This window comes from Ziziphus jujuba, chromosome 11 (genome assembly GCF_031755915.1).
Source record: "Ziziphus jujuba cultivar Dongzao chromosome 11, ASM3175591v1".
In the NCBI taxonomy this organism is placed as follows: domain Eukaryota; kingdom Viridiplantae; phylum Streptophyta; class Magnoliopsida; order Rosales; family Rhamnaceae; genus Ziziphus; species Ziziphus jujuba.
In genome coordinates this window covers 9,217,525-9,287,941 of record NC_083389.1, presented here as the reverse complement: position 1 = coordinate 9,287,941, position 70,417 = coordinate 9,217,525, and the positions used below count along the sequence as shown (strand labels likewise).

General features: G+C 33.2%; 8 protein-coding genes across 11 annotated transcripts; 4 read left to right on the top strand and 4 right to left on the bottom strand.

The window, feature by feature from the left end:
• Positions 1-6,592: 6,592 nt before the first annotated feature.
• Positions 6,593-7,854, top strand: LOC107432260 (NDR1/HIN1-like protein 1). Its single transcript, XM_016043362.4, has one exon. It carries the CDS (start codon positions 6,834-6,836, stop codon positions 7,479-7,481), a length of 648 nt encoding a protein of 215 aa, XP_015898848.1. The 5' UTR covers positions 6,593-6,833; the 3' UTR covers positions 7,482-7,854.
• Positions 7,855-10,903: 3,049 nt separating this feature from the next.
• Positions 10,904-11,917, top strand: LOC107432259 (NDR1/HIN1-like protein 10). The gene has a single exon (XM_016043361.4). The coding sequence runs from the start codon at positions 11,040-11,042 to the stop codon at positions 11,718-11,720; it is 681 nt and encodes a 226-aa protein (XP_015898847.1). The 5' UTR covers positions 10,904-11,039; the 3' UTR covers positions 11,721-11,917.
• A 7,060-nt stretch (positions 11,918-18,977) lies between these two features.
• On the top strand, positions 18,978-19,946 carry LOC107432258 (NDR1/HIN1-like protein 3). Its single transcript, XM_016043360.4, has one exon. The coding sequence runs from the start codon at positions 19,104-19,106 to the stop codon at positions 19,791-19,793; it is 690 nt and encodes a 229-aa protein (XP_015898846.1). The 5' UTR covers positions 18,978-19,103; the 3' UTR covers positions 19,794-19,946.
• Positions 19,947-22,267: 2,321 nt separating this feature from the next.
• Positions 22,268-23,372, top strand: LOC107432262 (NDR1/HIN1-like protein 10). Its single transcript, XM_016043365.4, has one exon. It carries the CDS (start codon positions 22,451-22,453, stop codon positions 23,135-23,137), a length of 687 nt encoding a protein of 228 aa, XP_015898851.1. The 5' UTR covers positions 22,268-22,450; the 3' UTR covers positions 23,138-23,372.
• A 3,708-nt stretch (positions 23,373-27,080) lies between these two features.
• On the bottom strand, positions 27,081-28,564 carry LOC107432241 (uncharacterized). The gene has a single exon (XM_016043342.4). It carries the CDS (start codon positions 28,107-28,109, stop codon positions 27,471-27,473), a length of 639 nt encoding a protein of 212 aa, XP_015898828.1. The 5' UTR covers positions 28,110-28,564; the 3' UTR covers positions 27,081-27,470.
• Positions 28,565-37,604: 9,040 nt separating this feature from the next.
• Positions 37,605-41,657, bottom strand: LOC107432274 (protein SMAX1-LIKE 3). Its single transcript, XM_016043378.4, has 3 exons — positions 39,818-41,657; positions 39,275-39,509; positions 37,605-39,129 (listed from the first exon to the last, which is right to left on the bottom strand). Exons 1-3 carry the CDS (start codon positions 41,032-41,034, stop codon positions 37,996-37,998), a joined length of 2,586 nt encoding a protein of 861 aa, XP_015898864.1. The 5' UTR covers positions 41,035-41,657; the 3' UTR covers positions 37,605-37,995.
• Positions 41,658-46,499: 4,842 nt separating this feature from the next.
• On the bottom strand, positions 46,500-55,263 carry LOC107432267 (protein TRANSPARENT TESTA 9). Of its 4 annotated transcripts, none has more exons than XM_016043370.4 (20): positions 54,841-55,259; positions 54,563-54,614; positions 54,357-54,433; positions 54,135-54,268; positions 53,840-53,936; positions 53,636-53,693; positions 52,941-53,049; positions 52,696-52,816; positions 52,410-52,587; positions 51,609-51,889; positions 51,230-51,318; positions 51,076-51,131; positions 50,748-50,786; positions 50,414-50,554; positions 48,847-48,952; positions 48,529-48,603; positions 48,355-48,404; positions 47,732-47,888; positions 47,480-47,646; positions 46,500-47,094 (listed from the first exon to the last, which is right to left on the bottom strand). In XM_016043370.4, exons 1-20 carry the CDS (start codon positions 54,891-54,893, stop codon positions 46,789-46,791), a joined length of 2,346 nt encoding a protein of 781 aa, XP_015898856.3. In that variant the 5' UTR covers positions 54,894-55,259; the 3' UTR covers positions 46,500-46,788. The 4 variants fall into 4 exon arrangements, with proteins under 4 accessions (XP_015898856.3, XP_024922415.3, XP_015898857.3 ...); XM_025066647.3 differs by having other exon boundaries at positions 54,357-54,426; XM_025066648.3 differs by having other exon boundaries at positions 46,955-47,094; positions 47,464-47,646; positions 54,841-55,263.
• A 6,082-nt stretch (positions 55,264-61,345) lies between these two features.
• On the bottom strand, positions 61,346-63,180 carry LOC107432236 (probable aspartyl protease At4g16563). Its single transcript, XM_016043334.4, has one exon. It carries the CDS (start codon positions 63,054-63,056, stop codon positions 61,656-61,658), a length of 1,401 nt encoding a protein of 466 aa, XP_015898820.1. The 5' UTR covers positions 63,057-63,180; the 3' UTR covers positions 61,346-61,655.
• Between the last annotated feature and the right edge of the window lie 7,237 nt (positions 63,181-70,417).

Genomic DNA, 70,417 nt, shown 5'->3' with positions numbered 1-70,417 from the left:
ATTCCTAGATCCCATGTTTTGGGGCCAAAACTATGCTAATGTAAACTCAGTTGCATATTATGGATCACTGGTTTATATGAAATGAGCAAATGTGTTTGAAAGTCCAATTAGGCTTCCATTTCAATTATTGGCAACAAAATACCTTCTCCTTTTTTATTTTTTTTTAAACACTATTGCATTGACAAAGAAGCAAGTGAAGTGAACGTTAAACCATTAAGCCGACAAACGAGGTTGGAGTGGCCTTATTAAGGTATAAAAAATCACTTGGACAGTCTTTTTTTATTTTGTATTATAATAGTTGATAAGCATCATAAGATTCCCAGACACTAGCGGAGGGACCATTTAGTATTTGCATTAACCAGTTTGGCATGATTAAGACCCTGGTGGACGTTGTGTGTCATACAGATAAACATCCATATCTCTTTTCAAATCATTTTTGGAAAATAATGGCTTGAGATTTGATTAAGGGACAGAATTTTGACGAGTCTCAAGAGCTCAAGTACCAAAATCTCATCTTAGACAAAAAAATCTAAGATAAACCAATGTATAACAATTACACATCATCAATAATTACATGTAACATAAACCAATCCGTTGCATTCAAATTTTTTTCTCATCATGTTGAAATCCATTCTCTGTGTCATGATTTTTGGACTAAATTCTAATGACACGTTCTTTGTTCATTAATTTGTCATTTTAATTCTGAATTTGTTAATTTTTCCCAGAAGGTGTTGTTATTTTCCCGGAACAAGAAGCTATAATTTCTTGGGGGACGACCATGTGTAGTGAAAGAAGAGATAGGAAGCTTCTTGTGGTAAAGCAGTGGGCATGTGAATAATAATATGTCTAATCCAAGGCTTGACTTGGTGACATCTGCACCGACTACCATGTTTATTAGTCAAATATATGTAGCTAAAATATGAGCACTCATGTCCCACGCCAAACTTGACGTGTATGGGAATCAAGGGCTAGAGATTATTATTGTTTCTACCAAATTCTTAATTAAAGTTTATCGGAAGTTTGAGAATTATGCTTATTTGTGAATCGAATTTCACCTCAATATGTAATACGAAATCAGGAAAAGTTGTAAATTGGTTATTTATTGATTGATTTAAATATCAATTTTAATCCTGTCTTAACCTTGTTATGATTGTGGATGTTCTTGTCATGACGTTTTATTAATCTCTCCCACAGTAACCAAATCAATTAATTAATAGGGGGAAAAAACAAAGAAGAAGGAAGGGGGGTGTGTGGTGGTTTGGTTGGTTTAATATATGCCTTGGGCCTTTAACTTCAGCTCCACTTTAGTGTAGTAATTAAATAGAAGAAAAATCATACTTTATCGATTATCATAGTTGAAAATTTCATACATTGTAGATGAGATGTCTTTATCCTTCCGCTGGCTTCAAGCGTCAGCAAAAGTATTATATCATGCCAACGAATGACATTTCTTCCAACACATTGTCCCTTTTCCCTTTATTTTATACTCAGTTTCTGGTTGAAATTTATTTTCCATAATTTTCCTTACATTTGTTTAATCCTAATCTTACCATCATAATCGTAATGTAGTACATCTAAATAATTCTATAACTAATTGCACCAAAATTTGTTACTCACTTTTTATAACACTGTCAAAATGCTCTCAATACTATTTTAGAATTCCTTTTTTTTTTTTTTTTTAATCACAATCAAATTTTGGATAAAACCAAATTGAATTTTGATTCCATGCTTGTCCCTTTCTTTTAATTTCCATGACTTTCTTTTTCTCACTTTTTTAGGTTTGGCATTTTCTGCTCCCCACCAAACAAGGCTCACTACCCCCCATGGTTTTGATTCTTCCAAACTTTATATTATTTTGTCCCTTCCATTAACCCATTGGTTTTGTGAATGAGAATTGAATAGGGCCAACAAAAAACAACCAAAGGTGCACCAGCAAAGCGCATCTAATGCACACTCAAAGTCTATTGGCTGCAAGTTGCCATGGAAATGAAACATTTCCTTTTGCAACTCGAGTGTTATCCACGCGCTCAAACTCCGCACTCGCTTTGATCATTCATATTTAACCAGAATTTTAGTTTAAAAGTAACTAAGTTTAAAATTAGGAATTTTGCAGGTTCGAAGAAGATCTTGTAGGGACTTTGGCTGTGCAAATTCAGGGATTAGAATCAGCATAAGTGTCATTGCAAGTGCATTGAAAAATCAACCCTCCTAGGATCTATCCAGTCATCTCATAGACCACCATAACAGAATGTTTAGGATATGCTTGGCTTCCTATACCCTCTAGGGGCTGTTTCACTGCTTTTTTGTTTTTCTTTTTGGTTTTATAAGAATTACCAAAGAAATGCTTGTTTTGAAGAGCACCCTACAATGTACTTGACCAAAAACAGTGTTCGAGTTTATAGGTTTTCACTGCCATATGGGTTTTTATATTTTCCTTGTCTTTTTCTTTTTTTCTTTTTTTAATGTTTTAATTATTTTTTTTTATGGGATTGACAAATTAATTTAGTTTAGTAGAGAGTAAAAACATTTCAAGGTGGATCTTAAAGATCCAACTATGTTTTAAAACCATATAACCAATTGTATTAATAAATATTATTATGAAATGGAAGGCTGTCTTAATCAACGTTTCCTGTTTAAATCATATCTACGATGATTAATTAAAACTAGCTTCAACGTAAGTCAAATCTGATTTTCATATACGCCACCGATTGGTTTTTCCCTTTCTTAGTCCAATTTCATCTGCATGTCCATATGTATTTCTTTAATTTCTTATTATTGATTATTGAAACATTTATAATGCAAAAATAAAAAGAAAAAATAATGAAATATATGGTTTAACATCAGACATAATATATTTTTGTCAAAAAAAAAAAATCATAAATTGCACCTTTTCTTTGTTGGATTGAAATGATTCTAAGAACAATACCCACAGGTAAAAACTAAGGCATTAATTTGAAATAGAAAACAGAGCATTTTTTTTTTATTATTTTTTTTTTCTGTTGATCATAACGGAGCATCAATTCACTGCTACATATTTCACAAAGAAAAAATTTACTATTATATGAGTTTGATTTTGTTAAAATATACATTAATTATTAGTCAATTGTTGCGCATTATTTTGCACTTGTACACGTTAATATGCTTACGTTTACTATATAATTTGTTAGCTACCAATTAATTAATTACTAGAATCTCAAATCTTTCATCTAACACCATTAGCTAATTAACCTCTAACTACTGCAGCCAATTCCCAAATAATAATGATAATAATAAACTACTGCCCAATCCCGAATGATCTTTGTGGCTTTTGGCTAGCCAACTAAATAAATACGCGAATAATAAAAAAATGTACAAACTAAATATAAAAAGAATCTACAGGTTCAGATAAAGACAAGCAATATTTGTTTCTTTAGTTTGGAAAGGATTGGCATAATATTTCAATTGTACTAAAGATAACCATGATGGGAGAGAAAAAAATTTGAATTCAATCAACGATTGTTACTTAAGTTTTCATATTCAAGATTCTTAAGCTATGATAAGAAATTAAATCATTTCTAATTTGTCTAATGGACCCCACCCATACCTTAATTATAATTCGTAGGCCTTCAAATTGAACCAAAGCCACATATCCACTTATTTGGTCATGTGTTACATCCGATGATGAGATTAGCCTATATATAGCTTACATATAAAAAAACCACCACAAATGGCTAACAGCAAAACTAATTACATCTATTTCCATTTTCAAGAATTGGACTGCGATTGCGATTTGTGAAGTAGACAATCGAATAGCTTCATTTATATATCATGAGGTTCTAAGAAGTTACGAATTTTAGGCGAAATTAGCTTGGTTATTGAATTTTGGGTGGAAGTGTTTTTTATTATTATTATTATTATTATTATTCTTTTGATATGATTGTGATAAAGTTAAATATATTATAGTGTTACGTATTTTGATCTCACTTCAAATTGGCTATTGATAATAATTGGGATACCATATAATTGAGAATCATGTTACGTGGAGTTTGGCCCTCGTAAGTGTTCCAAGGAAACCGAAAGACAAAAAAGAAAAAGAAAAAAGAAAAGGCATGAGCTGCTAAAACGTCATCCAATCAAGTAATAATAGAGAGTGGAAAAGTAAAAGCCATTAGCCATTTGCTTGTATTATAAGATGATGATGAAACACATTGTTGACTCACCCCCTCGTCGTACTTCAGCATTATTTGTTTATTGATGCCAATCGGGCATCATACCCAATTTTGAGCTCAAACCAAACTCTCTCCTATCATCATCAATAATATTAATTACCAAACTATATTATAATACATAGTAATACATGGGGGATTAAGTTCTATACAATATTTTTAAATATGAGTTTGATTGTTTTATCATAGGAAAATATTTAAAAAATTAGAAAAGGGGAGAAGACAAAGTATAGCACAGCTAGGAAGGAGGGAAGGTTGTTGGAATAAAGTTGGGACTTAAAAATGTGGATGGCAACGTAGGCATGTGGTGCGTACCATGCCCATGGTTCACACTTGCCTATATTTCCACAATATGGGTCAATAATTTCTTCGCCGACTCATCAAAATAAAATAAAAACATATAAAAAGTCCTCCCACTTTGACCAAATTTATATTACATATATATTGAAATAATCGTTTGGATATGGTTTCTCTAACGCTTTTTAATTTTAATTTTTCAGAGTGAAGGCTAGATTCTTCATCAATCTTATTTTTCTTGCGATACGAATTATAAATTAGTTATGAACCATTTTCTTAAAAGTTTATTGCCTTTTTATGCCTAGTCTGGAATAAAAAGTTGAAGAAAACTTCAAGAAAAAGAAAAATAATAATAAAGTTTTTATACAATTGTTTATAATTAATTATTATAATTCTGTTTGTGCATCTTTGTCTTTCTTTTTCTTCATCTTTTTCGTTTTTCTTTTATGGTTGTGTTTTCATCTGTGTCCTTGTCCCAATTGATTCATACATCAAGAAAATATGTATTGATTCTTTTTCTTCATGCATCATGTTAGCCTTCATGAGCTGGTTTTCAAGTATATTCTCCAGCCCAAGTTTCTCTGTCATGATAGTGGGGTCCATGCACCTGAGCTTAGACGTGTCAAGCTAGGAATTACTATATCCAAACGCAATCGGACGGTGATGAAGCTACCTATACTTTTATCTTTTTCCTTTGAAAAAGCAAAAAAAAAAAAAAAAAAGGAAGAGAATTTCAACTTCCATTATTGAATATATATATATATATATATATTGGATTAGGCATTCATTAAAAAATTACATTACATTTGTAGAATATGGCATAAAGTGAATTTGTTTTTTTTTTTTCACAAATTAAAAAACTCTCATCCCATCTCATTTATTTGTGTATTGATTTCTTTGTCCTTTTGTCTTTGTAAGTTAGATTTAACAAAAAGAAAAGTCTTCCCTTTTTTTTTTTTTTGGGTGCTTGAAGAAAAGTCTTCTCTTTTTGAAAGGGCGAGTACAATCTCTTTTTCTTTTTTTCTTTTTTTTGGCTACGAAAAGGGCGAGTACAATCTGAGCATTCTAATGGGGAAACTTTTTTATATTTTCTGATCTTGGAGCATTAAAATCGAAATTGGTTTCAATAGTAATTAACAAAATTAAGGCTCTCATTAGTAATATCTCGACAGCCTAAAACACCAGGTGGCATAATATCATTTGCGTGTAGTAGTTTGTGACAAAAATGAGCAGCACCGTATTACTCGGATCGGGTCCAAAATTGTCATGGATTCGAGGTGGTAATTTAAAAAAAATAAAAAAATTTAGTCAACTAATTGGTGACTCGTATCTCGATATGTGCGGAGGTGAAAGATATTGGAACTTTCAAATACAAACACATAAATACTTGGTGTTTATTTAAAAATAAACCCAAAATAAGAATACGAAGTTATACCACCTTTGTGGGGAGGCATAGAAAATCATGCAAAGCCGAAGAAGGAAAATGAATGGTTCAAATATAATGCACCGTAAGTTAATACATTTTAGTCTCTTAATACGTTGTCAAAGAAACACTGAATTTTAAGGTTTACTCTAAAAAGGACCAACTACTTATAAAATATTCTTAGTATATTTATTATTATTATTATTATTTTATGTAGAGTTTGGTGGTTATTAGGTAAAAAAAGAATAACCAAATTAAACCAAATAGCTATAGATTATCATAAATCTGAATATATCTAATGTTTTGGCTTCATCAAAATGCTTGTGCCCAGTCTTACCTTCTTAATGGATGGACCACAATTGTCCACCACTAGCTATTACCAAACAATTTAATAGAAGAAACCCTTAGCCTATAACAAGTAGACCCCCCCTATTTTTTTCTTAATTAAAGCACACAAAGTGGACATTAACACATGCTTCTCATTCTTTAATTCAGAGCTTTTTCCACCAACTATTTGATAAAAATTCTACATTTTTTTACACTTCCAAGTTAAATAAACAATAACAATTGTAATTTTGCACTTACTTAATATATAATTTTCATCAGTCAGTGATTTTTGTACAAACAGTTCTATATGTGACTATACATACACACTCCTTTTCCACCATTCACATTTCTATCATTTTATCATCTTTTCCCCAAAACTACTTCCACTATGATGCATATATAAATAAACGCACACAGAGCTTCACACAAAGCTTTCGTTCCACGCTCTCTGGTCAAGCTCCCAAAAGCAGAGTCGTTTTACCATATAGAAATTGCATCCACCGATCCTCACAAAATCTTTCACTAATAAGCTAGAGAGCTCTTTCTTTTTCTTCATTCACTAGCGCAAAAAATCAAACACCATGTCTTCAAAGGACTGCGGCCACCACCACGGAAAGAAGTGGCGAAAGATTTGGAAGCGAATCTTCGCCGGATTGCTGATCTTCTTTCTCATCGTTCTGGTAACGGTTCTCATCATCTGGGCCATTCTGCAACCATCCAAGCCCCGTTTCATCCTCCAAGACGTTACCGTTTACACCTTCAACGCCTCCATTCCCAACCTCCTGACCTCCAATTTCCAAGTCACCATATCTTCCCGGAACCCGAACGACAAGATCGGCGTCTACTACGACAGGCTCGACGTCTACACCACCTACCGGAACCAGCAGATCACGTACCGTACAGCCATACCGCCGACATACCAGGGCCACAAGGAGGTCAACGTCTGGTCGCCTTTCGTCTACGGAACCAACGTCCCTGTCGCTCCCTACAACTCCCAGGCACTGCAACAGGACAAGTCCACCGGTACGGTCTTTATCAATATCAAGATCGATGGTCGGGTTCGTTGGAAAGTCGGTACCTTCATCTCCGGTCGTTACCATTTCTACGTGAGGTGTCCTGCTTATATTAATTTGGGGCCCACCGGCCCCGCTCCTTTGAACAATGGAATCGTCGTCGGCGCAAACGCCGTCAAGTACCAGCTGGTGCAGAGATGCAGTGTCAGCGTATAAATTCAATCCTGGTGATGATGATTATAACCTTGATTAAGATTATCAACTATAGATGCCTTCTTCGTATTGTCCTACTTAAATGCGTTTTAGTTTTCTTAATATTATCTTCTTCTTCTTCTTCTTCTTCTTCTTCTTCTTCTTCTTCTTTTTAATTCGGGACCTCAGTTTGTGCTCAGATCGAGTCCATATGCTGTATTGGGTATATACGTATGGGTCTTTGAATTGTACATTTTGCTATACAATAAATTTGAGAAAAATGAAAGATACACAGAGGCATAGCAAAATTACAATCCGTGAAATTTAAAGTTGTGGAATAATTCATAAATTGTGAAATAATCATAATATCATTATCGATAAGCAAAAGTTGGGTTTCTGGTGGAGGTTGTGATGTCGTTTTCTATCATTTTTTTAGATTACGCATTCACTCGTTGCTCTTCTTGTTCACTGTTTTTTTTTTTTTTTTTTTTTTTTTTTTTTTTTTTTCTTGTATATATGTATATTTATATACATTTTTTTAGAAGAAATATGGTTTATAAATGAGAAATATAATATAGAGGTTAGATGAGGAGTGGGGCATTATCATTTTCTCCATTCAACAATTTGTAGGTACATAGTAAAGGCTTTTGGTGACAAAAGTGAACTTGGTCATATACGTTGAATCATCCTGGCAAAAGACAGAATTAAATTCAACTTCATGTACATAAACAAGTTCAAAAAAAATAAAATAATAATAATAATAATAAAACAAGACCCAAACAATACAGTGCTACAGTTATTAAAAAGGACAAATATTCATCTATGGTAGACCCATTTGGGAACGTTGTGGAGAACTTGTGGTGCCATTTTTTGGCCATTTAAAATGATAAAAAAAAATAAATAAATAAGGGAGCAAAAAGAAAAAAGAAAATTGAAAAGGAAAGTTTTAATCTTTCTACCAAAATTTACTTTTTAAAACGCGTCAACATTCTAGTAGAGAGAAGATGCAAAGAAAGTCGAGGGATGGGATGGGGAATAATATTAGGAGGTCCCATGTGGAAGAAGGTGAGTGGTGGTCCTTTTCACACTCCTCCATTGCAGCCTCACCTGCTCCGTACCTACTAATAATAGCGTGATATAGAAACGGACTTCCATTGTGCTTACACTCGAAGGAGTCGTAATCTTCTTTTTTAACCTAATTGGACATTTTAGCCCACCACCCGTCACATGCTTACTTGAAGACACGTAATGTGATGTGATTGAGCAATAATCCAGTGTGCTAAGACGTAGAGTTCTTTGTTCGATAAAGCATCACATGCATGCCTTGTGTTTTAGAGTCTTGATTCCCTCCATAAGATTGGACCGACACTTTTGGTATTTGTATATTAATTTGTAGCCGTTCCTTCTATTTATTCCCTTCTTTATCCAAGAAAACAATTTATTTATTTATTTATATTTTTTAATCACCAGACAAATGATTAAGGGTAATTTACCAAAAAAATAAATAAATAAAAAGAAAATAAGACGAACCTGATTATTGGGCTCGTAAGTAAGTAGTTCCAATTGGGCCATTTGGGTTTTGATTTCAGCAAAGAAAAGAAAATTGACCTGCTTGGTTGCATTTTGTTAGCATTGTGTTTATATATATATATATATATAAAAGAAATAAAAAGTTCTTATTTGTAACATTAGTGATAACAATAAATAATTCGTGGTAACAGAGAAGAATCTTGAAAAGAAAATTAAAAATTCACTGCCAGAAAAAAACAAAAAAGGAGTTTATGTAATTGTAAAGGAATGGTTAAGATAAAATGCTGTAGCTAAACCGCCAAACTAAGAAGAGGATCCTAAAGAAATTTCAGAAGTACACAATATTCTAAACAATACCAGTAGCATTTTTTATGTCAGAACTCCTAAGCTATGGATTTAATGAGGAACAAACTTGTTTCAAAGAGCACCAAACAGAGAAATTGAAATTATGATACTCTCCAACGCCTCTGAAATGTTTGTTTATTCACCAATGGAGACTATTTCTTACATTTATGTGACTGCTCGCTCAGCCACAGGCCACAGAAGCCAAGCCAATCATTGCTGGAAAATGGGGATGGAAATTGTTCACAACTTCAAGACACTCCGAAGTTGTTGGTTGTTTGGTGTTACATAGGGAAATGTTCAGCCCAAAGTCAGAAAGTCCATTTCGATCAAGCAAAGTAAGGAAGGGCCAGGCCCAATTTCCTCTACCACATCATGGCCCACTGTATCGTACTATGTGTAATTATTATTATAATTATTATTATTATTATAAATATTACATAGTTGTATCAAGGAGAAAGCTTCAGTGCTTACTTAATAATGTATGGTAGAAAAACTTAAAATATTGTCCCAAAAAAAAATATTAATGGGGAGAATATTTACGTTTTGGGAGCATTATTGTGTTGACCTTGACTTTTACATTTTCTTTTACTTACATATTTTTATATGACGCGTTTTTCACTCATATTTCCACCATATGAATACGAAAGATGGGAGTGAATTAATTGTCAAGTCCTTCGGTGTCAGCATATATATTTTCTTCCCAAAAAAAAAATAAAAATAAAGAAGAACTCATTAAATTTTGGCTAATATATAGAATATCAACTCAGACGTGTACCGAGTTACCTACTGTGAGAACGCGAAAGAAACATATGCGACAAAAGATTACGACTCGTTCAAGATATAGAGTATAGTATTCAATTATATATTTATCTCGGCCCAAAAAAAAAAAAAAAAAAAAAAAGAGTAATCAACAGTAAAAATAATGTATTTAATTTTCTTAAAACCTTTAATATTGTTTGAAGATCATACTGAGAAAATTTTTTTCCCCTCTTATTTTTAAGTTTAATGCTACAAATTTATGAATAACACTTAAAACCACGTAATTACATAGTTTAAAACATTTCAAAACAGAATTCCACTTTTGAAATAATATCTGTAAAGTGAATGGGTGCATATCCTATATACGAAATATAATAGAGAATTGAATTAGTCAGCAACAAAACGTATAAAACACATTAACGTAACGTATAACACACTAAAGCGGATTAAAAGGTACGTGTCGGGAAAATAACAAGTTTATGATGGTGATGAAGAGCGTGGTGTGTTTTTAGAGATAACGATCCCAATTTGAAGAAATGGGAAAGTGAATGAAAGCTCAAGTCCAAGAATAAGGCTATGCCAAGTATAAAAATCGGACAACGCCGCAAATGGCACAACATATAAGAACATGACAAGAAACTATCAAAAAGAGTCCACAACCACGCGCTGGACAGGTGTACTCTTAGAATTCAAAATTTCCAATAACGACCGCGTTGGATTGAATTGACAGTTCCATTTGGGAAACCGTGTTATTCTTTTCCCGCGTTAATTACCAAAACCTATTCCTATATATAGTATATACCACTCGTCTCCATTCTCATCCTTCCAATCCATCCAACTGTATTACGCAATTTCCTAGCTTTACATTTAGCTCACAACAACATACTTGGTGCTCTTTGGGAATTTTTTTTTTTTTTTTTTCAATCAATTAATTGGTTTTAATAGCCAATGGCAGACAAACAAGGCAATTTGAACGGGGCCTTCTACGGCCCATCAATCCCACCACCTCAGCAATCCAAGCCCAACTACCGCCATAGTCGAAGCAGAAGTTGCGGCTGCTGTCTCTTCAGCGTGCTCTGGAAGATCTTGCTCGTCCTCATTGTTCTCTTAGTCATCGCTGGCTTCATCTTCTGGCTGGTAGTCCGACCAACAAAGATTAAGCTTCATGTCACCGAGGCCTCGCTGACTCAGTTCAACTTAACTTCTAACACCCTTCATTACAACCTTGCTCTCAATGCTACCATGCGCAATCCCAACAGGAAGCTCGGCGTCTACAACGACCGAATCGAAGCCAAGGCTTTCTTCGAGGGTGCTAGGTTTGATTCGAAGGTTTTTACAGACTTGGGCCTTCTGAAGAAAAAGAGCAGCAAGGATCTTAGCGTTGCATTTGAAGGGCAGCGTTTGCTGGCTCTCGATGCCGATGAGATTAACGACTTTAACGAGCAGAAGACCGCTGGAGTTTTCGATATCGATGTGAAATTTTACCTTCGGAATAGGTTGAGACTTGGTGATTTCATCGGTGGAAAATTCAAGCCCAAGATTAAATGTGACCTCAAGGTTCCCCTTATCACCAATGGAGTGTCTTCCGGGACCTTCCAGAAGACTAAGTGTGATGTTGATTTCTTTTAGATCATTGATGGCGCGAGCTACCTCCTTCCTATTTGACTGAGTCTTCCATGTATTTTTATTTTATTTATGATTTTTGATATTGTTATTCTTTTTTGTAAACATTTATTTATTTGTTTTTTGACGTATAGCTAGCCTTTTGATATCATTCTTCTATATATATATAAATAATACCATTGTGTTTTTTTAGTGAAAAATAATACCATTATGAGGAATACATACATGTCTCTCCTATAATAATTAATGTAAATGGATAGCGGTCATGACTATAGGAATTTGCAATTTGTGAATCATTAAGCCATTTATTGCAACTTGTTAATTAATAAGACAAATGATGTGCGACGGTGTAAAGTTGTACTTAATGGCGGGTACTATCAATTCTTATCGACCAAGTAGGATCAAGCACATGATAAAAAAATAAATAAATAAATAAATAGAATAAGTCTAAAAAATACGGTAATCTTCAGATTTTATTTATTAGTCAGATCCATGTTTCAAGTTAAATTTCATTATATAATAGACAGATGTTATGAATTTCAACATTCTCCGTAGATTAACCATGCATCTAATAATATAATTTTAGTATTTTACTATGAGAATGGGAGAGGCAATCTAATTTTTGATGGGGTCACTATAGGTTCCGTGATATTTGTCCTGTTGTTTATTTGGGCATTTGACCTTCACTATTCCCCCAAAAAGTTAATAAAAAGTTTTTTAGAGAACGGAAGCAATTGATGTATAAAATAATTAATATATAAAATTTTATGTACCGCAATCGTAGCGAATATATGTTAGCACTCTCTACTTACATAATCTTCTTTAATAAAAATAAAAATAAAAATAAAAACTAACGTATTCTTATAAAAGTTTACTAGTTGAGTATTTATCAATATTATACCTTTAATTACATATTTGGGAATAATGCGTCGAAGATTTAAAAAAAAATTGCGATTTATTACCAGCGAGAGAATTGTTAGTTGGTAATATTTAATTATATATTAATTTTTTATTTTAAATTTTAATTTATAAAGGTAATTTTTGAAATAACTATTTAAATTGCTAAATGTCATTAGAATGTCATTGCTGATTTTTTTTAGAGAAGAAAGTTTAATATTTTTAAGGCAAATATAATTTTGGATTTTTTTAAAAAATAACCATAGTATAAATGTAAACTTGAAAAATAGCAAAAAAAAATTTTGTTTTAAAAGCTAACCCACTTTTAACCAATTTAGACAAGAATACTCTTCATAAATTTTTTTTTTTCTTTTCTTCTTTTCTCTATCAAAATGCATGTGTTTTTTTTTTTTAATTATTATTATTATTATTATTTTGTTGTTTTTGGTTTTCTTTTACTTTCTCTTTCGACAGCTAGGGATTCTTTCTACTTTCCCTTTTAAACACCTTTGTGCTCTCAACACTACTGATATCGCCTTCTCTATTTCCACAGACTTCCTCCATTTTCAAACACCGCATCTGCAAAAGAGACTATAAAAGAAGCAGCGAAATACGAGATCATGAAACCATCTGTTTTCACCGTCACGTCCATTTCAAGTCTCGAATCGCATTTTTTCGACAGATCTCGACTCTTGGAGTCAAGTTTCCTTCTCTTCTCTTACTCCTCTTCTCTCCATTTACACCCCTGCTCTCTCTCTCTCTCTCTCTCTCTCTCTCTCTCTCTCTCTCTCTCTCTCTCTCTCTCTCTCTCTCTCTCTCTCTCTCTCTCTCTCTCTCTCTCTCTCTCTCTCTCTCTCTCTTATCTTTTTCAACCTCTGGAAATCCTAGCTTACAGTTTCTTCTCAAATAGCAAGGGGTTTGAATTATCTACATGAGAATTATAAACTAAAGATGGCACATAGGGGTATTAAAACTGCTAATATCCTTGTTGATGATGCTCTAAACGCTAAGATATCAGACTTTGGGAATCCTATCCTTTATGCAGAGGATGGACAGGACAATGAATTTAAGGTCATCAAAGTAGAAGCAACACGGTGAGTAAACAAAGAACCAGTACCCCCTTTGAACTTAATTTGTACTAATTTGTAAATGAAATGGCTATTTAATTTTATACATATAATCAAATTATAAGGGAAAGAACAAGTACTATAATGACCAGTATTTCTGGATCGATACAGTGGATACATCATAAATGGCTCTCGACTACCCAATGTACGGAAAGATATCGCAAACATACTATGTCTATGGTTATGGGGTTGTTGTACTTGAAATTGTTAGTGCGAAGAAAAATGCAAAAAATAAATTCAACCAGAAGCAGCGTAGTTTCTAGTAGAGGAGGTAAGCAAGCAGAGAAGCATGGCTGCAAACTTATTAAACTTCAATATTATGTGTTAATTAACTTAATTTGTTTAAATATATATTACAGGTTTGTCTTGCAAAATCAAAACACAAGCTGCTGGACTTAGTGGATAATTGACCATCTTAACGTTAACAGTGAAGTACACCAATATATCCACCACTGTTAGACCCACAACGTCTGATGTTGTAAGTTCTCTCACTGGTATGAAAACCATTAACGAAATCTCTATGCTTTCCTCCATGGATAAGACCTCCCAGAATCTTTGTAAAAACTGTTTCAAATCTCTTCTTCATGACGATGAACAACCATCACCTTTGCTTCTCTGATGATCTCTATATGCTAGCTCTTTTCTCAAATTAAGAAATTGTTTTTGAGTTAAATTTTTTGTGAAGAATTAAGAGAGACCAGATCATAAGTTATTAGAGAGAGCACTTTTCTTGCATAAATTCTTTTCTTTTAAGGCACATGGTGTATTTTTATGTTTTTGACACAACTTAATCTCTATCTATTCTTTCACTTTTTTTTAATTTTTTTAATTTTTTTTATTCCTCTATCTGTACGCAAATTAAATCAATACCACCTTATTACTATTTCTATTCAATGTATGTTGTTTAATTTATAAACCTGAAAGAAACTCTTATAAGAGAAAACAAATCCTATCTTTTTTTTGGAAAGAAAAAAAAAAATCTATTTTTATGGTTAAAATCTATGCTTACATCGCATGGTTATTTTATAACTTATTTTTATTTGATAATTTACAATAAAATATCTTATACAAATTGTCTAACTTGCAATCAAATATATATATATATATATATATATATTTTAATTTTGTAATAAGCCATAATAATCATGACAAAAAAAAAAAAAGACCAAAAAGAAATTTCTCTGAGCCTCTACATTGGAAAAGCAAAGATCCAAATTCTAATGGCTTCACGTGGACTTGAACAATGGACCTTACCTACATAGCCCACTCCTAAGCTTAAACACTCCCTAGATCCCAATCATTGCCTTCCCTTCTAAAATATCAATAGAATCTTTTTCGCTACAAATTTACTTATTTGTATTTAAAATTTTTAAAGTGGATAAAGAAATATCTTATTGTGCGATAAGAAGGATTTAACAAATATGAGAGGAAACTGGGTATGATCTCACTATTATCTGTGCTACAAATTAAAATTTGACTGTTTAATATGCTTTTAATTTTTTTCTTTCTTTTTTTCTTGAAAAATTCCAAAAGAGGTTTTTCATGGTATTTTTTTTTTTCTTTGGTGATGTCTTTAAGAATTTGAGGACTTGCATATGGCATTAAACAATATGATCTATATATAATTAAACAATATGATCAATATATAAATAATTAAGTTTTGTTACTAATATTGATTTTCTATTTCTTTCAACATTGGAGGAGAAAGTGATGGACTGAATAGAAGATTGAAACACAAAATGTGCAATCGTAGAGTTACAAGTATATGTTGAGAAAATTATACACACATTCACAGAGATAGAGAAAGAGAGAGTGAGAGAGAGAGAGATAAATAGAGTTCTTCAGGAGGAAGTATGCTCATGAGGCTTACAACAAAAAACTAAGTATATGAGCTAAGTGGTGATGCATTTTTCTTTACTTTTATCATGTTTATAGATGCATCTTTTTTATTATATTAGCATTTTAATTGTAAAGATAATGGTGGCTTATAATGTTCATTTAACGAAAATAACGATGTGTTATTGATGTAAGGATAACTAATTGACCTTATAGAAAATGTGTCATGTTTATTTATTAGAATCCCATTATGCACAAATATCTTACATCTAGCTCAATTGCAGCTTTTGTAAATTTTTTCCTTTGTCGGAACATTTTTTCTGCAAGCGAAATTTCTTTTCTCCTGTCGGAAACATTTTCCTCTTGTCGGAAATCCTTTATATGGAGGTCAATTAAAGCTTTTGGATAATTTTTTGCCTGTCGGAAAATTTTTTCTCCAAGCGGAAATCGTTTTCCTCCTGTTGAAAAAAATTTCCTCCAAGTGGAAATTGTCAAAAAACATTTACTTCTATCGGAAACTAATTTCCTCAACTTGGAAAATCAATTTCTAATAGATTGTTTTTTAAATTAATAATAATCTAATAGATTATTTAAATCAATTCCAGAAAGCCTTTTTCATTTGGGATTAAACTTTTTTTAAAAAATTGCTAATAAATCATTACCGTCAAGTAGAAAATATAATATCCAAGATATGAAATAATTATTAAAAAATATTAATTATAACACTAAATCAAAACTTGCTAATTCGCAGCATAAGACAATGGATTCGTACATCTCTGCCTATGATGTCCAACACCACTGCATCGGCTACATCTACGTCCAAGAACATCTTCACCTTGGGATGATATGCATTGCATCCTTGGCCTATCGGCTTGCCTATGATTACATCTCGATGGAAGAACAATACAACTTGACACGTCATCAGGAGCACGCCACTGTTTTTCATCTAACACAGGATAAATAGACTTAGCATAAGCTACACAATATGCATCCGCCGGTGTAGTATTGAGAACACATGCCATAAGGAGCAATTTTGCGTTCTCTGCAAGCGGCAATACAATGATCACAAGGATATTGATCAAGATCGAAGACTTTGTATGAGCATATTTTTTATTGGAGGTTAACTGTACCCCTCAAACTCCCACCTTCCACAAGAAATTCGTGCATATTAACGACCTTCACACGTAGTACGATAAACTCCAAATTTCGGAGTTTGAGTTGCTCTTCCATATAGTCAGTCACAGGCTTCGTCAATTTTGCACCTGCAATACGTTGCTCATAAAACCACCTTTACAATAAATCCCGTATATGCTCAATTTATGCTACTATTGGCATCTCTCTGACATCTAGCAAAATACCATTCAAGCTTTCTGCAATATTGGTGATCATGATAGTGTACCTTCTACATGAAAAAAGAGAATGTGCCCACTTTGTAGGGTCACATGATCGAATGTATTAGGCAGTCCTACTATTTTTTGCCTCAATTTGCCCCATATAAAACTCAAAATCTTCAACCAAATATGCACTAGCTGCGAACATGAAACATTGTATTATTGTTTCATCTTTCGCATGTCCATTTGCTTTAATATTTCTGCTTATGTGGTACGTGCACAGCACATGGTATGCATTGGGAAAACCTTTGCATAATGCCTTTTCAATAGCGGGATGTCTATCACTCACAAACACCAAATCTGGGAAATCTCCAATGGCATCTTTGAGGTTTTGGAAAAACCAAATATATGCTTACTCGTTCTCTCCATCTCCAATGCCGAAAGCCAAAGGATATAGTTGCTTATTGCCATCCATACTCGATGCAATATACATGTACCATTTGTATTTCCCTTTCAATGTAATCGCATCAACAGCCAACACGGATCTTATGTGGATATAAATCCCCTAATGCATGCTCCAATTCGCCATAAAGAAATATATAAAATTATTATTATCATTTGTTTTGATACATATAAGAGTCTCAGGGTTCTTCAACACTAACTCATAATAATAGGCAGGCAACTTAGCAAAATTCTCCTTTGGAGATCCCCTAACACTGTTAAATGTATGCTCTTTACCTCTCCATGCTTTGTTGTAGCTTCTATTCACTCCATATTTCTGTAAAAAAATCATGTTAAATTTCCTTGGGTTTGTAAACACATGCAATCCCTTCATATTTAGATTTGTTATATTGCCCGATAACCCGGCTACTGGCCTGCTTATGTTCTCGATGCACGATATCTAACGAGCAACTATATACATTATCAAAAATTCTCACAACAAATATTTCTCCATTTTTAAATGTGGTTGCACGTAGTTGCCATTTACAAGTATTTTCCAAGCATACAATCTCATACCGTTGTGTAGTTGACCATGTTACTTTGAACTCTTTATTTTCACGCATGCAATAGATACTCAGTTTATTCAAATCATATGTCACCTAAGTATCTATAAACTCACATATAACAGCTCATAAACTAATTTCTTATATACCCATATTAAATAAAAATCTTAAAAAATACAAAACTAACAAAAAAATACAAGAAAAAAGAGAAAAAGAAGAAAAAAAAAATACATACTCATATTTCCTCAGTTTCATCTAATAAGAAAAAAGAGAAAAATTTTATTTGAGTTTAGTTTCAGAAATGAAAAAATACAAAAAAAAGAGAGTGAAAGCAGATGAGATGGAAGGAGTGTTTGCGTGCTGTTAGAGAATGTCTTGCACAAAACATGAACGGGTGTTTAAAGAAAGAAGGAAAAAGTAAAAAAAAAATATATTGCGTAATTTGTAATTTGGTCAAGGATATTTTTATCCCAAAATAGCTAGTTTTAAAAAAAAAAAAAAATTTGCTATTGTTCAGAAAACCATTTACCGGATGGTTATTTTTCGAAAAAACCCTATAAATTTTCTTTATCATCAACGTCAATGATATTAATTTGCAGGATTTAAAAGGGTAGGCGGAAGTCATAAATTAAGGAGGTGCTCTTTATGGAAGGTTTCTACAAGTTCTTTAAGCCGTCATAAGCCGTCATATGTACGTGTTTCTAACAATCTAGTTCATGAATTAACCAAATCTGTATTAATTTTTCAACAACAATTGACAAATTCCAATAGCCCATAATGATCTTTTTCGATTTTATACTCTTAAATCTTCATAATTAAAGGTGCATAAGATCGATTATATAAAATGATTCGCATGTAGTTTCGTTTCTGAAATTACTAGGAAAGTACCTCAGTTCACGAACACGCGTAAATGTAGCAGGACATGCACGTATATACCTCGTAAAATTCAAAGCTTCAAAAAAGCGCGTCCGCGTTGGATTGAATTGACACATCCATGCCGTGTTCTTCCAATTATTACTTAGCAAACAGATTGCTACAAAATCTATAAATGTACCACTCTACAAATTCTCCATCTTCATTCTATTGCATAACTTTTATATCTAGTTGTCCACTAATTCTCTTCCACTTCACAAAACTTCACTAATTCATTTTAAGTCTTGTTTAAGCTCCAATTTGGCTTAATTTGACAGCCATATGGCAGACAAAGGAGCCCATTTGAATGGAGCCTACTACGGCCCATCAATCCCACCACCAGTCCAATCCAGCCACCGCCACGGCCGAGGCCGAGGCAGAGGTTGCGGCTGCGGCTGCTGCCTCTTCCGCCTGCTTTGTAAGATCTTGATCGCCATTGTGGTCCTCCTGGCCCTCGCATTCTTCATCTTCTGGCTCGTCGTCCGCCCTCAAAAGATGAAGCTTCATGTCACCGAGGCTTCGCTGACCAATTTCAACTTAACCGCCGATAACACCCTCCATTACGACCTTGCTCTAAACGTCTCCATTCGCAACCCCAACAAGAAGCTCGGCATTTACAACGATAACATCGAGGCCAGGGCTATTTACGAAGGTGCCAGGTTCGATACCGAGGTTTTCAGGAATCTTGGCCTTCAGAAGAAGAAGACGACCAAGGATTTGAGCGTGGTGTTTCGAGGGCAGCAATTGGTGAATCTTAATTCGAAGAAGATTGCCAAGTTTAACGAGCAGAAAGCTACTGGGGTTTTCGATATTGATGTGAAGTCGTACCTCCGAATCAGGTTGAGACTCGGTGATTTTATTACTGGTGATTTTAAGCCCAAGATTAAGTGTGATTTGAAGGTTCCTCTAACTACTAATGGAGTATCTGCCGGTACTTTCAAGAAGACCAAATGCGACGTTGATTTTTTCTGATCATCTGTACAGCCAAGCCATGCCAACCACCCCTTTCCAATTTGACTGAGTCTTTCATTTATCATTCTTGATATTATTCATTCTTTTGTGTATTTATTTTTCCTTTTTTATTATTATTATATATTAACAGTGTCTAATACATTTATACTTTCATTTCATAATGACTGGGCACTAGTACCCATTTCATGACTCTTTCAGTACACTAAAACAGGTTATTAGTATTTATCAATCTAAATTTAAAATGAATTTCAATCAAATATTTTTTAATCTTTTTTTATATTAAAAATCAGAATGGAAAAGAAAAAATAATAGAGTGGATACCAAAATTATGTGGTGCCATCTTATTAGGTCTATTTTTATTGATTTCAAATTTTTAATTTGTTATTCAATAACATCTGCATTATTATGATATCCTTTAAACCTTATTTAGCATAATTTTTTTTTTCTATTTTTTCAAAATTTACTTCCTGAGAAGCAACTTTTTCAGCTTTAATTGGAAGAGCTCTATTAAAGGTTTAAAGCATTTTCAAAAAATTGTCTAAGCATGTATTGAATTAAAAAGAATTGAAACAACTTTTTAGAAAACTATGCTAAATAAAACTTTAGTATTCAAATTTTGATGAAGAAATTCGTCGTCCTTAGCATGACTCAAAAGCTCTGCCTTGAAAATTCTCAAATTTTCTTGAATTATCTCCCTGTTAATGGCAACCTATAAAGGACATTACAATAATATGCCAGAGCATTACCGCAAATATGATGCCACGAGCGGCATTATTCCTCGTCACGGCAGACCTTGAGGTCGTAATGTGGGCGTGCATAAAAAAATAAAAGAAAATAAAAGAAAAAAGAAAAAGAAAAAGGTAGATGTTAATTTGTCTTGGACTAAATTGTCCTCTTTCAAATGGGAGAAGAGATGCAATAACCGAATCAGACCAACACAATCCTTTTCTCTTGTTAACTTTTTTTTTTTTTTTCCCCAACTATATTGTCTTTGAATGAAAACTTGTCAACCTGAATACGTGTGGATGCAGTGAAATTATGTCTTCGAAGAGCCTAATTTTGGAGTTACTCCTAAATGGAATCCCCACCCATTAGTCTTGGCTTTGGATTTGGCATATCACATATATTCTTTGTGGCGTCTTGCTTTCTTAGTTAGGCCCTTTGCCCTCCACTATTCCCCAAAAACTGAATCGAAACACGTCAGAGAATGGGAACAAGAGATAAGGTCAAAATATAAAAAGGAATATTTTTTCTTTCTATACTATCAATGTCAATTATCAATGTGTTTGTTTGATATGTTTGATAGGATGCAAAAGGCTAGTGGGCGGCGGAAAACATAAATTTAGTTGATCTACATAGAAGGTTCCATAAGATGTCTTTTGATCCTCGTAACCGTAATAAAGTGATTTATTTCAAAAAAAAAAAAAAAAACTGTAATAAAATGATTAATTAGTTTAGCTGAATTTTGCATTTCTGAATTTGTAATGGACAGAAGGGTATGTCAATTGATATGTATCACATGTGGAGTACTATTTTACTCGTTTTGGTTTTCCTTTTTGGAAAGAGACTTTACTAGATATATACAATTGGTTAAAATTTTACTAATAAAATATGACTCAAGTCCCGATGAAACAATAATGTATTTTTTTTTTTTTTTAATGTTTGGTTTTTTTTTTTTTTTTCCCCTAAAAAATTGCAAGGCTTTACCAAATGGCCACTAATGGGGGCCATACGGTCCAGTCCAAAACGGAATTTGATATTTTGAGCAAACCGGGTAGGAAAAGTGAAATCTTATTGGCTAGGTCCAGCCTTATAGAAATAATCATCTTATTGGCTTGGTCCAGCCTTATGGAAATACTTTTTTTTGTATTTTTTTATTTTTATTTTTATTTTTTTTTTGAATGAGAAAAGCATAAAAAAGTTAAAAAGATATGAAGTTATAAACAATTATTGCGCCCTTTTGAGGACATCCAATTACAATTAACAATTTACTTTACAACATTATTTCAAATACATTAAAAAAAGATCGAATTAAATTTTTTATTTGAAATTACGTAAGAAAGAAGGGAATGCTTGCATAACTTATAAAAAGTGAAGTTTAATTTTTTTTTTTTTTCAAAAAAAGTTGAATTGAATTAGTCCATCACAAATTGTAATAGATATTATAAATATATATTTAAAAAAACTTTGTTTTTGTCTGAGGGAGGTTGTGGGGATTGTTTGGGTGGATTGGGGGCTGGTGAATTCAATAAAAAATCGATGTAATTTTTTTAAAGAAAGCACATCATGGTCTAATTGGAGTAGGAAACTGCACAAAAAGTCAAGCCAATAATACAAAAGTCCAATTGAATAAGGAAGATACCAGGAAACTATGTCAGTTCACAAAGGTTTTCCATACATATAACTCAACCTTCTCCTTCTAAAGCAACCGCGTTGATACCAAAAAATAACGCGGCCTTTTGCCGTATACTCACCAATATAATACCAAACAAAAATTGCTGCCTCCTTTTCACATCTTATATATATATATATATATATATATAAATACCACTCTACTTATATGTTATTCCACACCTCCATCCTCTATTATTATCTTAATTCCTAATTTTTCAAAAAAGACTTTCGATTTTGCTTTCGCTCTCTTAAAGTCAAGCGCCATGGCTGACAAGCAAGCTCTGAACGGTGCCTATTACGGACCGGCAATTCCACCACCACAACCTAAGCAGCGGTCCTACCATCGCCCTGGCCGCGGCAGCGATTTCTGCTGCTGCGGCTGCCTCTTCAGCCTGATATGCAAGCTCATCTTCACAGCCGTCTTCATCATAGCCCTCGCGGCTTTCATCTTCTGGCTCATCGTCCGTCCCAACAAGGTGAAGTTCCACGTCACCGATGCCTCGCTGACGCAGTTCAACTTCACCGGAAACAACACCCTCCACTACAACCTCGCCGTCAACATAACCATTCGCAATCCGAACAAGAAGATCGGCGTCTACTACGACCGCATCGAGGCCAGGGCTTTGTTCGAGGGTGCTAGGTTCGATTCGAAGTTGTTGACCAAGTTCTACCAGGGCCACAAGAACACCACGGTGCTTAACGCGGCGTTTGTAGGTCAGCAATTGGTGGTGCTTGAATCCGATGCGGTTTCGAAATTTAATGATCAGAAGGCTTCTGGGGTTTTCGATATTGATGTCAAACTCTACCTTCGGATTAGATTCAAACTTGGAGCTATCAAAACCGGTCGTTTTAAGCCCAAGGTTAAATGTGACGTCAAGGTTCCTCTTGCTACTAATGGAACATTATTATCCAGTGATTTTGAGACCAAGAGATGCAGTATTGATTATTGATCTTCTTGATCGGTGATCTCCTTCTTTTGAGAGTTGAGATTTTGAATTTTTTCTCTTTCTTTTCTTTTTTTTCGATTTTTTGCATCATTATTCTTTTGTTTTTGTTTTGTTTGTGGGATTATAGTTTTGTGTATTCTTTTTGTGTATAAGAATACATATTATTATTATATATGTTTATGCGTTTGCAGTTGTAAATAAATAAATAAATAATGAATTTAGTTGTTTTTATTTGCCACTTTTTTTCTTTTTTTTTTTTGGAATTTTTTTTTTATTTGCTATTGATAAATAATGTATCCGCTTCCCTTGTCATTCAAAATTTTTCCTATAATAAATTATTGCCTACAAATTTTTCGCACAATTGGCTAATTTTAGATAAAAGAAAAGTTTTAAAGTGAAAGACCAATTCAATTGGTTGCAGATGCAGTGGCAGAACCGGCAAGTTGTCGCACAGGATAATCCCTCTTGACTTAAAACCAAGTATTTTATTGAAGTATCCTTTCCTCGCACAAAATAAAACCAACAGGGATTCAATTTGAGTGTGAAACCATAAATTCCGTACGGCCTTCTACGGCATTAATGTTGTTCTTTTGTCTCATTGTAAGGGCAAGGTCAAAAGATTGACATATAAATAAATAGGAATTAAGATATAAATCCTATTTTATGAAAATGTAATTTCGAACCTTCTCAGCCAGAAAAAAAGCTCATGCCCCTGTAATTTCATAAATAAACCTAACCTATTAATTAAGTCAAATTTTTTAAGACATAGTGCACGTCCTAAGTAAAACCAATATAAACTTAAGCCAATCTACAAGGTTTATTAATTGCTTGAGGAATATTCATCAATAATAATAATAATATTAATAATAATTGCCTGAGGAGGCTATATTAGCTATCCTTGAAGGGATCTATCGGTTTAATATGACGTATGTTTGTATCAAAATTTTCCAATATCACAGATGATTGTTTACTTACACAAGGACTTTTTGATTATTTGGTTTTTAAAAAAAAAAGACTTTTTGATTATTCTTTTTAATTATAACAAACTATTAATTAGCTAGAGGGGCAATAATAAATAAATATATAACGAAAAAACTCAGTGGCTTGACACAAAAGTATTCCTCCCACGTTTTATATTTGATTAATCAAGATTTTCTTTCAGGATATATCATATATCTATTAAGCCGAGATTAGCGACTCCTTCAAGGGGTATTATTACTCTATATATATATATATAAATATGTATGCGGAGTGTAATTAGGACTTTTGAGCACTCTTTAATTACTAGGCACATGATCAAGTTGATCATATATTAATAAATTATAGGTCAAGAATGATCTTTTTAATTCAGTCATTATCTAATGGGGATAAAAGGAATTGTATAGCTTTTTTTTTTTTTTTTTTTTGGGTGAAAAGAGAAATTCATGAAAGAAAATGTTCTCTAATAAAAATACAAAGTGAGTTAGTTTATTATTCTTTGTAGAAAAAATAACCAATTGATTGAGTTAATTATTTTAGCATTCAAGTTAAAATCGTCTTCAAAAACTATCAGGAAATTTTCCTATTACCTACCTACTACAGGTAAATTAGGATCCAAAACATATAATAGGCATGAGATGTAACAAGATTTTTTATTTTATTGTCGTATTTAGTCGTCTATTGCTTACTTTTGTGCTTTTGCAGTTTATTTTCTTTTGTTTTCTATAGGTTGACTCTTCCATGCTCTCTTTTTTAAAAAAGAATACATAAAAAAACTGTTTAGTAAATAATTATTGAGCAGCTGGTCAATTCATCAATCTAGTTATTCTCGATGGAGGTGCATAATTTCATACAAAAGGAAGCCACATCTTTTAATATTTGGCTAATAAAATACATGCAAGCCAATGAAGTCTTGTCTAAAATATTCATATGAAAAATAAAGAAAACAACATATTTAAGAATTCATTGAAATATTAAGAGTTGGGGCCCTCTATGAATTTACAAAGAGGAGAAACATGAGGAAAGTATCTTATCATAACTACTGTTTACCAAAATAATCGACGCCTTCCATTGGTTTTCACAGAATTTAGTGATAATTTAATCGCAAATGGCTCTAGATTTATTATTATTATTTTTTAAAGCTGTTGTCCGTACAGTCTATTCATCTCCATTCGTGATGCAATGAAGCCAGTTTGTAATAATACGGAAAATCATTTTTTATGCTTACTAACGGAAACAAATTGAGTTACTCAACCATCACAAAAGTAATGTTAAAAAAATATCCTAAAAATAACCCAAAAAAAAGTTTATCGATTAGTTTGAAAAAGAAAAATAAAGACAGAATTGATTTTAATTTACATTATATGTCATTTTGAACCCTGAAGTACTCAAATTCTGCATTTATAAGTTCTCTGATTAATCAATTATGTATGAATTTGTAAGAACATAATGATTTGGTTCGATTACTGTTTTCATCTAATTTATTTAAAAATTATAGGCTTAAAAGTATAGGGTAAAGCAAACACCATAAAAAAATTCTTTTTGCGGTCATTAGAAAGATTTTATGGGCAGCCCATGAGAAAGCCCATTTACAGTTTCTCAAGCCCTAGAGAAATTGATCTGGGCTGACAACAACTTAGCTTCCAGAATTCCAGTCTCTCAAGAGCTTTGTCCTTTTCCATCTGCATGACAACGTCTATTCACAAGACTGAAAGACTTTTAAGTCACTTCACTTTATTATGAACTTTGCTGAAAGCATCAAGAAAGCTATAAATGTACCATTCCTCAAAATGTCTGTCTCATCAATAAACGTCACAGAAATTACGAAGAGATCTCGATGGCATATCTCACTGTTTTCAAAGATAGTGCATCCCCCGTCTTGAATACTTTAAAAAAAAAATAAATAAATAAACCCTTCATGGAAAGTAAAATTCACCAAACGAAACGGCCCTTAAAGTAAAGATAAGCATTCAATAACGCGTAAACGTAATAAGTTAATCTCACATATAATAGATTGCAAGTATATATCACATATGATAATAGTAGGGTCTTTACCTTTTTTTTTTTTTTTAACCAAAAAATATGTCTTATGTGTATATGTCTTCACGGATATTCATTCTTTACTTGGGTTTGCCCCATTGTTTAGACCATATTAAAAAAAAAAGACTGAAATACAAGTTTAATATTTAAAAAAGACCGAAATACAAGTTTAGCCTTTCTTCTGCCAAATTTGCCAATGGAAATCCCTGCAGCTAATGTATTATAAGGTTATTTTAATTCTAAGATGGCATTATTAGTTCTATATAATTTGAAGACAATTAGAACTAGAATTGTGACATATTAATGACTTTTCAAACTCTCCTACCATATCCGTTATTAGTTATTAATTCCGTGTACGCAATTGCCACTTGGAAAAAAATAATAATAGTATAGCATAGAGCGCACACTTACCGGTTCCAATGTACAAAAATAAAAAATAAAAAAGGTTTAATTACATATAACAATTTCTCAAAAACAGAAAAAATATACACATAACAATTAAAAAAAATTATCGGTTCCAAGAGTTTCGTCAAGACTTATTGAGATAATAATAACTTTGAAATATTATTAAAAAATGTAAAATTGGCAGGGCATGTAAGATGGCTATGTGTTTCATATCAGGGTATGTATTTAATATCATATTATATTTTTAAAATGAAAGCATATATTTATATATTAAGACTTATAAAAAGTTTCAGATTGGAACAGTGAGAGACGGTACTGTTGGGCAAGCAAGGCAAAAACGTATGCTGACGACTCGCGGGCCGTACTTTTTGCATTAAATTCATTAGCCCAGGAAATTAAATGTGGGATTTATATCCATTTATCACAAATCTTATTATTCGACGCCAACGGCTACCAATTACTCTTCACCACTTCGTTTGTTTCTCTCCCCACTCCATATCTTTGCTTTATAGACATATTCGTACCAAAAGCATTAAAATTTGCCACCTACAAACTTCCCTTTTTATGGAATCTCATTAATTACGAATATCATAACCCGTTTGCCATTTGACATGTCCCAAGGCCCTCTCTCAGCCTCATGTCTCAACTTCCTTTGCCTACAGATTTTTTTTCAAAAAGGACAAAAAAAAAACAGGAAAAAAAAAAAAAACCAATAAAGCGTGCTCCACTCTGATCTCGCCACCTCAGATGGGACCCGCCATAGTCAACAACCATTTCAACGTGGCGTGATCTCTGGTCCTGCTGGACTGTGAGAGATAAAATATTTTTTCCTACCGACCGTTGACTGGAGGGCACCGGAACAATATCTGAACCTCTCAAGGCCGGTCAACAGTGTTTTCCCGACGATCAAATTTCATACGTCGTATATTTCTAAGCTAACAGACATCGGGAGCATCACTCCGGCGGAAACGACACCATGATCTTGTTCTTCTTCTTCAGTAGTGGAGTCCTTTAGCTCATGATCACGAGCAGGAGAAGGCGAAGGAGTATAATAAGGAGGCGAATCACAAGGAGTGGAAAACGGCGTCGTCCCGCCACCGCCGTCGTCGTCGTCGTCGTCCTCCTCCTCCTCCTCCACCTTCACAATCACCGCCAATTCGTTGTCTTCCAGACAAACCCTTTTGGTCTTCGCTTCAGTCTCCGACGACTCCAAACCCTCTCTTTCCTCCTCTTCTTCCCTGATGGTGAAAAGCACTCTCGAAGGTCCGAACAGTTCTTGCCACTTCAATAGGTCATCGACATCCGATACCGACGGCTGAGGAACCGAGTGAGATTCTTGGGGTTCGATACGACACCGGTCTTTCCAGCACAAGAAGTATAGGAGCTCCTTAGAACTGAGAGTGTCGTCTCCGGCCAGAACTGATGACTCCCCTCTAGGTGTGCTCCGCCGCTGGAATCTTCTCCGGCGCCAAAGAACGTAGAAGAGCACGGCGATTATAGCTGTAAGACAGACTGCGAACACTACTATAAGCGCGATTACCAGACCCTTCATGTCTATCACGTCTTAAAAAAAGAGTCCGCTGTGCGTGTGTGTGAATCGTAAAAGACTAATGAGTTTGGGGTTTTTTGTTTTTTGGGTATTAATGGGGATGGTCAACCGGTTTGTTACTGTTAATGTGGAGCTGAGGAAGATAGGATTTAATATGACAAGGTAACCTGGATTAGTAGGTCGCCGGTGGTGGAAAAACGGATAGAGATAAGAGTTGAGAAATGAAAAGTTTCTTGGAAAGAAAAGAAATGATGTTAGTTTTTTTCTCGGAAAAGTAGTAGTGGAAGGCGATGATAACAAAATGTGGTCGAGAAATGATCATGTATTGTAATGATGATGTGGACGTCCCAGTAGTAGTGACGTGGACTATAATTTAAATTTTGAATCAATTAGGTGGATGAGAGGTTCTTATCTGGTGCTTTAATAATATAAAAAACCATGTTTAAGTGTAACTAATCTAATGGTTTTATTACTAATATTTCATTTATCAACCATTCAAAAATTCATTTATAGATTACCGAATTTTTATATTTAATTTTTTATAAATAGAATTATAATATACATTTATTATTTTTGAAATTATAACCCATAAAGTGATATGGTAGTTGATAAAGGAAATGTATTCAGCTAGCTTTCAATGTGGATCTTTTCATTCCTTCCAAATCTGATGTTAGCTGACTGATTATATATATATATATATATATATATATCATATATAAAATTTAATTAATGACTTTGAGATTAGCAAAAAAAATATATATGTATACTGACGGAATCAAATTTAATGTATAAAATTATGAATATAATACTATAAATTATAATTCAAATTACATTTTCCATCATATAAAGAGAATTTTTGTTACTGTTTTTATATAGATTTGAGCATTACACTTTTATAAAATTTTCTTTCCCTAAAACTATTTAACTTTTAATTATTTTAAAGTGTGAAAATGTAATTTTTTTCTAGTAAGAATACATTTTAATTTATACTTTGTTTTTCTTTTTTTGGGTAAAAAATGTACTTTGCTTTTATCTTACAAAAAAGTTTATAGTTTTATTGGTTTTGTTGTTTAGACCATTAGATTTGAAAAAACTATAAATTCTGATAAATGTTCTAACACTATCGTCGTTCCATTTTTTTTTTTTTTTTGGGGATTATTTTTTATATACAATGAATCATATAAAAACTAATTTTCTATTGTAACTTAAATATAAAATTAATTTTAATTTGTTAGGACATATTATTTTCAATTTCTTTTTATCTATATGATCTAAGAAGTGAATCTTTAACTAACCAGTAGGTTTGGTTCTCTAACTCCCTAATAAAGCTGGTCTAACATATATGGCTTTCTTTCCTTTTCTTCTCTAACTACTTTTCACTTTCTTCTTTTGGTCACCTGATACTGTCATAACTACTTATAATATGTAATTCGGGTAAACATTGCTTTCATTTTTCATTTTTGTTTCCTTTATAGGTTGGGCAGGTGGTTTGGCGGGTGAGGGATTCACTTTTCATTTCAATCCCTTCGAAACCCAACCATCAAAAAATTTAAGTAATAACTTAAACATCAGTGAAAGTTTATAAAACTATTATTGTTCGTAAAATTAATTTTTTTTTTTTTTATCATGGAAATAAAAGAATAATAAGTCAGAACTATTTACAATTAGCACTTAGAATTCGTAGTCCAGTAAATTGTCAAACGGGCTCTTTGGAGAATTCAAAATTGGGCCATGTCAATGAGGCTCAATTTGGGACTTCAATGGACTTAGTTTGGGCTTCAAAACATTTGTCGTTCCCATGTACTTTAATTTTACGTGGGCCTAATGGTGGCTGAAATCACTAAACCTTTTTATTGACTTATGGGTACTTGTACTATCATTGCAAAACCAACAATATGCCCTTTTATTTTAATTCACCAAACCGACTGTGAATTGTTATTACATTGACGATGTATATATAGTTTGTTCGAGTTGCATATAAAAAAATTTTAATTTGACTTAAATAACTTAAACCCGGTGCCATAATTGGATGGACTAAATTTTGGAGTAGACGGGCTGGTAAATGTGGTCCAATTTATTCCCTAAATTCGAATCAAATTTGGTGCACTTTTGGTGGGCCAATAGTGGTTTGCTGGACTGAGGTTTCAATCGGGCTAAAGCTTAAAGCGTAAAGAGAGCCATGTTCCTCGAACTCTGTTTTGTCTTGCTCTTGCTTGGCAACTGGCAAGTGTGAAAATTTAGTCTGTAAGAAAATATAAATGATATAGGAAAACGACCCAGCAATCATAAAAAGCATCATCACAGTCTCTAAATTCCAATCTGTGAATCCACATTCTATGTGGTTTATTCGCGTGTGCTTCACATATATATCTTTTTGACCAATTTGTTTTTTTCCATCAAAAGACCAACTCCCAATTTCAATCCAGTGTAACAAAACATAAATCCACAAAAACCCAAAACCAAAAAACACAAGGCTGAAACAGCAACACATGAAAGTAGCCTACTCTCCACCTCTCTTTCCTTGGATCCCTCAATCTCATCACTTTCAAATGATAAATCCATAAAAGCATATACACAGTCACAGAGAGAGAGAGAGAGAAAGAGAGAGAGAGAGAGGTATGTATATGTATGGGATTAAGAGAGGGACTACTTGTGGATCCGAGATTTCCCTTACTTTCATGCAACAAAAAAATAAAATGGCACTCATAAGAGAGAAAGTAAAAGAGGAAGGGAATACGGACAGTGACCTTATGAAAAAGAGCCATCTGTTAGAACCCCTTTTCTTAAAGTCTGCGAAAGCCCTCAAGGTGTGTGGAAACTTTGTCTCCATGCTTAACGTTGTCTTTTCTAGATGCCAAACCAACACTCTTTCTCTTTTGGTGGGTCTCTCATTTTTGTCATTTTTTTCGAGGAGCCTCTCTTACCTCCTTGTCTTTCTTCTTTCAAAAAAATGACACGCATAAACAAAAACCCCGAAAAAAAAAAGGGAACAACTTTGGTATATATTCGGTGCAAGGAAAGGGGTGCCAGCCATGCCATTGTTACGATTCTTGTCTCTGTTCAAATACTCGATTCTTGTCTCTGTTCAAATACTCTGTAAAAGTAGGTGGTTTAATGTTTCCATGAGGGCTTATTTGTAAAAGTAGGTGGTTTAATGTTTCCGTGAGGGCTTAAAAAGAATTCTGTATGATTAATTTCCTTATATATCTATATGTGCTGCGTTTGGTTGCAAAGCTAAGTGTAAAAGTGAGTCATTAACAGTATATACAAAAGGAAAATTAAGATTCCATTAACAATGCAATCTGACCTGAGCTTCAGCTTATTTAAGTATATATAAGAAAGCCAGTTAGTTTAAGATTATATCAATCCAATTATTGAGCGGTGTCAGACAATTTATGTTGGGATTACTAGACGTTAAATGTTCAATATATATAAACTATCTAATGGAGCCAGATAAATGATTTTTATATCAATTTGTTTCACGTTGAACGCATATAAACTTTGTGAAAGAGTCCCATAAATGATTTTTGCACCAACTTGCTTGTTTGAGGTTTAGCCTCTTCTATGTTGGCGTAAACAGACCATTAATTCGAGTCTATTGACCGCACCATGCATATTCAAAGTCTAGGCGCATTCTCAAAAATTTAGTTTGATTATATAAGAAATGGTCGGGAAATGGACGTGCCACTTGCCAAAGAAATATAGGTCAAGGGGGTTTTTAAAGGATTTGCATACTTTATAGAGAAAGAGAAGGGCAAGAGAGAGATGTGATAAAGAAGTCCCCCATTATTTGAAGAGGAAAAAGGAAAAATAAAATAAAAGAAGAAAGCAGATAAAACCCATATCTTGAGAAAGCTACATGATTAGAGTTGCAAAAAGTTGTTTAGGTATTCAATTTTCTGGTGCGATTAGAAAAGGTTTCCAAAGTAAAGGAACAAATTGGCTCTTAAAGATGGGAAAAGGAAAAGAAATAAAGCAATGGTGAGAATAAGATTGATTGGCTGAAATAAAGCTAATAAGGTTGTTGCCTTAATGAGTATGTCTCTTATCCCACAAGGCTTATAACTTAAGTTTAGGCTCCTCACTAATAGTAGGCCCTCTTGTGACGCACCCCCTTTATCGTCCCCTTCCTCACTCGTCCAATTTACATTTTGGGGATTTATTTTTATTTAATTTTATTTTTCTCTTTCTGTGGCTAAGATTGGGTAGTTGTACTCGTGCACAAGTGTTCCACACCCATCATATTTATGGGCCACTATACTAGTCAATTTCCATTTTAATTTAGAGTAACTAGTGGGATTTGAACAAATGGATGGAGTGCATGTGTTTCATGCTTCCATTGCAGAAAAACATTCATCGTCTAGTTTTCGAACAAATAAAAAAGTATTTTTTGATTAATTAATTAAGATAATAATTACAGAAGTCCTTTTCAGAGCCTCACAATTAAACAGCAGTGAATATGGGAGTAGTGGGGGAGATTGGAGGCTTCCTGCGGGAAAGCTTGAGGTGTAGGTAGGTGTCGTGGGACATAAAATAGAAAATATGAATAAGAGCAAAAAGGATGAAAAGTGAAAAGGAAAGAAAAAAAAATTATAATGATTAATTCGGCATATTTGATAGTATTATGTACTTATACTTCCTACTAAATCAAAAATATACTCTGCATCCTACTCTCATTTTTTCCTTTCTCTTCTGTTATAAGATCATAAGTTTGGCTCATGGTGGTACAACTGAGATTACATATCCAGATTTACGGTTCAATTCATGACTGGATTAAACATACCATGTCTTCCATTTTGATTTTAAAATATCCTGATTTGAAATATATATTCATATGCTATTCTTTTTTGATGGAAATATTCATATGCTATTCATTTAGATATAAGGATGACTTTTTTCACATTATTGCTATATAAGGGTACATCAGTGGAAAAAGTAAAAACCATGTATACCCTACAAAAAGATATGGAGCACAAATCAAAATAAGCCTAGTAAGAAGGGGGTTAAATACCACCCACAAGGAGTGAAAAAGGAGATGTGTTTTAAAAGGGACACCCACTTTCTGAAATTAAATAAGATTTAGTTTTCTTTTACATTAAAGACATTGCTTTTCTTTCCTTCCTGCTTTTGAGGGCAAAATTAGATTCCAAATACTCTCCCATGTTCTTATTTAAATAATACCAAGTGTATTCTGACAGGGATATCATACATTTAATCATAGCAGTAAATAATTATTCATCGACTTATTTACATTCCAATCTTTTTTTAATTAAACAAAGATCTCTGCTACCTCCATTCATTAAAAGGAGTATTATTAAATTGTAATACATATTCGTGTGTTATTCAGTTCCTTTTATATTTTAATTATAATGATTAATTGATATATATAAATCGATCTTAAAATTTATATATAGTACTGTCAAAATTATAACAAATGGGTTTAATATATTAAATGTCAATTACGAATATTCGTAATTAAATTGTATTTGCAAGTTTAATGCAATAGTAAAATTATTAAGAATACATTTTTATATTTTGGACTTGATCAATTCGGCATAGTGAAATTTCCATTTCACTTTAGTTTAAATTATGTTCTACTCTAGTTTAAAATATATTGTATTTTCATTTAAAAAGAAAAAGAAAACATATTGAAACTAAATTAATAAAATATTATTTGTGCTAATATATGATATCTAATAGTGTATTCACGGTTCATTAAGCAAACAAAATTAAAGCATAAATAAATAATAATAAAATGAAAAAGAAAAGCAGTCTAACTTGGAGGCTTCTTCCTTTCAGAGATTGGAACAAAGTAATAAAAGAAAGTAAAAAGTAGAAGAGAATATAATAATATTAAGCTGGATTTAGCTCAAAAGGAAGGAGGGGGTGAGAGAGAGAGAGAGAATTATGAAACTCTATCTTTGTCCTCTACATAACGCGTTAATACCCGAAAAACCCTAATCTTTTCAAAAAGACATAGAAACGACAAATTCCCTACTTATGCTTAAGGGTTTTAATTTAAAGCTGTGAAGATAATGATCTTTTTGTGATTCTAAAGTGGCAACATCTTTAAGGTTTAAAGAAGAGATGCTTATCTATGATTTTCTTAATCCTTTTTCCCCTTTTTTAACTTTTACTTTTAATTTATTTATTTTGAAACCTTATGCCTCAACTTTCTAATGCTTTCCAAAGATGAGAATGTTGGGTTACGAAAATCAAAGAAAGAAAAGTTATTCTTTTGCAAATGCATCACAAAGCATGAAAAGTAGTGCTCTCTTTTGATATTTCTTAGGGAAGATTTTGCTTTTTCTCTCTTCTAAAGTAGAAAAAGTTGTTTCTCCTTTGCACAACCCTTACGTTATGAATCATACCTTAATTAATCTTACTTTGTGCGTTCCCAACAAGCCCTTTACAATTATTATAGTTACTTTTATTATGCTAATCATTCCCTTTTTGCATTTTTATTTTGTTTTCTGACCAATTTTTATATTTATGTTTTGGTTTGAAAATTTTACCCAGCCGTACCAACAAAAGATACATAAACTGCTAAAGAAAAATCTATTCACCATAACCTACGATCCATTAGATTAAGCATTTGGTCTTAGCTATGATATGTCATTGAGTTGCCTTAATCAATTATTTATGTAGTTTTTGAGTTTCAATATTATTGTTCAATAATCTTTTGAAACAATTGATAGCTTAATAGGGTCCAAAAATAGAAACCCTTTTTTGTTTAGTCTTGATTTAGAGTTAATTAAAATCTTACTAGTGAAGTCAAAACTGTTAATCTTTTGAAACAATTGATATATAACTTGAAAGGGTAAAAAGGAACTTGCTTGTTTAGTCTTGATTCAGAGCTAGTTTGGATCTATCTAGTGAAGGTCGTCCTGGGCCACACATGATGTAGATGCTCAAAAACAATCAATTGCTAACTCAATTCATTTTTTTTTAATTGAGAAATATATTTATTAATTTTCTTAAGTGCATAATGTTTAGATGACACAAATAATATATATATATATATATATATATATTGGTTTAATCATAATGCAATGATTTGATGGAAAAAGAGGAAAGGAAGAAAGAGCTAGAAACAGTTAAAATCATACATATTTTTCAAAATTGCTGTTGTTAAAAAGGTTGTAATTAGTTGTACTTGATATTGTAAAAAAGTTAGTTGTTGCACAACCTTGAAGCTCAAGAAATGATGAAGCTTATCAGTTGTTGCACAACCTTGAAGCCCAAGAAATGATTAAGCTTATCTGATTTAACTTTTAACATACCCACATTCTAAGTTTATATATATTGTTTGTTGATCATGTTATGCAGTTGAAAATCAGTACAGATCCATTAATGATAGGCCAATGTAATATATTAAATAAGTGAAATTGATAAGAATTTTTTATTGATTGTTTTAATTTTTGTATATAGGTTTTTTATTTGTCTTTTAATTTTCGTATATAGGCTGTAAGTCCCTAAAAATTTTAAATTCCTATATATGTTGATTGGCAAATAGTATTTCTTTAGTTTCCTTTTTAAGGGAGGAATTAAGGATATATATCCCATGTGGAGGCCATGGTACCCTAATGATTAGGAAATTAGGAATGTGACAAATGTAAAACACCTATAAATTTTTAACACGCTATTATTTATTTATTTATTAATGAATGAGATTTAAATTGAAAAGTATCGACCTATATATATATTTTGCTAAGGAAAAAATAAAAATAAAAAATAAAAAAAAGGAAAAAACAAAAAAAGAGAAAGAAAAAGAAAAAAAGAGAAGGATGCCCATGTATAGTTAGCTGGCAAAATTGATACCTGGAAGCATGAAGTAAGATTAGGATTTGCTTTGATAGTGATAAAAATCAGGAGTAGAATAAAGTTTTAAAGGATATGTTTGGCATCAGCGAAGCTTTATTGTTGCTGTTGCTATTATTCAGACAGAGAGCTGGTAGATGCTCTGCGTATTTATTAGGATCTTAATTAAAGTTCCTGGAATTAATGCATGGCTTCCTCTAAGCTTTGCTACTTTAATGGGTTTTGTTCCTTTAACAAATTAAACCCCACTTTATATAACTCTATTTAACATGGAATGGATAACTCTTTCAAAAGTGGAATGATCAATAAAACATTGCCTAGAAAAAACCATTATTTTTAATTATAAGCTTAATTATTAGAATTTTGAGGAAATATATATAATATTGCTAATTTTTGGCCATTTAACGTTGGGTTCACAGTTATGACTTATATTCATATTGGTCCGTGTAAATTGTAAATAGTAAACTCATCCTATATTTTCCCCCTTTTTATTTTCCTTTTTTGAAAAAAAAAATTATTTATAACACTCATTCTCTATATACACATGAACTCAGATTAAGTACATGTTTAGGAGTACTTTTATTATAATTATTTATTTTTCATAGCATCTATTTGTATGACACTTTTATGTATAAAATAAGTAGTAAAATGCTAGACTATACAAATTAAAAGAAACTTTAAATTTATTTTAATTACTTTTATATTTTAATGAACACACTAAATGTCTATTTTTTTTTATTTGATAATATTTATTTGTAGAAGCACTTAAAATGTTTTTTTTCTTTTCTTTTTAAGCAAAAAACACTTTTTAATTTATTTACGAAACACATAATCAAGTGCTAATTCTCTCTTTGTAGCATATAAAAAATCGTATTATTTTTCTTTTCTTGTTATATATGTACTTAATATAAATGTTTCAGTATTTTCACCTCTCTTTTTAACATATAATTTTTTTTTTCAAAAAGAGAATAAAGAAAGTAAGAAGTAAATTATAAGCATATATACCAAATTAATGACCAATTACACGAATAATATACCATCTATAAACTTATGAATGCTAATCTAAAATGTCACAATTTAATTTTATATATTGTACAACAACACCAACTATATATATATAGATATATTTTGGTCTGTCAAAAGTTGTTTCCAAAATTGAACTAATGAATGTCAAACAAGCTTCAGAAATCCAACTTCCAAAGCCAAGCAGGAAAATGTCACGGTGGATATCGAACATTAACGGAAAGCGGTTATGCTAGTTAGTTTATAGTTGAAGACTGTTACCAGTTGTACTGTGTTTAGTTCGACATGTATTTTGTTAGACTCGAACAGTACACGAAATAGTCACAATTTAGTTATGTTATAAGATATATAAATAGTCATAATTTTTATTTTTTACTTTAAAAAACACTAACACACGAATGACGAGAAATAATGCTTGAGGAATTTTTTTTTTTTTTTTTCCCTAATCGTTCCCAAAATTTTCTCCATGTAGGGTTTTCTTCTTTATGTCATGTCCAACAGTTTCTAAACATTAAAATTAGTATCGATAGATTCAAACGCTATTCAAAATAATAATAATAATAATAATAAATTAATTGGATAACGCCACAAAATATCGTTTACCAAAAAAAAAAAAAAAAAAAAATACAAACTCCACAAAATATCATGGACAACTTTGTAAATGGAATATCCTGATTATAATAGAATATAGTACGAATAAAATGTAATTATAACAAGTGAGAAAAAAACAATGCGGGAGAATGAAATTTTGTCATACATAAAATTGAAGGACCCAAAAAAAATAAAAAATGGAGGAAATATTTGAGGTGCATGATAACTACAAATCTATTACAGAAAGATCATGCATTATATTGTACACGTAGTTTTACATAACGATGCAAACTTTTTTTCATCCCCATTATAGGACGTGTGTTAATAACAATCTAATGAAAACCATGTTAAACAAAGAAATTTCAAAAAAAAAAAAAAAAAAAAGAAAGCACCAAAAAAAAAAAAAAAACTACATTATCTTTAAAATTAGTTGAGAGAGTTATTTTTTTCCCCTTCACAGTTCCTGAAATTTGAAAATAATCCTTCTATCAACAGATTCAAGAAGTCCAATGTCATCAATGGAGTGATCTTCTGCACTGTCATTATCATCATCATCATCAAAGGAAATGTTCAAGTCCAAAGACATACAAGGACTACAACTTGTCTCCTCTAATGTAACAACAACTTCTTCTTTTTTAGGCTCTTCTAATTTTTGCTTAACAGGAGGAGAACAAGCTCTTGATCTGGAGCTAAAGCTTTCACAGCTTAAAATGATAATGGCATCACCTAGACCAGCTTCTTCTCCGCTCGAATTCGTTATCCTTCCTCTTTCCATAGCTCTCTTAAACCCCATTTGCGAACAATAATCGGCTTGTTCCACATCTTCGATCAAGAAAACTCTGTGAGGATTATGAGACACTGCGTCCGCGAATCTCTCAATGTAACTGCAACTTTGTTCGTCTCTGGATCTTTTGTTTCTACAATCCTCGGTAGAATCTGCTCTTGTGGATGAGAAACTACTCAAAGCTATGGAAAGCAAGTTTGTCTGTGAACCGAAAACGAGCTTAGCCAATTCCCTAGCAATCTTTTCTTTAGCTTCCATATCCACACCTTGGAAGAACAACCATGTCTCTTCTTTGACCTCAATGTTTCCAACTTTTTCTTTTCTTCTAACCATGCCAGACCGGCATTTCAAGATGGCACTGGCGATTTCGGGAATTATATCCTTCTGCCATGGCACTTTCTTCTCCAATGCATTGCATAGGGTTTTGAGGTTCTCTGCATTGAGCTCTTTGAATTTGTGTGAATACTCGGTCTCCATAGCATCACTAGAAGAGGCTGAATTTGGTGTGGAATTAGGATTCGATAAGAATGGTTGTTTTGGATATTCCTTATGCTCTGGAATATACATTCGCAAACTCGGCTCCGCGGTCTTGTTATCAGATATCCAGAAATGATGTTCTCTCCAAGACTGGTTCTGATGGAAATTAGGGTTTTGTTGCTGATCATATGAAAAGCCAGAAGCAGAAGAAGAAGGTGAAACGGAAGAGAATGTGAGGGTTTTTTCGGAACAGTTTGGTTGCTGGTGCATTGAATTACAAATGGAGTTCCACTTTTTGCAAAGTTCGGAAACCGGGACACAGTTTTGCTGGTAAAAAAGAAAACAAAATAATTGCAAAAGTAAAGAAAAAAGAAAAGTTAGTCTTCAAACCTTAGTATAGGAAAAATGGTGGACCACTTATGGTAATAATGAAAGTTTAATTAGGAAAGTTTGAAGATAAGTAAATAAAAACCTGATCATTAGTTGAAACTTGTTTGGTCTCGTTTCTGCAGTGTTGGAGCCATGCAGGTAAGGTCGAAGTAGTGGAATCACTATTACAAGTAGTGCTTTGAAAGCTTCGAGCTTCGACCTCGAACTTGGCTGAGCACTCGGCACAGCAAGTGAGTTGCTTATCTCCTCCAACTTCAACTATCAAGCTGTTAGTCCCATTTCTATCTATTTCGCTGGTAGATTCGCTTTTCGGGTCACTGAAGAAAAGAAGTAAAGTTAGATAAGAATGAATGACATGGAAGGCCAAAAAAAAAAAAAAGGAAAAAAGGAAAAAAAGAAGAAGATAAAACACAAAATAGAAAAATCCTTCATAATTTCCTTTCAAAGCATTTGAATCAAACTACTTTTTACCCTTTTAAAGAAAAAGATGGTTGTTCTTTATATGCAGTTGATTTCAGAAGAAAACCAAAATACTTTAAAAAATGGCATTATATATAGTTTATAATGATGAAAACAACGAAAAGGCATATATATCAATAATTTGCAACTTTACCAACTTCTTTACCTGTCAGCTGTGACTAGGCTCAAGCGCAAGCTTCCTGCAGGAATTGTAAGAGGATGAATACCCCAAACAGTCTCAAGCGATGGATGTCCAGATTTACATCTCATGTAAGTTTGGAAAGTTGCAATACCCATTAGCCAAAACTTTGCATTTCCTCCAATCCCACATACCAATTTACCCAACTCCATGATCATGTGCTCCACAGGACAATAATATCCTCTCCCTTGTTCACTTGAACAAGCCCTATATTCAGTTGTCCATTTTAGATCTCCCAAATACAAGATAACCCCTTTTCCCACACAGCTTCTGAGATGGTTTTTCAGCTCTCCAAGTTTCTGTTCCACCTGTACTCTAGAGTGCTGTCCAAAAGAAGATAGAGATAGTGAAATGAATTTGACCTCTCTCAAAGCCTCAGGGACATCTTCTTTGTCTACCTTATCTTTGACTCCTCTAATCACACCCTCAATACTAGCAAGACACTCTCCAACAACCACAATACTTTTTCTTCTTTTGTTCAACAAACCCTCTACAACACTTTCAACATCTTCATTCCTAACTGGATCTGATAATTCCACTGGTTTCCCTATTACTTTATTATTAGAGCCTACCTGAGAGATATTTGTAGGAGACTGAGAGAGGACTAAGAGACTGCTTTCCTTAGAGGACTTGTTGCTACTCACTGAAGGAGCTGCACTTTGAGAACATATCTCTAAAGACACAGCTTGTTCGACATTGCTTTTAACTTGAGTACTAGAAAAACCAGCTTCTCTCATGACTCTACTAACACTTGGATCATCCAAAATGGAGATAATGAGCTGCTCCAGCTCAATTTTCACAGCGAGGAGAGGCTGCTGCTGGTTTTCAATAGAACCGCGGCGCTGATGAGCCTGCGCGCGCTTGAAGGCGGCGACCAAGGCGTTGGAGATGGAAGGGTGCTGAGAGTGAGTAGCTCCCAACATGGGGCTAGAATTGGAAGCAGGGAGACGATTGAGAGCCACGTTGAAGCAGAGCTCAAGGGCTTTGCATTGAAGAGGGTGAGAGTTGGATTGGAGGCAAGCCGTCCGCAATAGACCGGTGGAAGCCGAAAGCATGGTGTTTGCAACATGGAGGGGAGTGACTTGGGCATGGCCGCGGCGCCTTGCGAGAGTCACTGCCTGTTTCACCACGCTTGCTGCCTCTGCAGTCAACCCCTGCTGCACCGTGCAACCCCCTGCTCTCATCTTTAGATGTTTTTATTCTATCCCCGCTTGGTTAACAACTTCCTCCTATATATCTATGACAAAAAGAAGTTTAGCTTAATAAAGGGTATGATTGAGGAAGGAGTTGTGGAGATTTTGTAGGTTTCATGGGTGTTTTGGAAGTGAAATGAAAGAAGAAACAATATGTATGATTTCAGGGAAAGTGTTTGATGGAATTTTTTTTTTTTTTTTTTTTTTTGGGGTAGATTTTCAAACTCAAACTGAGGAAATATGAAATAGATATGTTATGTAGTGTAGTCTCATGAAGGTTTGTATGTTATATCTGAGTCTAGATCATGATGACGATGATGGTGGTGATAATTTAGTGTTGGGTGAGAGAGAGAGAGAGAGAGACGCATACAGGGAGAAATAGAGGGGGGAGAGAGAGAGAGAGAGAGGGAGAGGGTCTGAAATTTATGGGAGGTGGAGTGTGCTTTTCTTGTGGGTGAGGTAAAATTTGGGGTCCAAAGTCGATTTTGTAGCGGAAAGTGGAATGCATGTGCTGACAAGCAGAGCGAATTCACCAGTATCAAAGGCAACTCAGCTTTGCCTTCTCTCTCTCTCTCTCTCTGTCTCTCTCTCTCTCTCTCTCTCTCTCTCTCTCTCGCACTTACAAACATCAAATTTCATAAAAAGCAATCGTGTTCGTAAGTGGGTCTCTCTCTTTTATGCAAAGTTTTTAAATAAAAATTATATGCTAACCTATAGAAAAATAAACATCCCGCACTCTCTATATGGTATGCAACAATCTTTGGTATATAATCTTTTTTTTTTTTTTTTTTGTGGTTATCTCACTAAATTCCAGCCAGGAATTGTCCTTTTTATATCTTTTTCTATGGGTTAAAAAGACTGTTTCTTTCTTAATTTTAAAGCAATCAAAAACCTCCAAAATATATATTAACTGCAATAAGAAGAAATAAGGGAAACTTAACATAAATTTATTATTGCTTAATTAGGTGTCCAATTTAAGAGACACATCACGCTCTTCACGTACTATAGTCTTTCCCTTTCCAAAAGAGAACAATATTGTTAATTAGCTGACCAATATATAATAAAAACCCCAAGTAGCTCCACATCCTCAAAATTTGGGGGGTCCAAAAGTGGGGTGGGTGGGCCTGATGTGCTAATTTCTTTTTCACCATCCGCCAAAACCGAGGACCTGAAAAGAGAAGCGGGACTATGTGTCTGAAGGAATCGGGAACTGTGTACGATTTACTTCCGGACTCAAAGACATGGAATAAAGGCTAAAGTGTACTAGTACTACCCCATCTTTCTGATTTATTAGGGTTATTCGCAAAGCTCTCTTGACGCCTTTGAAATTGCATATATACTGCATTTGCATGGGGATTAAGAACACACAAACAGTAACACCTATCTGATTTCCCTCTCTCTCTCTCTCTCTCTCCATTATTACATAAAGTTGGAGCTTTTGAAGCCCTCCTTAATTGGTTCAAAAAATGAACCAAACAGATCCACCAGTGTAAGAAAAAATAAATTTTAATTTATAAAATTATATAGTAACGACCTCCAGAAGTCACTGAGCATTGATGGGTCTACTGGTTTTCCTTTTACTTGTCCAATCCAGCAACTTTAGGTCTCCAACTTCACTGTGCCTGCCAAGTCATTGCCAAAATGCATGGGTGCTGTTCTGCATCTCTCAAAGTGCTTTTATGTTATTTTATTTTTGTTTGTTTCTTTTAATTTGCTATAGATTTGGAGGAATTTTTGAGTCACTAAAAAACATCGTTAGCTAGCAACATTATTTTTAATCTATTTTTAAAAGTTGCAAAGCACAAAAGAAAATCTCTTCGAAAAGAAAATTCCCCCCCTATATATGAGTAAATAAAAGTTCCACCTTTGGCAAAGATAAATTGAAATCCTATCTTTGGCAAAATGTTTCTAATTGCATAACAACCTTAAAGTTTCGATTAAAATGATTAAGACGTGTAGGTCCAAAATGTATATATATATATATATATATTTATTTATTTTTCCTCACTAAGCTTACCATAATTAATTTATTCCTTATTTATATGTCCTAATTTTTATGTGTTCTAATTAATACCAATCTTGCCAGGCAGGTGATTAAAGAAACATTAAAGTTTGACTGCCCTAAATCTCCAATCCGATTTCAGGACCACTTCCTCAGAATCCACAATGTCCCGATTACGAAAGGTCATATTCATGATATTGGCCAATAGATACTGTCTAGCTAGTTTCTATGAGGGTCTCTAGATCTCATTATTCTATACCCTATCCACGAGATTCACACACTGCTTAATTGATTATCTAATTATCTAATTAAAAAAGCAACCAACAAACAGATTCAAAAAAATGGACCAGAGAAAATAAATCTATATGTCCATATATATATGGCTTACTTATGTAAAAAGGCTACAAAGGCCCTGATGCAAATTTCTTGGGGATCATTAATAAGTGATCTTCTCAACCGGCCAATCCAAACAAATTTTTTGACATTTACACATTGCATCAAAACCTCCTAGGCCTCCTAGCTAATTTATTAGCCGATTCAGTCACTGTTTCACGTTTGGGGGGTGTGTTTTTTTGCTTTGTTTTTGGGCCATTATTAATTTAAGCTGCTTTGGAACTTATATTCTGCAGCGTGCCTTGATTTACATAGAAAGCAGAGCTCAACCATCACTGATCACCCTCTTTATGTAGGTGTTCGACTATAATATAACTAGGATAGTACATAAAATCAAACTACGATAACATTTTTTTTCTCACACGACAAACGAGAGATCTCCCTTTCAAACCCTCAATCATCTTCGACTTTACTTAATCAATTTATTAGTTTTATGGGAAATTACTGTTTCTTTTCCCGACTTAAATTGACAAAGCAATATCTGGGTGATAATACTTGCAGTAAAACTAGTAAAACCAAATGACCATATAATAATATCAGTAATCTACACCACACCTAAAAATTAAATGACCATATATACAAGAGACTGTTTCTTTATTTGGCAGCCAAACAGATGCATGCATAGTATATGCATGATTTTTGACATGAAAATTGTTTGCATGGTTAAGAAATAAGAAAATTTTCAAATTCCATGTTCTTAAAGTACATATATAAAAAAGTTTACGATCAGCTACCAATCTACTCCGAGCAAGCAACTTGGCCTCCTCTGGTTGCTCGGTGTGGTGTGGAATAGGTGGACGCTTGGGGTTTTGAATAGCGCGTGAGGTGTACGCGATGGAAATTTTAATCAGATTATGTATGACCCAGAAAGAGTCCTCCATATAAAAAACAAATAATCCAAAAACCTCAACTGTTTATTCTTTCTCGGCGAGCATTTCTGGTTCAGTCCCCAGTCAAAAAGCTTGTTCTATCTTTGTTGGCCTAAAAAGACATACAAAGGCACCAAATAATTTGAATAGAAAGCATTATGCAATTTGCTACAAAAGGAGTGTTTGAATGAGAGGAATATATGCAATTGCTTACACTACACCCTAACCCAACTCTCTCCTCTCTCTCTCACACCAATAACGGTTTAACTTTTGTTTTAATAAAGAATAACTGTAACAAAAGCCATCAGTAACTGTTTGCTTACTAATTCTGCGTTTGGAACAAACACCATGAGAGATTTTTGTTAACAAAGTGAAAGTTTGGTTTATCTTTCTTCTTCTCTCGCTATCATGCCCCTTGAATTTAATTTTTCATGGGCGTAGCACAATGCATTGGACTCTAAAAATCCAATTTTATTTTAATTTATTTTATCTCTTCTGCTTAAAGTAAAGCACTCTATCATAAAGCAATATATATTAAAAGCAAAATATGGCATTATCTACTCAAAAGTGCCGCTCATTTTATGCTTTTAAGCTTCAAATAAGCATCTTTGGCTTCTACGTGGCCATGTGGGTGAAAGCAATAACCAAGAGAGGGAACAAAAAACAGAGAGAGAGAGAGAGAGAGAGAGAATAGTTAATAGCATTTGGCTGGCCGGCCAGACTTAAAGGTTACAATGGAGAAAAAGTTGCTCTAATTTTGACATGACAGCCTTGTTAATATAAAGGTGATAGGGAATTACGTACCAAACACTTCTTTTCTCAAAAGTTTTCAATATTTTTATGCCTTAGTATCTATAATGCTCTAAATCAAACTTATGGTTCATATTAAGCTATCTATAATGCTCTAAATCAAACTTATGATTCATATTAAGCTTTGCTTAAAAGCCTGGAATCATAAATGTATACAAGTAGCTAGTTTTAGCTACTAATATACTCCGCAAAGAAACTGCTCTATACGAAGGACTTCGTGCTTTTCCTAGTGTACTTCAGCGATTGCTGGATCTTCTACTTGCAAATAAAATGACAACAACGTGCTCAAAGTAGAGTCTTCAAAGCCAAGGGCTTTTTCATGCACTCAGTTACAGCTAATAAATAAGGGGGTTTTCATAGCTCTTATAGCTAAAATTTGCTCTTCTTATACATTTAAAATTTACCGATTATTTTTTCTTTCCGAGCTAAAGAGTATAGATGATTTGACAAAGTGGTTTTCCCCATGCCTTTCTATATCTACAGTAGGAAAACTGACCAAAGATTATTTCCCTCAATGGGAGGTTCATGTATCTTGGAGAGTACTACAGGATCCAGATAAGGATATGATGCTTTTTCTAGTTCCGCAGCTAGTGTCTATAATGTAAGACCGAAAGAAAGGCTAGTCTATGCTTAATCCCAGTATAATATACCTACCGGGTGGGGTACCCTTAAAAAAAAAAAAAAAAAAAAAAAAATAGTCACACCAGAGCAGGAAGCAGAAATTGATTAAATGGATTGGAACAGTTCTAAAATTGTGACATTTTCACATGTATCTTGGTCCGAGCTTGTTCTGTCATTGCTAATTTTCATCTGCCATTAAGATTTTATTGCTTGACGGCGTTGCAAGATTGAAATCACCAAATGCAATCGCTTTGATTTTTTTTTTCTCAAAGCCCTGTTTCTTTCAGCTTCTCGATTAAGAAGAAAAAAAATATTAAAATTAAAGTTCCTAAGATTGTCATGTTATTTTTACGCAAAATTGTTTTTCTTTAATAACCACATAAATCTGTTATTTTGTAAAGTCCTCGGTTTTCATCAATTAGGCCACCAAAATAAGATCAATTTTCTAAAATTGGGAAGGCATTATGTTCCCATAATTATTATACTGCACTAGTTTCTTCTCTCTTTGGATTCTATGCCCTTTTCTATTTTCAATATTTTTTCAATCCAAACATCTGTATCTCTGCCTCTAAGTGGAAGGCAAACAGTTTGAACTCCTGAAATAAGCACCACACGAAAGGGAGGTTCACTCTTAATCATCTCGCTACCAACCCGAAAACTGAACATGGTAGGAAGCTAGTCAAGTCCAAGAGAAATAGATAATCCGAAATAAGACACTAACCAGGTGCTTCAAATTGAGTAACGTTATATTAACATAACTATGGTCCACAAAATCATATTTCATTAACTAGAATTTAGAATTTCTGACCAAAAAATAGTGAAAGTTGTTACATATAGAATTCCATATGACAAACTGCATATACTTCTATTGAGTCCATGTATACGATATGATCTTGACAACTTTGATTATTACATTAATACATATTGTACATAAAGAAAATGCCAGTGTCCTTGGTTAGTAGTTGATTCTGACAAATCTACTCCCTGTTATCAATGTAACGGAAAAAGTAATAAAAAAGGTACGAAATAACTAAATTGTCAGTAAGGTAGCTAACAAACCTGTGCATGAGAGGTTTGCTTATCATGGCCATTTGATAAATTTTCAAGATGATAATTACGAAGTAGTGGAGAAAGCAAGCTTTCCACACTTGATCTCTGCTTCCTAATTTCCTCAAGTATTAACAATTGAGCAGCCTCACATGCTTTATTACTAGGAAAACCAAGTATCCATCTTCCATCTGCCAAATGACTGGACATTTCTGAACGGTGGCCTTTGATTTTGCTCTGAACAAATTTTGGATCAAACTCTCGTATCCGCAGATGCAACCATGTTGGATGGGCCTCATCTATCTTTGGCTGTTGTTCCAAATTAAAAAAAGAATTATGAAGTCAATCATTTATAGTATACAGGGTTCCTTCAGAAGAATTGTATCAAAAAGAATCAAGAGGCTGGCACCACATTATCCTTTTTTTTCCCCCTCAAAAAGTCGCAAAATTAATGAGTTAATTTAGAACAGAACTTTAGGGATTTTTCACATCTTATCAAGTCTATTTCCCTCCTAGATAGAATCTAGCCTGCATTCTCACAAGTAAGAACCATACTGTAGTACATTGCCACATTTTTGGTATCACCATGCTCCTATCAGAAGTTTCTGAAAGTTGATCTTGTTAACATTATATAAATTATTATATAGCAACCCTTGACCAGCATGACTTGAAGTTTACCAGTTCAATAACTTACGTCAAGCCCAGCAAGTGGTGCAATAGCTAGTACAACTCCTCGTTGACTTCGGAACGGATGTTTCTCTGCTAGAAGCAATTTGCCAGAAATTCCTCTAGCCACAGGTATTAGATAGACATCCCTGATACCAGCATTTGAAAATGAAATTCTGCAAGGGGTTCCAGAGCCTGAAAAAGGGCTATGAAGTCAAAAGATGAAGAAACATGATCCTAATTAGAGAATACTTGAAGTGTCACTTAAAAAATACCCAACCTAACGAAACCTCTGAACCGAAACTTGCAGATGAAACATCCGAAGCATGGGTTCTACCAGAATCAGTAGCTGTACTTGGCACTGAATTCAGCAAGGGATATTCAAGCAAATTTCCAGTGAGAATAGACGACTTCAGCTGTAGGTGGAGAATAAAAACCTGAACATACAATAACGGTGAGGCATTCTAGATCCCAGTGAAATCTAATAAGGAATTAACAGTAGAACAAAAGGCAAATGCTTGTGTTGAATGACATGTAACATGTGAAAATGCAGCAAAAAGAGTTTTTGGAACAATATGACTCAAAAAGACAGTCTAGCCACAACTAACAAATGTGGAAGTGGTACAAATAGCAATAAGTAATGTTTTTGGCAAGCCTCAGATCAGAATAACTTAATACATATGTTCTCATTTTCATTTATCGCACATATAAGAACTTAGGTAGCCTAAAGTGTATAAAAGCAATGATTTGGCATGGACTTGGTACAATACCAGTCCATATGGTATTTGACTCTGTTAGAAGTTCGCTTGGGAGCTTAAATTAATTTAGAACCTAAACAAGATCAAGAAAGGCATCCAAAAAGCAATTTTTAACAAGCATCTAGCAAGAATGAAGATTAAAAACCTTCACTGCCTCGACCATCCTATGCCAAGCATGATGTGTAGCTGTATCACCTGCAATATGTAAGCACATCTATTTACGTACAAAGAAAAATATTTTCTGAGGGTCAAAACAGGAAGTGTCTGAATTTATTGAAGAAAAATAAAAACTACTAATAAACAGAAAATTATACAATACCATCACTGGTTTGTTGGCCAACAGCTAGCTCTAGTGAAAGAAAGGGATCTTTAAGCTGGGATGATTCTTCAAGAGCTGCAGGCACCATTAGAATGAATTAACCAAAATCAGTTTAAATCACATCTCCAATGAAAATAATTACCTCCTTTCCAATACTTTATTGTAATCAATGATTATTTGGCTACACATAAAGTAAACCATATTGAATCCCCTCATAATAAATGGTAGTGCTCAACTTTTATTGGGCAGATACAAACTTTGGTCAGAAATGCCATTCATTTCTGAAATGAGACATAATAAAACTAAACAAAACTTCACCTGTATTACAACTCGCCCATTCTTTTCCGAAAGCCTCGGGCATGTGATCAAACCAACATCCATCAAGTTCTTTCCGAACGCATTCACATGACTGCTCCAATGAAGTCTGTCAACAGCAACTAGAAAATATAAAAATTAGAAAGTTTGAATAAAAGTACAGAAAGGTTTCACTGAAGAACAGGTGGAGGTTATAAAATCTTAAGGCAGCCTCGAGCCTTGTCACCCAAAAGAATAAGCCCCAAGTTGTTTCCAAAAGAAAAAAGAAAAAGAAAAAAAAAAGAAAAAAAAAAAAAGAAGCTATAAAATTACTATGGAAATCTTAAATTCATGATAACTAAATAAATTAGATGTTAATTCTAGTCTTTCTTTGAGTAGTTGAGTTTCTTTTCCCCTCCATTAAGTCTTCCATAGTCCTTTCTATCAAACACTCTTCAACACCATCATCACTACACATAAAAAAAAAAAAAAAAAAAAAAAAAAAAAAAGGGTTGGATCAGCAAATAAAATAGATAAGTTCAATTTAAGGAACCAAAATACAAATTAATAAGATTAAATACAAGGAAAAAAAAGTTGAATATCGACAGCATAAATACAAGTGATTAAATTAAAAAAAAGAAAAAAAAAAAAAAGAGAGAGAGAGAGAGAGAAAGTAGAAGTTTTCTATGAAAGAAAAGAAAGTTGAATTAAAAAAGAAAAAAATAAACCACTTTTTTCTAAAAGAAAATCAATTGCATTTAAATAAAAAAGAACTAAAATTAAATACTTAAATTTTAAGAAAAATTGATACCTGAGGTATGAAAGAGGACGCATGCGTCAACAAGAAAGTACAATTAAAAAAAAAAAATATATATATATATATATAAACCCAAAAAGAAAAGGAGTGACATACCCTACTAACTGGCTTTCTGTCGACAGAAACCAATGTGCCACAGCTTCTAGTTCTTTTCTTTTCTTGTTGGCTTGCACTCAACAACATATCTCATCCACAGCTAACTTTCTCTCTGATTGTCTCTATCGTTATTATTTTTCTTCGTTTTTCCAAGGGCATCTTCAAAATCCGCTAAGATAACAAGCAGATTTGAGGCATACAGCTCAACAGCATGAGGCTATGGCTTCGAGCCTTCAACTTATCACTCACACTGAAAGCGGGCGCCTCAACAATTTTAAAACAACAAAATGTTTCATTTCTTTGAATAATAATTATTTCATTCGTTTTTCATATATCTGAAAAGGCTAACCATTGACCAGTTCTTCTCAAAAACTTTACCCTAGTCTTGCCAGCCACTCCGTGGAATACCATCAATCACCCAAATTCCACTCAGATGCATAATTTCTTCTACACTTATGAGAGGCACCGATATTGCTAACAATATACATGGATATCAGATAATAATCCTATAAGACTACATCTATTTAGTCCTAAGCAGAAAACATATCAGAGAGAAAAGTCATTATCCATATCAAACAGGTATTAGGAGTTTCTGATGCACCAATACTTTGACATATGAAAAGTTAAAAAGAAAAGAGCACATCAAAAGTACCGATTCCAAATCCACCGAATCCTTACATTGAATAGTTGTAGGTTATAATCATTTATCATTTTCCCTTGAATGGTCAGTAGCTTCCGCAAGAACCACCCTATATGCCATTGTGTTTGTACAGAGAATGGTGGTTGTCTTACTAAAACCGTCAATAATGCATTTAAAATCTGTAAAAATAAACAATATTACAATGTGAGACAGGAATCCTTCCAAACCAGGGCATATTTCACCTTGAACTAGGTTGTACTTTTTTAAGTAACGAGTTGAATTATAAAATTACTGAAAAATATAGAAAGTCATAAATTGAAATACATTGCTAAACTGAAAAATTAACATAAAAATAATTGGAGAAAACTATACCTGATCCATGAATCTCACAAGGATATTTCCATCCATTACCTGCAAAAAATTATATCGTATCTCAATCCAAAGAATGTTACAGGGATTAATATTTTTTGAATTATAGAATGTTGCAATTTGTCACATCTTTATTATCAGAAAAACCAAAATAATTGTGTACATCATAGTATTGTTCATTTATGCATTACCAAACAAAAAAAGAAAAAAAAAAAAGAAAAGAAAAGAGAGAGAGAGATTGATTGTCCAAACATAAATTACAACTCGGGATAGAGTAGAGGAAGGGGGCAATAGTAAATCGTATAAAATCATATAATATTTTGATACTCACTGCCATATCATGCATTCCGCTTATCCCAATGATTGGAGCAAGAAAATAATCAAGATCTGCATAGACGTACAAAAAGCAAATAACTAAAGAAAATTACTCAAAACAAGCAAAAGAGTTTCTGAAGTTAGAATGACAGTAAGCAGCAAAAAGATACCTTTACTTTCTGCTATAATGAGCAACAGGAACAAAGACGCTAGCAATAGACTCTGATTCTCAGAGAAAATACAATCAAGAATTCCACTCCTGCATCGGGGAAAAATTTGTAATAGGTAAAATATACAAGGCAATTTTAGGCATTTCTATAATAGTTTCAATAGCTCATGTATAAACTACAGCCATTTCCCCCCCCTCTCCCTAGATGTCTATTTTAGTAGACTGAGAACCATCCCCAAGTACAATGAAAACAATTCTAAAGGATTAAAATACATATATGAAAAGATAAAAATAAAACATCTTCCTCTGATAACACATTTGAAGCAAAAGTAATATTAATAAAATAATAAACAGAACACTAATCAAGGAAATCTAACAACCTTTCTTTGCATGCTTCATCATTGGGGCAGGTGATGTTTTCTTCTCCTTCACATTCAGGAACAGAACATACCATACTTTCCATTTTATTCAAATGCTCAAACAAAGAATTAGGATAATTAATCTCCCCAGCTGTGTTCCCTTGAAAAGAATTTCTCACACTTGAGGACATATAAGGACAAAGAATAGTAGCAGCAACAGAATTGATCATGTCCTTTCCGCCAATAACTTGAAGAAGACGAGAAACGAGAAACAGAGAAGTGACTGTAGAAAATTTTGAGCCCTGAACCGTAAATGAAAATGTTCAAAATTACACAGAGAGAGAGAGAGAGAGAGAGAGAGAGAGAGAGAGAGAGAGAGATTGCAGTAAATTTAGTATGGCGGTTACCCAAAGCTTGGTTTCATATCAAAATATCCATAATAGTTTAGTGTAATAAAAGTTAATCAGTTCACTCAAGTCGAAACCCTTAGAAGCGACTTTAGACATGCTACTTGACAATTTGCAGGTCTCTATACATATGAGAGATTATCCGTACCATAGAAATCTAGTGATGATAAACTATAAGGTTTCAGAAAACCAGCCTCTCATACGAACTGTGTTGTAAATTATCAAATAATTTATCACCACTTCTAAAGGTAAAAAGTACAAGACCATGTGATGCAATAATACATTACCAATGCACTCATACTCAAAAATATATACATATAATGTTCATAAGAACAAGCTACAAACATGGCAAACTATTGTTTCTCATATAGAAGATAAACTGAAAATGAAACAAACAAGAGGAAGAATGTCTCACATTGCTCTGCTTGAACTGTAGTAATGGAAAGACTAGTAAGCTGAGAAGATTTTCAGTTACCAATCTACTCAAACGAAATTCTCCAACCTTAATTATGTCTTTGATGTAGTATAGATCATCAACAATTTTATCAGTTTCCAGAAGTAGTTCTTTCCTCTTTTGTCGAGTGAATGTCTCCCTGCATCAAAAACAAAATGTTTGGCATACTGCATAATATGCAAACTAATATCAATTTCCCAGATCAATAAAAGAGAGACCTCTCTTCCAAAATTTGAAAAGAACATACTCTTCAGCAAGGACAAGGGCATCTAGATGAAGGCACTGCTCTTTTAAGCTTAATACCAAGTTTGAAAAGTATTTTGAGACTGGAGGAGTTGTTATGTACTGATAGACCATATCATCACTAACTGCATAACCAAAATGACACTGTTGCAAGATACCGAAAATGCATTTTATATTAAAAAATTTAATGTGATCTTCTATTTGCATAAGGAAAACAAACACACAAAAAGTAAAAATAACAAGCCATACCATTGTATATGCTGAGGGTTAATGCACGTATAGCTGTCTGAATCATCTTCTCTTCATGGTGAGAAAATTTAAGAGCCTCATTATACAGGGGAAATGAGACTACAGCATCCTGCAAACAGCGATAAATAATCAAATATGCAGGACAGTAATAGTAACTATTAAGTCAAATAATGGGGAAAGGAAGGAGGAATCAAGGATGTATACATGCAAGAATGAGGGGACAGAAGCATACCAACAATTAGGATCCAATTTTGAGTCATTGGCCATAACTAAATTACTAATTCATTCCCTTAAACTTGTAAATGGATAAGTATCCTAGATTAGGAAAATAATGGTCAAACATCACGAAAAACAAACGGATCCTCCACATGTGACACCATAGACACGAGACGATTATAAAGCCTTGATGGCCATCTTCTGAAACCACTACGGGAACAAAGTGGAAAACCAATGCACACAAAATAGCCCTGTTCATGGTCAAACACACTTTACCCAGAAGGGCCACAAACAACCCTCCTCTTCTTTTTCTTTTCTTTCTTTCTTTCTTTCTTCCCTTTTGATCTCTATTACATAAATAGACACCGAGTACAAACCATATGCAGAACAAAACAGAACCCCAAGTTCCATTCAGAACTTCACATGCTCAAACGCAAAAAGTTCATAAATAAATCTGACATATACAAACTTATACTTACCCCATGAACCTTAACAAGAAGACAAAGGGTATCCCTGTTTAATTTACCGCTCACTGCTCTGAATTGATAGAGAGAGAAGTAATTAGAAAGTAGCTTCACAAATCTTTCAAATATTAAATTCAAAATGAGGGAAAAAAAATTAACATAATTATTTCAATAAAAGAGATCTAATCCTATAATTATTAAAGAGAGATAGAGAGCAACCTTAAAAAAGATACAAAATATGGAGCTAAGTCTCCTCCATTAAAATCGTACTCATGTGCTATGATGTTGTTAATATAGTCGTTGCTGAAACAATAGTCTGCATTATAAAATCACATATGAATCACCATTGTTATGACAAGTAATCAATTAGAAGCCAAAAGTATTATTTGCTAGACCCAAAAATAAAAATTTGCAGGCCTTCAAAAAGCCAAAAACCGTAGAGAAAGAGAAAGAGAACCTAAACATTCAAGAAGTTAAATCTAAATATGAATTGGATTAGCATCTTACAACTTACAAATTGCATGTTCACTATCCATGTTCTGTATCATTATGCTTAGATACTGAAGCAACGGTGCCTCGATTTTTGAATTTCTACTAATCTTAAGCACACGGACGAATTCTGCCAAAACTTGGTATTCCATAAAACATCTGCATAAATTATTGCAACATGGCCATTAAAAAATCAGCATTTGAAACCGAAAATAGTACAAAAAAGGATTGCTGCAACAATTCATACTCGAAAATCATCGGATCTTGTCTATCACCATAAGTAACTATTTCCACTATAGACTGCAATAGATCCACCACTAATTCCTGAAAGAGAGATAAAAAATAATAATAATAATAATAATAAATAAAAAGAAGAAGAAAGAAGATATAGATATAAATACCGCCTAATATGATAAAATTGATAGAAAATTGTGTAATAATAAGCATAGTTACCTTATTATGCATATCCACAACTTTGATCGCCCGCAGTTCATTGATGATGTATCTATATCCACAAATAAACTCTAAATTATACTTAAATTATGATAATGTCGATGATAACTATGAAGGAACAACTAAATCCTTCACCAAATCCTAATTGATCATATAAAAATCACGGCTAAATCTTGACAAAACAGCAATCGTTGGATTTTTCAAGGAAAAAACTTAGAAACTACGATCCGAAACAATGCTTTTAGAAAATGGGAAAGAAATTAGGGTAGAGAACTTACTTGAAATACTGAAGAGAGAAGCGATCGATGGAGCGCCAGAGAGAGCGCCACATGGCAACCGGCAGAGAAGATCTAGAGGTTGAAGATCGGGAAGCAGAAGGAGAGCGTCAAACGTGCGTTTACAGAGAGTTGAAGCAGAGAAAGAGCATTTCTGCATTTGCGAATTTCCTCTTTTTTTTTTTTTTTTTTTTTTTTTGGGGGGGGGGGGGGGGGGGGTTTGGGGGGGTTGGGTCCGAGCGCTGGACTAGTTTGGATTGGCCGTTTGGTGGAGGTTGACGGGTGCGATATCCGCACCAAACTTTCAACGTTCCAATTTCAATTTACTTCCGTTGTTTGGTTCGCACAGGCACAATGACGACGTGTTCTCGAAGAAGTACATTTTTTCTTTTTTCCCTTTTTTTCTTTTTTTTTTTTAAATTTTTTTGTTTGTTTTTTTGGGGGTTCGTTCTATGCTGATACCGACTAAAACGACGGCTATACTGTTGACGTGTAGTCTTGAAATTGTAGACTGACTCCTCCGTTTAGTAATCAATTGGGTTGGGCTGAATTTGTCTGGTCCAATCATTTAATTTTGTGGGCTGGATTTGTCTGGTTGTTGGAAACATGGTGCATCTAAGTAGTGACGAAACAATGCATTTCGTGAAAAATGTTACATCTAAATAGCTTTTATTTTTCTCTCTCAAAAAAAAAAAAAAAAAAAGAAGCTTTTATTTCTTTAAGTTATGTTCTAGAGTTTTGGTTTTATGATGAAAATAAAAAGAATATTAAGAGTTTTTCTACAATTTCTAATATACATTTTGTTTTTATTTTTCATATTATGAATATATTATAATTTTCTTTTAAAGAATTAATATAACCTTAAGTTGTCCAGAAAAAAAGATAATGTAAATTAAAATACTTCATGATTTTTGCTTTCCCTTTTTCAATCGTAGTTTGTAAGCTCCAAACATGATTTGAATATTTTATTAACAGTACAATTGTGTTGCAGAAAGTGTACAACTGTTCCCTATTTGTGTCCCTCCATAAGTCATATAAATAATAAATTTGTCGACATATCATTTTTTTTTTTTTATCCAATTAACGAATAATGAATATACGGAAAACCTTTTAAATTGTGGCCCTCAGAAGTTATTTATTCTACCTTCCCATCAGTCTCAACTCCCACCTATAAGACTACAGCATATTAATACAAATATGCCCGCACAGCTACATACATGAACAAACTTTTTATTACTAATAATATATATTATATTTTTGTTCATATAGCCTGCTAAAACCTTAAATGATGGACCAATCAACATCTTGAAGATGAGACTGGCTTTTTAGGGATTGAACTCGCATGGCTTCTCGTCTTTCAAGGTTAACGTGGTTTTTCTAACGCTGTGACAGCAGTTTAGTCAGAAGCTGATGTGGCAAAGCTGTACAGATGTCATTTAAAGTTGACGGAAGAATATCCACTCACTCAGTACTCCAGGTACTCATGAGTTTTTATTCTAGGACACACCATCATGCTTTGGAAAGCCGCTGAATCTGCTTCGAAAATCAAATCATAGTTATCTGTTCTTGCTGTAATATCACCACCAGTTGCTCTCTCTCTCTCTCTCTCTCTCTCTCTCTCTCTCTCTCTCTCTCTCTCTCGGTGAATTGCATGATAAAATAAAATGTGAATCGTAATCAATTTTATTAATTTAAAAAATCCAATTCAAAATACTTGAACATGGAAAAGAACAATTCCAAAATACAAATAAAAATCTCCAAGATAATTTTATGGATATTGGATACGCAACAAGTTTATTTGTTATTTATGAGCAACAATTATCTCATTATTATTATTATTATTTTAGTAATTCAACCATTTTCACATTTTGCACACAACTGAAGTCTAACAAATTCGTAATATCCTAATTGTAAAGTAAGCAACAATTACAAAAGAAAAAGAAAACGTTCTAGGACTCTTTTTTTTTTTATTTTTTTGTTTGGGGGGGGGGGGGGGGTGTTGTGATATTTAGTACTTCCTTTATAGAAGCATCGACATATGACTTTAATAATCCATATTGAACAATAATTCAATTGGAGCAGCCACTTCCAGCTTGTGATGTGTTCAATCCGTCACTTTCGGCTTTGTTGTGGGCTTGTCGTGCCTGTTACCTGGAAAAGAAAATGACACTTCTCTTCTACTTTTCCACGCAAGGCCTCAGGCTGAGAATTTTTAGTATTTACTAGTTTTCGTTTTTGGCGAATCAATGCCATTTGTTGGCAAACACAGAAGAGAAATAAATTCCATTTATTATTAAATCTGTGCACCAAAGAGGACAATGTGCCCATACTTAATTTCTCATTCATATTTATTAACAACAAAAAAAAAAAGAAAAAGAAAATTCTCATTCAAATCCTATACTTTCCTCTTTTACAGTTTTTTAAGCAAGATCGAAAGAAAAGAGAGAAGATAAACAAAGTGAAAATTAGTAATATTTATTTGAAAGAGAGAAGAAAAATTTTGAAGACTGAATGAATGTTTAGACATTTGGTTTCAGTTTATTAGCTTGTAGCTTTCTTATAAAAATCATCAAAGAGAACAAATACACTTTTTTCACGGAATTCCTTGTTTATAAGACCGTGCAATGTGGATGTTCCTTCTTCTTCTTTTTCTTTTTCCTTTTTTTTTTTTTTTTTTTTTTTTTGGTTGTTGTTGTTGGTTTCGACCAACACTCCTTATGAATGATTGAGAAAAAGTATGTCTACAAAAATAGTGGAATGGGTGGGGCGTATATATGTAAATGGGTCACCCTACTCTTTCCACTTAGAAATTATTTGGTAACGACTTTCGAAATTGATTAGCAAAATTTGTCACAGAGAGAAGTTGTATTCTCACATTAACAAATAAATCTCAAGTAAATTCAAATGTTTGCACCAAAAAATTTCATAAATAATAAATTTGATAATTCAAATTTGATCAATTTGTGAATACGTAAGCGGTTTGATTTGATGAACTCTGATATTGTAAATAATGAATAAATAATTTCTCTAAATATGCGATTCAATTAAAACAATTAAGCTCTTTTTTGATCATGTTCTTAATTTCCACATCAAACTGGATCATAATGTATGACCTGACACACTAAGCTAACAGTTTCTCTCTATGCTACTTGAACTCAAAATTCAATAGCATGAAACTTTGATTTGGCCAGTGAACAAGTTCCACATGAGCTTGTTGGCAAGTTCTGAAACCAGATGACCTATTTTGATCTAGCCCATCATTTTATTGTCACCTTGAAACTAAATACCTTTTACCAAAGAGTAAAAAAGTCTTCAATAAATATGCTCTAGTCCACGTGTGTGAACTGCAAAAATTTACACCATCCTTGCAAAGTTTACAGGATATCATATCCCAAATTTCATACCAAATATGGAGAATAAATTAACGTCGATCAGAAAATACATACTTTAATTTTAGTGCCTCACACATAGACTAAACATTTTGGTATTCATTTTGCTGTAGTCTCCAAAGTGCAGGGCTTGATTGTGCATTTGACAAATGCATTAACCACTAGTAACGATCGCATATTTAATAAAAGTGAATGCAACCACCAAGGGCCCCAGCACTTTCTTAGGCCAAAAGCTATCAAAAAAAAAAAGGTTTCAAATTCCAACCATGTGCCGTGAGTCATTTATTTTTTTCTTAGTCAATCCCATTCACATGCCAACACATCTTAAACTTAAATTCCACACTGAAAACACCCAAACATCGTTCTCACCCCTTTCTTTAGAAAAAAAGTTTTTTTTTTTTTTTTTCCTTTTTCTTTTTGTCTTTTACTTTTTCTATATATTTCTCGACAAACGTGGTAGACCCAAAATTTTACACTCATTTTCCTCTTCCGTGGAATTGTCCTTATGTCCTTTATATATGTTGTAAAAATAGACTACCAACCAAAGCAAATAAATGCGAAGTAATACAACAAATAGATTACCATATAGGCAAATTATATTTATAAAACCTCGTAAAAATGGCTAGACTTTGTGGTATGAGTACGTCATGGGATAGATATGGTTTCGAGCCCCCATCATATGCTTCTTCGATTAAAAATGGTTCTTTTTCTCTTGCTCTTATCATAATTTATAAAAATACAAAAGAAATGAAAATTCTTCTCTAATTAGTTTAAATTTTTTAGAACAAATAGCAATTTAATTTGATATTAAAATTCAAAAATTTAAAATTTAAAATTCATTAAAGTTTAAAATTCAATGATTCTATTTAAAAAATTTAAAATACATATAAAAATTTAAAAAAAATAAAAAATTTAGAATTCAAAATTTAACAATTTTATCCTAAAAAAAAAATTAAAACCATATCCCAGAGTGCAAAACTCAAACTACTTTTTAAAGAAAAAGGATAAAAAAATAAAAAATAAAATCCACCACTGATCAACTGTTCTGAACTTCTAATCATTATTCTAAGTCAACCTTTTTCCTGTTCTGAATTAGTTACCTGGCAAAGGCAACAGTATTCCAGCCATTCATTTGTTATCTTGTAAGATATCATGCTAATTATTTTTATTTTATCCATTGAAGATTTGAAATTTTACGAAAAGACAGTGAAAGCCTGTCCAACATGTCAGCTAGCAAAGTAGTGTAATATTGCATGTGATATTTATAAATGCTATTGGTATATATCCAAAACCAACTACGTCATCAAAAAATGGCCATATGTAAATTTTTAAGTCCTTACCAAGCTGCCTTCCTCCAGTCGGTTTAAATCAACATGAAAGAAATGATAAAAGAATGCGATCTAGCCATCTCTTATTCCCGGCGATAAAAAATAACGGAATGTCTCTCACATGAGGGAAGTAGCTAACTAAATATGATGCTACAAAAGGCAAAGATAAGATCTATTTCTTGTCTTGGTATTAATATCAGGCTTAAATTCCTTGCCTAACTTTTTAAGTGTAATAAGAAATCTGGCTTCTTGTTGTAATAATTAGTATGCCAATGTCTCTTATTACAATGTCTCTTTTCTGCTTTGATAGTGGTTGCCGCCTGTCACATCTAACTTAATATTGGTTTTAATTTCATGGAACAGCAAGTTGTCCTTTCTTTATCCTGTAGTACCTTCAGTTATTCCAAGTAATTATGAATGTGACTTTTATGGTCAATTAGCCAATTACAATCAACAAGAAAAAGACCCGTTTCAGCTGAAAAAGAAAAAACCCCGTCAATTGGGTTCTAAGAAATACTTAAGATATTTAATATAAAATAATAAATGAATAAATATATCATCCTTCATGCACAAGTTATGGTCAATTAGCATAATTACAATCAAAGGGGGGAAAAAAAAAAAAAAACCATCAATCGGTTTCTAAGAAATACTTAAGACAAATATATCTAATATAAAATAAATAAATATATCATCCTCCATACACGAGAATCAAACTATTGTCAAAACTACTGTCATTTATCAAGATTCATGATACTCTAATCTATAATCCTCTGCATATTTAAAATCATTATTTGTATTCGTAGGTATAACCCAGTGATAACATCCATCTTTTCCTTTTAACTTAAAAAATATTATAATTTCAAACAAAGAAAAAAACACTGTTTAATTTTTTTTTGAGAAAATACTCAATATATGAATCAAATATTGATATTACTTTGACTTTTATAATCGTTAAAAATAAAAATTAAAAAAAAATAAAAGAAGAAGAAGAAGAAGAAAGAAAGAAAGAGAGTAATGCTATGTCTACCAAGCTGGATACTAAATCATGAACTGTTAGAAAAAAATATATATATATTTGGTAAAAAAAAAATATATCATATATGTATAATATTGTGGGGGAATCATTTGGTCTCTAAATTATCTATTTTTACATAATTTTTTTATACATTTTTAACACGTAATAAAAATTGATTATATAATTTTAAAATAATCTATATAATTTAATATTTAATTTTTTTTTTAATTATTTGGATCATGTGCTAAAAAATACATAGAATTTACATGTAGAAATAAATGGTTTAGATACACTTGATTTTATCTCGTATAATGTAGATGGATAGAGTAAGAAAATGAAAATTAAGAACCGCTAAAGCACCAAACACAATCGGCAAAAGTAAATGCACCACTACAAGCCAGGCATATTTTTATAATAAATTAGACAGTTGTCAAAATTGTCTGCTTATATTAAAAAGAAACAAAACCGAAATGGGGGCAAATACGTAATTATGTAATTTTTACAGTAGCTGAATAACATATCAGAATCCAATACAACCGAAAAAGAAGCAACGGCTAATGCATAGACGCGGTCCAAACATATTCATTTCCCATGACATGAAAAAGGAGAATTTTATATTCGCACTTTTGGTTTCTTATCTAAGAAGATATGGAGACTTTACTTTTGCATAGCACTTTACCACACAATCAAAACCATTACTTAACCTACCTTATATAAAAATGAAAAGAAAAATACTTTCTGGCAACTTTCCAAGTCATAATTATAAACCAAAGCTATTACCAAAATATATATATATATATATATAAAATCAAAGCACAATCAATATTTTGTCATCACTACCCTGTCACAATGAAGAAATCACAGTAGTTGACATTGCCACAGCAACAACTAAAAGCTATACACTATTCTTCTTATCAAAAGCAAAAAACGACGTCGTCTCCATCACCTTCTCTGCACCCTCGGATTGCCAATTGATGATGCGGGACTCATTATTATTAACTTTTTTTTGTTTCCCCGCAACTTCATTGCGGTATGATTTTATTTTTTATGATAGAAAAAGGCTAAAAAAAAGACTTGTTTGTTGACTCATTTACAGCTCTGTCTGCGAAATCCGAATCTCTCATTTTCCAAATCATACTCTATGTGAAAATTCTGCTGCTGATAATTACCCAGAATTATCGCCGGTCCGCTGGTAAACGATGGACCGGCCACTTCATCGGTCACGATTGTTAAACAGATAATGCCGGAATCGGTGACCAAAGAAAAGTAATTGGCAACTGGCAATGCCATTTTCGCACCGCCTTTGAACTGGAAAACCAATTCCGGGAAATTCACCGATTTTTCTCTGGAAATATCGAAACAGGGTTGCAACCCAGTTCGATTCTCAATGTCGGTAGCTCTTGTGTAATTGACCATCTGCTTCGCGAACTCTTGCGAAACGGCTTCAAAGACAGGCTTCTCCATGAACGTGAAAGTTGAGCCGGAGTCCACTATTGTTCCACCGTTGCCTTCAGATCCAGGCACCAGAAATTTGTACGGAATCTTAACCCGAGTGCCGCCAACGATGACCTTCCGGAGAAGCACGTAATAGTACTCATGGAATGCTGGATTGGAAACTTCTGGGTTCTTCTGAAACGGAGTATAGCTGAGGTCGGTGGCTTTGCTGTTCCCGGAATCCGAGCCACTGTACAGAACGAGGTTGCTGCTCTCCTGAGTGTCATCGAATTTGTGAGAAATTAAACAGTAAGAGAATTTACTCAGACCCATCTGCGACGGCAACGATTGGGGTCCGCGGCCGAATCCTGCAATCCCAGACGGTTGGCGGAAAGAAAGGAAGGAGCAGCCGACAAGAAAATCCGGCACAGTTTTCTCGGGAAAATCCAATGATTCCGAGATCAATAGCCCAGCTGTTGTCCCCGAACCATACTGGATTATATAAGCAGGGCAAGGCTGAGAGCAGTTCTTGGAGCTCGGATCGCAATCTTGGCATTTGACGTCGGGACCCAAAACCCATCCACATTTGGGATTTTTGCAGCCCACAATCTTCGAAGAAGAAGATAATTTGGGAATAAAAGTTGGAATTTTTGCTGGGACTATGTTAGGGAAAGAACATTTGGAACACAAATAGCGAGAAGTACAGGGGAGCCAGACTAGGCTACTACCAGTGTCCATGACGAAGGAGATTTTCTGTGGGGGGGTCCCAAAATTGAGAAAGATGGAATACCCTCCATAGCCGCGAGGGTATAGAGGGACTTTTGTGAGGGAAGAGTTAGATTTGGGATGTTTGAGGTGGTGAGCTCTGGATATGGATAAAGAGGCAAGGAAATTGAGGGATTGAAATGGATCTGAAGATGGGTGTTTGGAGAATGGAGAGATTTGGATTGAGATGGAAGTGGGTTTGGGTGGTGAAGTGGATGATGATGAAGCTACAGAGAGGAAAAGAGAGAAGAGAGAGATGAAACAGAGACAAGAAATTGAAGCAGCCATGGATTTTGGAGTTTCTCTCTCTCTCTCTCTGAGCTTTGGAGTGTGGGGGTGGTGTATGGATTATGAATTGAGAAGAGAAGGCCAACATGTGACCCCCTTTTGTAGGTAGTTTTGGTCTGGTTGCGTACTTATCTACAGTAAGAGGTGCCAGAGGAGCAACGGTCATGTAGGGAGGAGAATCTTGTTCGATTTGGGCATCAAAATTGCAATTCTCATGCCCATCAGTCACATACATGCCAATATGCCATTGGTCTCTTTTCCTTTTTTCTTTTTTTTCTTTTTTTCCCGAATAAAGAAAAAAAAAATTTACCATTGAACCTTTTATCTTTTTGCTATGTTAAAATAACTTATTTGAACTTTTTTTTTTTGAATAAAAAAAGATGCCTTCTGGTTAATAAACTAATAAAACAATAATTGATATGAATAAAAATAAAACAAAGAAGTATTTGCTAATAATTGAAAGTAAAAAGATTACCTTGACAGCCTCAAAGTGCACATGCTAATATGCAATAATAGCAGATGAATTCAAAACTCCTTTACAATTTTGTTTAAAAAAACTATATATATTGTGACAAGATTGTTTATTCAGCTTTTTGGCTCTTTATCTTCTATAAGACAACCTGTTGGTAATTATCACTCTACCCGTCAAAAAGCTGATTTTAAGTCCAAACTCTTACCGGCCCTTACAGTGTGCTTAATTTATCCACCGAAAAAAAAAGAAAAAGAAAAATCCACCGGAAGGGAAAAAAATATTGATGTTTGCCAAATTTAAAACTATTGCACTATTTCTTTTTTCTTTTTTTTTTCAAACCATCTGTTCTGTTGCCTTTAAAATATTTAACAATTTAAGACCACTTTCGATTAATGCCTTCTGAAATTTATAAAAGTTTCCGACCCAAATAAAAATCAACATGATTATCGTCTTTTTTTCTTTTTTTTTTTATGTTTTTCCTTTCTTTTGAGATTTATGGTCTTCTTTGTCTTTCACCCTGAAGGCTAATTTTAAAATAAAATTGATTGGAACTCACATGGGATTTGACCTAAGAACACATAGTTTCATTTCTTTGTTTCATAATACGTCACTTCATCCTGGTCGTTATCAATTTAAATCAATAATAGAATAATTTTATAAGTGAACATGATTTAATAAATAAATAAGTAAACACGTTTTCAATGGCTTGGAACATGGACTGGGGCAATCTTTCAATTTTTTTAAAAATTCAATATTAATTAAAAGTTAAAAATATAGTCAATATATTTAAATGTTACGTTTACCATACCAAAAAGGTGTTTCTACAGTCTACTTGATCATGTGGCTTGGCATGGACATGTCAACTCCTGTCCACCTAATTAAAATGAGACAATTTTCTTATGTAGTGATGTAATAAATAAAATGTACATATTTATGCATTAGGTTAGGTCATAGTACCATAATATATTAGCCATGAAACCCCATGTAAAAACTCTTCTGCTGATAATTGCTCAAAATTATGGTCAATCCACTGCTAGAACCTGAAGATCCTAAGTTATATACGTTATACCGTCACATTATCATTCATTTTAATCCACCAAAATATCATCTATTTTAAAGAATTACTTCTAAAGATTAAAAATGACCTACAATATTTGAAAAGAAATCTTAAACATAGTTTGATAAGAATAATAAACTTACATAATAAGGGTTTAGATTTTTGGAATCAGCTGAGTTCTCTGGAGTCTGACTTGTCCTGATAATCATCTTGTTTTCTCGTCTGCAAATCGCGAGAAGGAAAATGGTAAGAAAATCTTTTCAAACTCATACGAGAAGGTAACGTTTCGGGGCCTGTACAAACTCCGGTGATTCCATATCGACGTTGTCGATAGGTTGATGAGTTGTGGAGTCGAAGTAGGTTATCGATAGGTTGACGAGTTGTGGAGCCCAAGTAGTGCACAATAATCTCATTGGGGGGGCCTGAGACAGTCTCTAGGTGAAGCTTCCCAACACCAGAAGCTGATGATGATGTTTTCGTAGTATAAGGATCGAAGGTTGGGAAAAAACAGTGAGTGCAATCAAGTAGAAGAGGGACATGGAAAGCTGGCAAGGCTACTAGCAGTATCCAGAATGAAAGAGACGAAATGAGCTCCATAAAGGGAAGAAGGAAAGAAAGAAGAGTAGTCAAAGTTATGGGGATAGCTAGGAGGGCAGCAAAAACCACCGAAAATCCACCAATCGCCAGCACTTGTATTAATGGTGAGGGATTCGAGGCTGCGGGCTCTAGTTACAGATTCAGTAGCAACAAAATCATTATCTCATCGCTTGCGGATGGAAATGAAGTGGTTTTAGCGATATGTAATGTTATATTTTTATTTAAAAATTATTATTTTAATATCATGGTAGATTTTGGATTGGGCGGGAAGACCAAGTCATTTGGACTATATTTCTGTTTGAATTTTAGTTTAACTGGTTTTCTTAATTTTATCTTTTATATATATATATATATATATATACGTATGTATATTTGTTTGATTACAAAAAATAGGCAACATATAAAATTTTTACTCCCTCAATAATAGTTTTCTTATCAAATAGTTTTGAGATAATGTTAGTTTTGGTTGAACTAAATATTTTTTTAACTTTATAAATAAAGTTGTATTTTTCATTTAAAGATATATACCAGCTTTTAACCTCTGATTAATATTTTTCTCTGCTAAATAATTGACAGTAAAATTATATTTTATTAAATATTTATTTATATTATTTTTAATATATATTTTGAGTATTATAGAGATGCGAAAAAGATTCATGAAAAGTTCTATTGCTTAATTATAAATTTTTTTACAGATGTTGTGTTTTTTTAAAAAAATACATTAATATTATTAATGTAGAAAGGGTATATCTTTCTTAAGGATAATGCATTATACATGTCTCAATCGATTATTTACAAGTTATATTTTATTTAATTATGTTTATTTATTTATAAATGATATTTATGTTAGCAATATTTATTCCCTGTCTTATTTATCCAACATGTAATAGAGGGATGGTTATGGTCACATGTCTCGGTCCCCTATCTGTATGTGTACAAGAACATGTAGAGATTATGGAGAGGTAAAGAGGAAATAGAGTGAGCTGCCAGGGAGCGATCATTAATTTTGATTTTTGAGTTCCTAAATAAGATCACCAAATTGAATAGGGCAACTACTCGAAGCAAATCACGTAGAATTAGGGATAAAACTTGTTCGCCTTTACAGAAACAGTCTATTGAGGCAAATGTTAGAGAAATTGTAGTATTTACCAAAAACGATAATGAAATTGCTTTAGAAGCTGATGCCAGAAAAAACAAAATTTATTTTCAGTGAGAGTGTTTTTCTTTATTTTTTTTTTATTTACCATTATTATTATTTTAATGTCATTCTTTTTATGTTAATTTAAATGTGTACGCTGCTCATTTCTCCAACAGAACAAAAATGATGGGCGAATTAAAATGTTATTATGCTAGTCCCTCTACTAATTCATGTAGCAACAATATAGTATGTGAAAATAGTGACCCAGTGGTCAAAACACGAATTTCAATTATTCCTCTTTTTTTTTTTTTTTTTTTTTTTTTTTTTTTTTTTGGCTAAGAGAATTTCAATTATTCTTGCATCTATTGATTGTCCTATTCATCTTTAATTAATTACAGGGTTATTCGATATGTAATTTTGTTAGGGGAAAAAAACAGATGTCAGAGTCAGAATTGTGTAATTTAGCGGAAAAGACATTTTTAGAATCGAAATCTTTGATGCTCTCTCCTAATTCTGTATCAGCACATACATTGTAAATAAATATATAAACATAAATATTCTTGCGACCGTTTAGCAAAAAAACAAAACATTCTTGCCACCTTTTTGTTCACAACCTTGACTCTGAAATCCTATCCTCTGTTTTTCCAAATCAAACTCCAACGTAAAAATTATTCTGCTGATGATTTCCCAAAATTACCTCCGGACCTCCTGCAAATGCATCATCATCGCCATCATCAGTCACAGTATCCAAAATATTCCGCGCCAAGATTTCTATCAAACATCATGATTCAAATTCGTCCATGGCATAACCATTTCCGCACCGCCTGCGAACTTGAAATTAATCTTCGGATAAGACCCTGTTTTCTCATTGGAAATATTGAAGCACGGTCTTACATTTTCTAAGCCGTCATCAAGCCTCGTGCAATGCACCATTTGTTTCTCAACCTCTTCAGCCACAGCACTGTGATTCCAGTTTCCATGAAAGTGAAAGGTGCTCCATGGAGATACTCGGTTTTAAATACAGCCAAGTATAGTTGATTAGACATTTTGGATTGGATTTGGATACACGGTAATTAGTAACACTACCAGATATATGGTAAGCATCAAGAAAACTTCTTGAGACCCATCTGCGACCAGGAACGACTAGGGTCCAGGACCGAACCCGGCAATTATGGCCGGTCGCTGATGGATGATCATTGATCGGTGGAGGAGGAGAGATTCATTGTGATTGAACCGGGTTTAGTGACTGTGCATGAACAAGTTAAGATTAAGATTAGAGAATGAAAGAGGACAACATAGTGAAGGGAAGGAATAGGCCACGGATTTCTCAATTTTGTGTTTCAAGCATATTGTCTCGTTAGAAATTGGGATCCATATCATTATTATGTTTGGGCTTGTCTTGAGTATCTCACCCAGCCATTCATTAAAAAGACCACCCAGTAGTCTTATTGAAAAAGCAAACACAAAAAAAGTGAAAAAGGTCTTATTGAAAAGCTTAAACGTTTTCTTGGCATGTTTTTCCTAATTCACTGTCTCGATGTGTAATGAGTCGTGTATTAAAAATTTCAATGTTTATTCTTAAAGTTAATTGTTTTTATTATTATTTTGTTGCTTGTTTCTTATTTCTCTGCCACACCCGCACGCACCAAAATTTAACTGAATGGACTACACCAGAGTTTAGAATATAAATGGGCTCTGTAATGTACCCACGCAAATAGCGTCATAACTTCGGGCCTATCTGATTATATTAGATGGGCCGCCTAACACAGACTAACATTTGACATTCATTCACAATGTGTGAAAAAAATTTGATTGTTTTTATTCTTTGTTTTCTGGCTGAAAGTATGAAAATTGAGTGTTGTCGCTGAGCTTTGCCTTCTTATTTTGGTAAACATCTACTTAATACTTTTATAAACTTTGTGTTTTTGACATCACTTGCCGACATAGTTTACGTCAGAAATTGGGATACACTTCTAATAATCGCTGGTAAAGTCAAAGGGAAGAAAAAGAATAAACTGTGAATATCTAAGCAAAATTATACAGTATATATATGTGTGTGCGTGTGTGTATATATATATATATATATATATATATATATTTTTTTTTTTTTTTTCTTTTTCTCTTGGAGTATATATATCTATGACATTCTATTCCTGTTGTATATTTAAAATGCAATTATAAGTTTATAAATTTATATCGAGTGACGACACAGCTTCTACCAACGTCCATGATATTCACGAATACTCGTATATATAGTCATCAAAAATGGATTATGATCTATGCAATAAATTTTATTTATCAATAGGAATATCCAGATCGAGGTGCAACTCTTGCATTGATTTATATTAGTTTAGAATGCCAGTACGCAATCAAGAATCTCAATCAACTGTGACGTAAGGTTTGAAGGAAACTTATTAAATTTTTAAATGTATAATTCAGAAAATATTTACGTCTACAAATTGAAGTTGACTATATATATATATATATATATATGTAAAATTCAATAAAATTATTGATCTATACTTTATATTATTGACACTATGATGTGTTATATTTATAAATTTATATACAAGTGAATATGATATGTTATATTTATTTATTTATTTATTTATATACAAGAGATCTTGATTCTTGCTATCGTAATGCCTGGGAAATAGTCATTCAAAGGGCTTTAAATTAGAGGCTCCGTGACTCTAGGAAGCTAAGCCGAATCATAAATTGTTGGTTGAACATGGATGTTTCTTGATGATGACTTAGATTACACCCCTAGAATTTGTTTGGATTTTTTTGTTTTCTGTTTTCTTTTTTTTTTTCTTTTTTTTTTCTTTTTTTTTTTGGTGTAAGGCCCCGGCTTACCCTTTTTCCTTTTTTCATTTTTTTTTTTTTTTTTTGGCTAAGAAACATGTAAGATTCTTTTTTATTCATCCAAGTTGTCAATTAATCTCTTCAATGTGGATTACAAAGTAAACCTATTAAGTAATTTAATAGTAACAATAAATTATTAATTGAAAAAAAGGATATTTAATAATCCACCCTAAAATTGAAGGATAAGTATCAAAAGAATAAATTGATTTACTTACCAAATGAATAATGGTACATAATATACATATTATAATCTGGTGAAACTGATGCATTAACTTACTACCCACCTATTCATCGAAAAAAAAAAAAATACTACCTAGAACAGCATCTTATGATGTAATATATGATTATATAGAAAAAAAAAAATGAATATGGACGAATTCTTTCTTTATAAATTTTAATGGACAGAGAAATTAAAATGTAACAAAATTAAAATGTGTAGAAAAAGAAGGGTGAAAACCAAAAATAATGATCCAGATGAGAAAGGGAAATTATCAAGGACAAAAATGTAGATCTCGAGGCAGTCCCACTCCCATCAATCAGTATATCAAAGAAGCTAAAAAGGATATGATTTCATTTCACTGCCACAAGTATAATAATTTGACAGAGACGCCCTATTTTCCATAAATTTCATAGTTCCAATTCTACCCCTATGAGACAGAAAAAGCCTAAGAACAAGCGCCAACATTGACGTTGTGTTCCACATTCCAAGCTCTACGTCTCAATCTTACTGCGACAGTCGATTTGCTTGCCGGCGGCGCACGTGCGGTTATCCGTGACTTGGGTAGCTTTTATCCGCCGTTTGTCTTAATTTAAATTGCCAAATCCAAACACGTCCGCAGTGTCGGCAATTCAAAACCTGTACGTCGTTGGAATTTGGAACTTTTTGGTCGGACTCAAAGTCACCGAACCTGGTGGTGATGAACATGCCGTGTGCAAAGAGCTTCAGATAACCCATTTTTGTTGGATTTTTCTGTCGGGTCAAAAGTAGAGTTTTGATTGAGATTGGGTGGGCTTTTATCTCGGAATTGATGGATCGGGCGGGTTCTAGGTTATTTCGGTACATTGGATGATAAGCAAAGGGACAAACATTCATTTATTAGCGTGCACGCTCCATGTCATTTATCTCATGATAAATCTCTTTCAGAAAATAAAAATCTATGAAAAAAGATAGCCTTTAAATTCAAAAAATAACTTCTATGCTTTTTTTTTTTTTGTTTTTTCTATTCCAGCCA

Coding starts and splice junctions, on each gene's coding strand:
- LOC107432260 (XM_016043362.4), top strand. CDS start 6,834: ATGTCTTCAAAGGACTGCGGCCACCACCACGGAAAGAAGTGGCGAAAG.
- LOC107432259 (XM_016043361.4), top strand. CDS start 11,040: ATGGCAGACAAACAAGGCAATTTGAACGGGGCCTTCTACGGCCCATCA.
- LOC107432241 (XM_016043342.4), bottom strand. CDS start 28,109: ATGAAGGGTCTGGTAATCGCGCTTATAGTAGTGTTCGCAGTCTGTCTT.
- LOC107432267 (XM_016043370.4), bottom strand. CDS start 54,893: ATGTGGCGCTCTCTCTGGCGCTCCATCGATCGCTTCTCTCTTCAGTAT. Junction 53,937..54,134: donor GGATAGTGAACATGCAATTT/GTAAGTTGTAAG, acceptor TTTATAATGCAG/ACTATTGTTTCAGCAACGAC. Junction 52,588..52,695: donor GCCCTTGTCCTTGCTGAAGA/GTATGTTCTTTT, acceptor TTTTTGATGCAG/GGAGACATTCACTCGACAAA.
- LOC107432262 (XM_016043365.4), top strand. CDS start 22,451: ATGGCTGACAAGCAAGCTCTGAACGGTGCCTATTACGGACCGGCAATT.
- LOC107432236 (XM_016043334.4), bottom strand. CDS start 63,056: ATGGCTGCTTCAATTTCTTGTCTCTGTTTCATCTCTCTCTTCTCTCTT.
- LOC107432274 (XM_016043378.4), bottom strand. CDS start 41,034: ATGAGAGCAGGGGGTTGCACGGTGCAGCAGGGGTTGACTGCAGAGGCA. Junction 39,510..39,817: donor AGCCTAGTCACAGCTGACAG/GTAAAGAAGTTG, acceptor TCTTTTCTTCAG/TGACCCGAAAAGCGAATCTA. Junction 39,130..39,274: donor AAGTTTCAACTAATGATCAG/GTTTTTATTTAC, acceptor CTTTTTTACCAG/CAAAACTGTGTCCCGGTTTC.
- LOC107432258 (XM_016043360.4), top strand. CDS start 19,104: ATGGCAGACAAAGGAGCCCATTTGAATGGAGCCTACTACGGCCCATCA.